Source organism: Uloborus diversus, chromosome 3 (genome assembly GCF_026930045.1).
Source record: "Uloborus diversus isolate 005 chromosome 3, Udiv.v.3.1, whole genome shotgun sequence".
Taxonomy (NCBI): Eukaryota; Metazoa; Arthropoda; class Arachnida; order Araneae; family Uloboridae; genus Uloborus; species Uloborus diversus.
The window spans coordinates 174,827,319-174,884,765 of record NC_072733.1 but is presented as its reverse complement, the minus strand read 5'-3'; the positions used below and the strand labels follow the sequence as shown (position 1 = coordinate 174,884,765).

Here is a 57,447-nt window from a genome sequence, read left to right as displayed (position 1 = left end):
TTCATTTGGAGGAGGAAGATGAAAGGTACCAAAGATAAGATTAAGTTATTTGAACTATTTTTAGAGTGAAGTTTGCATAATTTAAACGTTTGAAATATAGCAACTTTTAGAGCGCATGGCAAATTACGTGGACTTGATAGGTTTGGGCAATATGGTTTACGACTGAAGATGGGACATAATATGTCTGGGCTTGAAGTTTTGCATCACAGTTAAAGCTGCTGTTTCTTCATGCTGGGTATAAGATTTTGGTTAGGTTTATCTAAAGGCTCGTGCAGCATTACTTTATTTTCCAGGAACAAAAATTGTTGGCACTCGGATTTCTTTGAACAAATTCATTCAAAACCGGCAGTGAACAAGTTAAGCATGCGTTTCTTTAATCAAGCATTGGTTAACACAAGTTGTTTTCGTGAAGCGCCATTGTTTTTTCAATCTCTATACATAAATGGAAGTTTCATTTGTGTGGGGGTGTGTATGTTCCATATACAAATCCAGTTTTAGTCAGATTTTTGCCAAATTTTAGCGACAAGGTCCTTTGATATGCAGGAATTCCCATAGGGTAGTTTTCGTCCCACTATGGGGGGGGGGGGGTAAAATTCTCCATCGAGGGGGTTTCCTCATATCCACAGTTTTCATCCGATCTTTGCCAAATTTGGTAAATCATGCAACACCAGGTAAGGGCAACTAGTTAGGAATAAATTTCAACTCAAAAATAATGCCTAACTCCCTGATAAGTTGCACTTTGTAGAAGTCTTCATTTGCTTATCGTGTTTGCTGCCATCCCAGTCCAACCAAATTAGGTCACGACCCTAACACTAAAAAAAAAATGTGCACTCGTACCAAGCTGTTCAGTATCATGAGGAATAATGTACCAAAAAGTCCCAAGAGTTTGAGCGTCGGGTTTGGGAGTTGGGGGGGGGGGGGGGGGGGGCAAAATGCAAATTATTGCTATTTCAAATGTATCTGCAGCACTATTCCTTTTCATGAAATGGTAATTGAATAAGGTACATTTGACTAATATTGCAACTTGCAAGTAGTGATTGTTTGTGTACCGGTATTTTCAGCAGTTTTGCAATTTTGTAATACCGGCATTTGCTGACGTAAAATACTTGTATCAGCTGAAAATAATAAATCATTTCAATTAAAGAATTTTCAATATAACTAATCAAATATCTACATACTTATACATTTTAAAAAGTATATTTCTTTTACCATGGTACAGAATGAAAATCAATGTATTGATGTAAAAATTTGGCTTCAAAAGCACGAACTAATAGAATGTTATTAAACAAAAGTAGTGGAAAGATTGCAAAATGGTAGTGTCAAAACTAGATGGCGAGGCGAGTCGCATTTTCTTGTGCTCTTGTGCACCAAGTTTTTATTTTTTCCATTTCCCTGATCACTTCCCCTTGATCACACCCCTGTCGTGAGTATTTGAGTGTAACTTTGAATGCATTTGTACCATGAACAATTTATTCCAACCATCAAATGCCTAAAAACTTTTATTTCTTTTTTAATTATTTACCTCAAACTAAATTTTGACAAAACTTTTTTTTAGCTAACAAGTGGTATTTTTTGTCACCAAGAGAAAATGATATTAATATTGGAAAAGTATCGTCTCTTAGAAAAAATTACAACTAGCAATGAAGTTTTAAAATAATAATAATACAATACAAAAAAACACACCCATACAATAGAATTTATCCACAAATAATGCGCAAGAGACTGAATTATTTGAAGATGAAGGACTTCAAGACAATTAGAGGAGGAGTATCATGCATTAACAGTACTACCGACCTGTGTGAATTCATAAAAAGTATTTTAAACTGTAGGAAAGTTGAGCACTAAAATTAGTTCCAGGCTTTGAGACAATTCAAACGATGATTTATGTTTTTTACAATTATTGGTTTTTTATTAGGACATTTTTTCCTTCATTTTATAATTGTTCACAATACGTTTTCATAAATAATCCAACTTTTGACAAAATTATGAAATGTGGCAGCAAAGCAATGTGTTTTCAAGCATTTTCTGAAAAATTTCAAATACTGGTATTCGGGTATCACATTTTAAAAATACCAAATACTGGTGTTAAATTTTTGGTCCAGTATTGCAATCCCTAATTTCAAGTAATATTTTTATGCAGATCTGTCATCCCCTCCCCCCCCAATTTTGAGAAAAACATTGCACAAATGCAAAATTTTAGTTTCATTGCAGGCATTTATTGTTTTTAAAATGACATTTTTGAGTGCACTCTCATTGCCTTCCCCCCAGTAATGAAATAACAGGCCTAATCGGGTCAAAACAGAAGTTTTTGCAGTGTTTCTCTTACATTTCAATGTCTATATCTACGAAATATTACATCAAATTAAATGGAATGAAGAGAAGTTCATTAAAAACATGACCCTGATTTCGGTGTCGTGTGGTGTGACACCATTTTTGCATGAAAAGAAGTTTGAAAAGTCACCAAGGGGGGAAGGGGATTGAAAATTGGTAAAATCATTTACACTTGAAAAAATGGTTAAAAAAAAAAAGAAAACTCCAAAGGGGGGAAGGGGAGAAAAAATTAGAAAAAAAAAGTGACATTTTTGCATGAAAACAAGGTTGAAAAGTCACCAAGGGGGGGGGGGGGGGAGGGGATCCAAAATGGTGAAAAAATGGGTAAAATCATTTATACGTGAAAAAATGATGATTTTAAAAAAAAAGCAAGGGGGAAGGGGAGAAAATTAGGAAAAAAAAAGTGACATCACTTTCACATGAAAACAAAGTTGAAAAGTCACCAAGAGGGGAAGGGATCAAAAATGGTAAAAAAAAAATGGGTAAAATCATTTACACGTGAAAAAAAGGATTAAAAACTCCAAGGGGGAAAGGAGAAAAAAATTAGGAAGCTTTCCAGTAAAAAAAAAAAAAAAAAAAAAAAATCTTGTGTGATCGAAAAAAACCTATAATCATACTTTTCGTCAATTATGAGCATGCAGATGAGAAATGAAAATGATTTTTGGAGTGCCCAACTTCTGCTTAGTTTGCTTGGGCGAACTACATGTCACTGCAAAATGGATAACTTTTATACAGATCCAGGTAAGCTTTCAAATGGAATGCAATACAGGGCCTTCAGAATTTTCAACTCTAAATTATATTTTTTTAAAATCTTCAACAAATTAATACGTGTAACTGCATTGCAATCATCACATTTAATTAAAAATTGAAAAGAATGAATATAAAAAAAAGACAGTAAAAAGTATTCAATGCACACTTTAAGATTTTCATTACTTAAATGTGCGGTTGTTTTTTTTAAACAAAATAAAAACCATGTTGGAGGTAAAATAATAAATTTAATTTCATTTGAAGAAATTAAGTTAGCATTGTAATCTACATATCGCTCATTTGGAAAAAGAGTGTCACAATACAAAAAAACGATATTTTACAGGAGAAGCGTTTGAAGTTTAATTCTTCAGGCAATTTGCATTACGAAAAGTAAGTTCGCTGTGCTCCCCAGTAGTTAATATTAGAACAAATAATCTCTCATTATTTTCCAAGAAGGTAACTTCCTTTGAAGGCATTTAAGCAAAAAGAAATTAAAAATTTGGTATTGAGGCACTCTTCTTCCAAACGAGCGATATCATACAGAAAATTTTATTTCTATTGCATATTTTTTTAAAACTAGAATGAAGCATAGCCAAAAAAAAAAAAAAAAAGCCTTTCTAAATGTCTTCATCTTTATCTCTTTACATTTAGTACATTTCTTGTTGGTTTTGCTTGATTTGTGGTTTTTTCCTTAATATGCTATCTAATTTGTTTCATAGTTCCCTTTATATACACAGTAATTAAGAAAAATAAATAAAATAATCTGGCAAGTTTATGAAAATGAAAAATTTTATTTCTCTTATTGTATCTTTACAATGATGATTTCACTAATAAAAAAATTTCACTTGAAAACAAGTAGGTTGAAAAGCAATGGATAGTTTTTAAGCATATTTCCATTAAAAAAAATAATTATAAATCAGCAACAAAAAATGTTATATTTTGACATGAGTAAAATCAATCAGCATGAGTAAAATTGTATACCAATTGTTTTTGTCAAAATCTTTCTTTTGTCACTTCGACCGCTTTGCTGTTTGCGGTATCAAATATGTTCATGATTTTTTTAAGTTTTTTTTTTGGGGTAATACAGTTAAACTCGCTTATAACGAGTAAAGAAACCAAGCTATTTGCTCGTTATAACTGAGTACTCAGAAAAAAAAAATGAAGTTTGTTTAAATATCATCAAAATTCGTGTATACTTGCCGTGTGTTTTTATTTTTGAACAGTACTAAAGAAGTTGGTTACACTGAGCTTACTTATTGTATTTTCATGAGTTTTTGTTGTCAAGGAATACTCATGGGCTGAAAAAAATCTTCATTTCCACCCCTGGCTTCAAAAAAGTTGGAATTTCTTCTGCATCACAAAAGCCATTGAATATGTTGAAGATTGTTCAGCTTCAAATTCTTTACATAAATTTGTTGTTATCGTCCATGCTTTCATTATTCCTTATCATTTGCATTAGCTTGAATTTGAGATACAACACCTTGGAAGTACATCCCAGAACTGATAACATAATCGTCAACTTCTTTATAATATTCAAATGCTTCTCTACTTCACAAATTAAAAACAAGAGTTGTCATCACTTTTTCTCAGGATATTTGAGTCATCACTAACTTACAATTAAGTTTGAACTGCAAATGAAATTTTCCAAGAAAGGATAAGCTCAGCTAGAAGTCAATGGAAATTTGATGAATAATAAAAATATTACTCACTTTAAGCAGGATTAGCTCGTTAAAATCGAATTATGCTCCCATAATCTTAATATTGTACCAACCAAATCTTTATGGTTTCCTCGCTAAATAAGGGCTCAATATAAGCGAGTTCGACTGTACTACACTTTCGTGAGATTCTGCAGCGATCTTCATAAGTTATCTTTTAAGAATGCTATGATTTGACACACACTTGCAATATAATTAGCAAAATTGTTTCAAAGAAAAGAAATACAAGGTATATTAGTTTCTCAGTTAAATGAATTTCATTTTTTTTTATTTTTAGAAAACTGATTTGAATTAAAAACAAGGTCATTACTGGGTTAGCTGATGAACATATTGTGAGCAAAGCACACATGGCTTTAACTTCATTCTCTTGACTTACACACCTCTGTCCTCTCGGAGCAGTTTTCATTGAAAATTTATCAAAAAATGTGATAGTAGTGAAGTATCAAATTTAGATATCAAGTTAATGAAATGTAAAATATCAAATTATACAAATGCATGCTAAACCATGAACTATTCCTTTTAAAATAGAATTAATGCATTAGAAAATTATGAAACTAGTATTCATCTTTTCATTGCTGTCAACTGAAGCATTTGAGCGTAATATTGTGATGCTGACTGCTATAGTTAAATTTCACGTTGGTCTCAGTTCATCAATTTTTTTTCATATCTTTACAGGCATCTCCAGACATGTCTGGGAGATAGATTGAACTAATCTATTCTAGAGGAGCGGTAATGAAAAGGTTAATAGCACACTAAAAAATTAAGTAGAACTAAATGTCACAAAGTCTTGTTACAGATGAATACAAAGTTTTTATTAAAATCAAAAATTACCATTGTAATTTAAACTACAAATTTTGTTCCAATGTATACGTTGCGCCCAACCTTTTAGCACACACATGATTTGAATCATAGTGAATTTGTATTAGTGATAGATATATTTTGTCCTGTATTCAAATACTTACAACATTAAAAAAAAAAGCCTAGTTTCTAAATTGTGTGAAAGAAATATTTTATCTGATGAAGTATATAAAACATACAGAAAAGTAAATTGCAGTTTAAAATACTGTGACACATTTGACTGAGTTTTTTCAAACAGGAGGTTAACAGAATATTTATCATTTGCAAATTATGAAAGAAAAAAAAATGGTTGCATATTTTCACTCTTTACCAGATATATCCCTGGCTGTTACTGAGTGGTTGTCCTGTGATACTGAAGCCAATCAATTATATACAGATTTAAAAATCGTTTCAACAGTTCATAATAAGCCGCAAGCTGATATAGAAAAAATTGATGAGTCATAGAATGTCCTTGTAGTTTACTCAAAAGTTGCAAATCAAATAAGCTGGAAATATTTCACAGCAATATGTTGAACAGAGCAAAAATGCAACATCAACAGACATTGTTTGACATTGAACATAATATTGTTCCCTCGTCGAGAGTAACTTCAATTATCAGATAAATTTCTTTTGCCCATAATAATGACATGCAAACGTGATCCTTGAACTATTGCACTAGTTTCATCTATGTCATAGAACACTATATCTGCTGAAAAAGTATTTTTTCGTTTTAGTACATTTAAAACTTGTTGATAAGTTTTTGAAAGCCATTTCCGTTAGGATAAACTGAATTGGAATTAGTGGGGTTCTACTCTACATTTTAGCACAAAGGTAGTAATTTATTTATTGACTTCAAGTCTGTAAAACCAGGGCTGTAGAGTCGGAGTTGGACTGATTTTGGAGAAAAGGAAAACATGACGACTCCGGGTTTCTTTTTTTTCTTTAATTTTCACTGACTCTCCTTGCATTTTTAAAAAAATTGACTACCAATTAATTTGATTGCATGTATAAATACCTACTAATAAGAAAATAACTCATTGTGGCAACCAGCTGGCTTGATTGTTTATCAAACTTTCTGTAACAGCTACCTATGCCGCGCCGTCTCCTAGTTTGCTTATTTTCTAACTTTACTTAACTGATAGCAACTGTCAGCAAAGTTTCTAAATAATCACATTCAAATAAAAATAATAATGTATTTTTTACATTGATCTGTTATAAAATAGTAAAAAGAATGTATGTATCGCTTGACCAAGTGGGGAAGTTTCTCAGGGTGCTTGGTAAATTCAAGAGAGTGTTGGCACCAAAGTGCAAATCCAAAAGGTCCGATAAAATATAAATGTTTTTTTAATTCTAAAAACTTTATCTAAGACAACTTAGTTAACAGTGAAAAGTACATGATTTATTGGTTACAGCACTCAACAATTGTAGCTAATCCTAAAATCTTCATATTAAAGTTAACTCTGAAGCTGCCAATAAAAAAATTAAAAATTGAGCTAAGAAATGTAGTGTATAGTTAAAGCTATTCGTACAAAGCTGTATAACGTCGCATTTTGTGTAAAATTCGCTTCAGACGTACATGTATCCGACCTCTCTCCCCAATATAGTGCAATATTTTTGCTGAAATTTAAGATTTATTATTGAGGATTTTTTTTTTCAGAATTCAAGTATTTCAATTTTTATAAACTCTGAAATTAAGTTGATGTTTCACCCACCAGATGGGTGTCACCCAGGAGGAAGGGAGGAGGGGCACCCTCTCTCAAGAAAAGTTTTATGACTAACCAAAAAATTTTTTTTCTCGCAAAACTCTTTCTCTCACTCTTTTCTGTGCTTTAAAAAATTGAAAGCACAGGATTTTATCAGCATCTGTTTGTTAAACATTAAAGGGGAACAAATTAATGCTTTTAATTTTTTTTTAAATGGGACTTTTTAGTAATATCACTTTAGAAATGGCACCTATTGGATAATTTGATTTTAAAATTGAATTTCTAACGTTGTATGCATCTCTTGGGTTTACAATAAAATATCAAGCAAAAATTTCATAAAAATTAATTCATATTATGATTTGAAAAAATAAGTTTTAAAAAAAATTAAAAAGCTAGAGTCTGAGTCGACCATTTTCCTTCTGACTCTGCAGTCCTGTGTAAAACTGAGTATTTTCAATTTTAAATTCAGGCTACTATGTATCTTTCTAGTGTATTAAAGAATCTTAATTTCATTTTTGCATGGCACTTTTAATCATACATAATAAGAAACAGGATATGCAATTGTGCGAAATCTCAAAAATCGTGCATTCTTGACTTCATTTGAAGGGAGTCAGTCCCAATTACTTTAGACAATCAGACCCACTGTATTTGTAAACTTACATGCAATCTAAAAATAAGAATTCAGTTGCAAAAATCTGTTGCTATGATTTTCTTTTCCTTTATAAAAATATGTCATGTTAAAAACAACCTTTTATGTACAACATGTGAGCAATAAGAAGGACTTGTTAGAAAACTACTATAATTTTTTCAATCTTAACAAGTGATGCATTCTAAAAGTCATCTGATATATTTAAAAACTGATTATGACATTTAATGAATATGTTCTATTCTTCAATAGTAAATACATATGTACAAGGCGAAGCTGCTTTAAAGGAAGATGAAAAAATCTAATACTGCTAAGTAAGAAGCAGAATAAAAACTTATGTTTTCCTGAAAACCACAAAATAAATAAAATTCTGTTTTTTTTTTTTTTTTTTTTTTTTAATTTAATAAAATGGAACCTGCCTATTAAAAAAGACTAGTATTTTGAGATCATTTTCATAAGTACTATAAAAATTACCTTTTTATGTGAATGCATTACATGCCAAAATAAAATTGTAAAAGCTTCAAAATGTAACTGTTCATGATAGATGCATTGAAGTTCATACTAGCTATGTTTGCAAAAAGAAAAACGAAAATATTACATAGGTCACATCACAAATTTAAAACCATGACTGATATTTAAGTGACATAGTTAGATATGTGTTTTCAATGAAACTGCACCTCTGTACAAATGATTTCAACTGCTGGGAAATGCTCATCATAGATATATTATTATATCTTAGACTATTTAAACACTTTTTGACTTTTTCATAACTATGGCTTCAAATAGGCAAATAAATATATAAAATAGAATAAAATCAATTTGTATTAAGATTACAGTAAAGTTCTAAATACTCACTTTTAATGAAAAATCATAAAAACTTCTTTGCACTTTTTAGGAATTAGAATGGATACTGAGCCCAACCAACGCACAAATTTGTTCTTTTGAAGATTTATACTTCACTTACATTGATTCTTCATTTTATTGAGCCCTTTTTTATTCTTTCAAACATAGGATTAGTTTCAGAAGATAACTATTAGAAGTAGATAATGAAAGATAGAACTTTACAGACTATAAGAGATTTCCATTTAATCTTCAACTTACTTGGGAAAAAAAACTTAATACAATATAACTCGGGTCTTATTATCTAAAAGTAATTTGCTAGATAAATTGATTTTTAATCAATATTTACATTCATAATGATCTCTTGGAAATGGAACTTGACAAACATATTATATGGAAATCTGCTCCTAATAAATAATAAGTTTGGTTTCAATGAAACCTGTTTAGTATCTAAGTAACTATACAGAACAGATAAAGAAAATATCAATCACGGAACTTATTCTTCAAAATATACAGAGTATCGTACAAAGCTATTTTGTTTTAATAAGATAGATTATAATGGTTATTTTTGAGAATACTTCTTAAATTGAAAAAAGAATATATGTGAATTGTTAAACATTATATAAATTCCTGTTTGTGTACGTTGTTTTGATAAAGGATACTTCATACAAAGTAAACAGGATTTTTTGCAACACTGTTAAACAACATCAATTACATATTTTAACTATTGAAGAATAAGGACTAATGGTAATATGAAATAGACACATAAAACACCAAAAGCTATAATGAAAGAGAAAAACTTTGTGACACACAAAAACTACAACATAAATTACATGAATGTGTTTCAGTGTCAAAAGGAACCACATTATCAATATAAAAGTTGTAAGTTTCAGGATATAAGCAATCAGAGTACAACAATTCTTTAATTTTATTGTGAGATTTATAAAAAAAAAGAAAGAAAAGAAACATGTTTTTTTTTTTTTTTTTTTGGTCACAGCATTGTTCTTCACACTTAGCTCTTACACAAAGGAAAATGTTTAAGCTATCTTTCAGCAAGTTTCCTAAATGAAAATTAACAATGATATGAAAGTGCTTTAAAATTAAGTGCTTTTAAATTTTTTGATGTTATAGAAAGCCCTATCTAAGGATATAAAAATAAACCCACATAAAAAATGCAATACCGGATATGAAATCTAATCAGTAATTATCAAAACATATGTTTATCAAAGTGATAAAACAAATGAATAAAATATCACATGTATGCCTACTATTAAAGTAGAGGAGGGAGGGAAATGCCAATTAAATATAGAGAGAGTAAACTTCATTTCAGAGCTTGTGTGATGCATGTTCTTAATGATTCAGAAAAGACACACTAGATTGTGATTTTAAGAATAACCACTTGAACTGGAAAGATGTGTCATGCAAATCAAAATGTCACAATTTGTTCTACAAATTGATGGGCAGTTATCACAGAAATTAAACTGACATGCATGGCACATTGCTCTTTAAATTTAATGCTTATTTATCTAAAAAAAAAAAAAAAAAAACACAGAACACTTAACGCCTTACGGTGAGTTGTAGTCAACTGTTTTGGTACATACCTATGAGAATTTCCTGCCTGCACAAATGATTAATGACTGACATAGAAAAATAATGTTCACTTATAAAAAGTATATCAAAAATAGTTACAATTTCATATAAAAAGACAAATTCATAAAATTAACTTCAGTAAAAAAAAATATGTGTTGCTTCCTTTTGAAAAAACATAGAAAGTGCTTTTGGAACATCAGTGAATGCACATATTCACATAAATTTAATACTGTTTTTAAGTTTTTTAAACAAACCTTTGAAATTTAAAATTAAAATCAAGCCTCAATAGCAAAATTTAATTTGAAAATACAATTTAAAGCATACTAATGGTGGCATGTTTCAAAGCAAGGGCAAGCATTTTACCATAAAGAACACTAAGCAAAATACCAAATCCTAACAAAATACCATAATTTAATGTAATTTATGTAATCATTAACGAAACCAACAAGGAAAGGGGTGGAGGTAATACTACACAATTCAATGTAAAATAAATATTTTCATGTTTTTCCTTCTTTATGAATGGTACTTCCTGAATCTAACATAGGATTTTAAACTGGAATATAAGGGTGAAATTAGGTAACAATAAAAATAAAATATATATATGTAATTTAAAAATGGAGAGAAGACACAAAAGTTGATTGATGCAATAAACACTACAAAGTTACCGCCTTAAAAGATAAACTTTAGTTAAATCATCAACAACACATAAGGCATAAACTTACTTATGTTCATTTTAATTGTAATACAGTATACTCTCAATATCTCAAAAACCTTGATAAGATGAAAAATTATTTTCCCCCTTGATTTTGCGTATTTATCTAATGTTATTTGTTATTATTATGTCAAAGAGTTTTGAAACAAAACCTTGTTAGATCAAATAAAATTTTTCCTGAAAACTGCAGTTTATTGTCTTGAAGCAACTCGAAGAATGCTTCCAAAAATTTCTCACACCCTTCATTTCTCTCAAGGGTTAGGAATGATTCAGACAAGCTTACCTACTGTCACTTTTATTCTAGAGTCAGAAAACGTAAATCCTGAGAAGCCCAAAAAACCTACCAAAAACTTCTTGTCCTCTTCTCATGCCATTGCGTTGGAACTTTTGACTCTCTTATTTACACCTCTGTAAAAAGGGGAAATGAACGGGAAACCCTTTTAGAGACACAGGGAATGGTGCAATCCTTTGTCCAACTTCTTTTGACCTGGGGCGCTCGAAACTCCTTTGAAACTGTCCTGCAACTTGGTAATCCAAATCTCTGATAAGTTAAGTTTTGGTAAATTACTACATTTTATTACTTTATTAGATTTTTTTTAAATATTTTCTCTATTATTTTTGGCTCATTTTAAAAATTAAAATTTTTATTATTGTATTAAGACTTTTTTTTCAACTTTCATTACACGATTCCACTTATTTTTAACTATTGTGACTAATTTTTAGAATATTATTTTTTTATAATTACGACCTTGTTATCTCAAAAACTCGATAGCTCAAATTTTTTAAATGTCCCTTCAACTTCATGATATCGAGAGCATACTGTATTATTTTCCATTTTAAAGAAAGGGAAAATATTGGATATTGCCTGTACACAGTAAACAGTTAACAAAGTAAGCTGATATAAAATATACTCATATTAAGAAACCATCATTGCTATATGGACGGTTGCATAGCAATTTTGGAAGTATGATATCAAGGCTGCTTCTGCTGGTTTTACTAAATTTCACAATAAAGAGTATAGTTTCTTCACAAAACATCACAACGTGAGAAATATCTAATAATAAACTGGCATTAATATGATAAACATAGAGTTATAGGCAGATGCTTTACTTTTATGAGACAAGATCATAAGTTGCATAATCCTAAGAAGTAACAAAACCTTTGCTGAAAAGCAACCACAAGAGTAAACATTTTGAAAAAAGCAGCACTTCGGACAAAACACAATTTGGACAGCATGAATAGAACAATAATTTAAAAGAGCACTATTGAATAAAGCTCTTAAAAAAGATAAAATGTGAACATTTGGAAGTAACTAATCAGTATTGTACGGATATAAGTCAGTTTGATGAATCAAAGTGAAAAAAAAATCAAATATATCATTGCAGGATACAGTAGAACTGGATAAATCAAAAGTAAATAAGTTTATAAAACCTATAATTCAGCATCTTTCTTTTATGACATAGTAGAATTCATGACTAGGGACATAGGACTCCTCATCAAAACCAGATACTAATTTTTTAATACATTTTTCACCAATAATATTAGCTGTAATCATTATTGAATACTTTTCATTATGCCTCATTTTTTGCGGTAATTTAATTCTGAATGCTCTTATAAGGCACACAGGTACAGCTTTTTTTTTCTTTTCTCTGTTCTTTGGTTTAAAACCTCATTTTATGAGATTTAATACATTTCCAAAACTCAATAAAAAAATTTCCTGGAAAACATATCTATATTGAAAACATATTTTAGATACCATACCTCATAACATTTTTCTTTCATGAAAAAACTTGATAATAACATACAAGTATTGTATAAATAATTATTATATGTACAAGTATTATATAAAGGATTTGAGATTATCACCACTGAGCCAATTGAGCACTTATTTGTGCTAACAAAGTTTTACACAAATATATTGCAAACAGCTGCAAAATAAAAGAAGTAAATATTAGATACAGAAAACAATTAAAGAATGAAACAACACATAATTATATATTGACACATATATAATTATGTGTTGAAGTACATAAAACTAAATAACTTTTAAAATGCATACTTGTTTTAAAAATGTCTTTTTTAAACAAAATTTAAAGTATGTTTAGATTTTTAAAAAATATATGATGCATCTGTAACCATTTGCAGTCATAATCATAATATTTAATTTTAAATTTATATAATTTTTGAAATAACGCAGATTGAAAGCAGAACAAATGTTGACTAATTTGTCATAATTTATTTTCCTTGTGAATGACAACTAATGAAGCATGTATTTTATTTTAAAAAATGTACACATGTATATAAGTAACACAAATTATATTTAATACTACTATATTATTTTTTCTTATACCTTTGACTGTTTAATTACTATTTATTTATTTAGTTTATTTTTTACTCTGGATGGTCCAGGCATATCTACTGCATACTGGTATGATTTGAGACAGAACAAACATTTTGTTCAAAAAAGAAATTTTGAAAGAGAACTTGTATCATCTGAGATGCTTTTTACTATCAGTGGAAATTTTCATACAGAATCCATTACATACTTTATTGTACTGCATTAGCATAATAAGATGGTGACAAATTGGAACTTTTACCTTATTTGCAAAAATTTGGGCAGAATTGATACACTTTTCAGCCAGATAATGCTTGTTTTTATTGCAGTGGTAGCACAAAACTGGTTAGCTGGTAATCAATTTGATTTATGTGGGGGTCGGGGAATTTACTTATAAGTTGCCTAGACCTAAACCACATGAAAAATCGTAGGGTACACCTAGGTCACTAAATGTATAAATAATTTGAAGCATTCTATTATTGCTGAACTTTAGCAGGTTGTTGCTGGAGCATGGAACAATTTAAAGAAATTTAGACCTCAAAAGTCTTTTCAAAAGATTCTTTTATAGTTGTTCAGAATTGACTCTAGTACTCAGCAAGCATATGAAATGGAGTCTTCCTAATTTTTAAGAGTCTTAAGACGAAGATGTGCAACAATGTATATTCCTTCTACTATCAAATAAATTTTAAAGACAGTTATCACCGAAATATGGACTTTTAGTTAAACAGCATTTGTTTGAGTAAGTGTAAATGTTGACCCTCCACAATACATACTTTTTAAGTTGGATTGCTTTAATACTGACATTATAAGGATAAAACAATCTTCAGAAAAAGCATTTTAATATATATGAATAATATTGGGTGATTTTCTCCAAATAGGCAAAATTAATGTTCCAAGCCTGTATCTTGTTAGTTAATTGTCATTTTTAAAATGAATTTGATTGGCATGCATAATATGATGTTTAGAAGTTATTTTGATACTTTTTATAATTTAGATATTTATAAATTAATTAATACTGTAATTCAAACTAATCATTTGTCACTTCCTCATACCCTCCCCAAACATGATTTTAATTTTTAAAATTATTTTTTGCAATATTGAAGTATGAATACATTATTTATTTTTTAATAATTTGATTTCATGTTCAAATAGAAACTATAATATGCCATTATTATGATTTAGTATTAAAAATATTAACTTTAATATCATTATTGAATGTTGTCCACACCATCTTACATCATTCTCCCACTGACCTATCCAAGTTCCCCAAACTGCTACGACAGGGCACATAAAGCTTGTTGATGGAATTAGAATGTTTTGGTAGCTATCACAGAACATTGCATTAAAAAAAAGTGTTTTTAGTTCTATTGTACTCAGAAGGAACTTTTGACAGAGAGTGGACGGAAATTATTTTTGCCTCATCACTCCCTCATCAGCTCCAACTAAATACTGGTAAATTAAGAAAAACTCTTCTTGCTATTAATTTATAAGTATTTAGGTATAGTTAAGGCCCAGTAAAAAAGTAAATGGCCATTTTATTCAAACTTGTCACTCCCTCACTAGTGAGGGAGTGACAAATTTAGGTTATTATGTTATGAGATTAAAATTAAATTATTGCTGTTATAAAATGAATGCAAATCAACAGGTTTTTTTATGTTTTACAAATAAAGTAAACCATAAAATTTATTATCATCACTATATTAAGAGTTTTAACTGTATTAGTTTTTAAAAATGGTTATACTGTATGACTTCAGTAGACTACTTGTTAGTGTAGAATATTATTTACTTAATTTAGTATTTTGTCATTTTAAAAAATTGCAAGTTCATCAGGTTGTCTATTCAAGAAAGTATTTTTTTAAAACTCATTAAGGTGTTTCCAATGTGCATTCCACCAACCTTGCAGACATTATCATTCAGGTAAAGTTATGATAGGCATCACTCCCTCACTTATGTTAAAAAAAAAATGTGCAAAAAATGAAAGTAATTTATCATGGTCAATATTTTTCCTAATATAGATGAGCTTAGATTAACTCATTAAAAAATAAATCATGTGTTTTTAACTAAGTTATTTAAAACAAATTTCTTAGCTCTTATTTGGCTTATTTGGAGATGGAGAAAATCACCCTTATATCAATTTTAATAATTTTAAAATGCTGTCAATAAAATAATTGAAAGTATAATTTTAACAAAACAAAATAAAATTTTTAAAAAACGTATGGAACTTCAAAAAATTTAATTTTGAAAATCTATAAGTTTTTTTTTTTTTCAAATTAATCCCTCTTTTGAACCATTTCTACTCAAAAATACTAAAAACAAATTCTTTATTTTTAAACATTTCTATTTTTCAAAAATTAAAAATGGATAAAATAACCTATAATCTATAATGAAGTCTGAAAACTACCTGTATTAAAGAAACTCCAAGAAATATTCCTCCCACAAGATGTAAATTGCGCACAACATAATCTTGAATAGCTTCTATACAGCCACGTGAATATATAAATTCACTAGCATTTATGACTGACTACAAAGAAAACAAAAAAACTAAGATAAAGTTTGGACATGATTTTATGCATATTAACTACACAGTTAAAAAAACTTCATTTTAAAAAAGCTTTGTTCTATGAAATGTTTTAAAAATGCTTTAAGCTTGCATACAGAATTTCTTTATTTGAGCTATTTTAAAAATTACAAGCATATACCAACAGCCTGGTTATGACATTCAGGGCCTGCAGTTTCGTCTTTGTTAACTGAGCTGGAAGCAAATATCCTCTCCTTGAAGCTGAGATTACCTTTAAACTGATAGCTAAGATTGAGAACACCAGTGCGGGTCCAACAAGTAATGGCGAGGCTCAATTTTTTAATTGAAGGTAAAAGCTATAAGTAATAATAAATAAGCTATAAGTTATCACCCTTAAGCTTATTACAAAAAGCCCTCATTTTCAGAACTGAGCTCTACTGCTGCTTTTAAACTCTCGCTGGTCCTCTAAATTAATTTTAGCTACCAGTTTTAAGGTAATCTCATCTTCAATAAAGAACCAGTTATCGAGTATTCAAGACTGATGAGATCATAACAAGGACAAAACTGCAGTCATCTGGATGTCATAACAGAGCTGTCAGTATATGTTTATAGCCCTGCCTTGTCTCTTAATTAAAACTGGTAAACTAACAGCTTATAATTTTAAACGTTATTTTCTACATTTCAGTTGTAATGAGGAGAGTAGTAACAGAGAGCCGGAAGTATTTATGACATTAAGATCAAAATGGCCTAATTAAATAAGGTGGATTTTAGAGCTTGAAAATAAAGTTAAAAAATTACATTCTGCAATCAATAAAAAATACCATAAATCTATGGAGCAAGAACTTTTATACAACCAAATTGTTTGGAATTAACTTAACAAAATATGCTTTATAATATGTTTTTACTGTATCAAAACATTTTCTCTCCAAATTATTTTCAACATTAAAGGTTTTTTTCTTCTCACGAGTTGTAAACCAGTCACCAAGTTTGTATAATCAGGCAATTATTAAAAAAAGAGTTCAAAGTCTATGCAGAAGCAGATAAGTAGGCAGTTTTGTTACTTCGTCTGCACTACTGATTTTATAAATGTTTTGAATCATGGTTGATTCCAGATTCAGTTATTTCTTTACTAAATTGTCAAAAATCATCTACAAATCCGCATGCAAGTATATCCGATTGAAACATTCAATTTCCAAGGTTTAAATTTATTGAGAACTGGGAAACACAGACAATGGACAGTGTAGGTTAAGGGTTAGGTTCAAGCATTGTAGTTACAAGTGCTAGGGGTGAGACAAGAGTAACAGAAGTGACATAGGAATGGACATTGTTGTGTAGCAAGATGACCACATTCATCTGCTTTCTAGATTATTTCTTCTTGATTAGGACATACAGCTTATCTAGCATTTCACAATACAGAAAAAAATGGCTAGTCTCTAAAGGTTTAATAAATTCAACCAGCAATAGCTACTGCTAGTGGGAAGAAAAGTCAACAGAACTCATCAGGCTGAAATAATGACTTACTTTCTTTAGCAGTGGTAAATTCAAAAGTTTGCAGTAAGCTTTGCTTACCTTTTTTCCCGCTAATCATGTTTTGTCCCCGGTTACAAACATAGACAATACATTATCACGTACATTGTGATAACGGATCAGATGAGTCAATGCAGGACCAAGCATCTTGTCTTTGGGTTGTCATTCAAAATCTTGGGTATCCATTAAGCACACAACAGCCAATAACCAAAATGGTCATGAATAATGGTGTGAATCAAACTGTGACTGATTTTTATATGCTCTGCTTGTTTCTGTTTAATCAGCGCATCAACCTGAGCAACTGCATTGGGCGTGATTGGATGGTGGCTATGGCCTGACCTGTCTTTGCAGCTTTTATGCCCTTCTTTGAACTGTTTGCTTCAATGCTTTACATCCTATGAAATGTATGGTTTGTTGTACATAGTAGCCATATAACAGTTAATTTTGTACTGGAAAACATCTCCAGCTATCAAAAACCAGACTGCATCACTCTATTCATCTTTTGGAGCATCAATTATGTCACACAATCCCATTCCACCAGTGTAAGTGAGCATTAAAAAGCTATCCTCAAAACTAAGCATAACTTTCTTAAATAAGAATGTTTGTGTGCTACACATACATTGCAGATAATAGACCAAACTACTATTGGTAGGGGTGAGTTAGATCCTTTTCATTTAACTCGATCACATAAATACAAACAGAAAATTACATTTGAGAGCAGGAATTCTTAAAATATTGTTCATTTGTGAGATTGTCATTCACGCTCAAAGATTATTACATTTGGTAGCACAGTCAATGATGCCAACTGGAATCGCAGAGGTAGAAAGAATTAACTTTGAAAAGGTTTTGAGCTTCTGATACTAAGCAGCAGTCAGGGAAGAAGTAAGAGACATGAAATCAGATGCAAGTCTTCATGATTGATTTCATATCTCCTTGATTTTTAGCTGACTGCTGGAAGCTTAAAACCTTTTATGAATTGAAATAAAGTTCATCTTATCCTTCAATTATGTCACATTTTATAAAATCAGATTTTTTTTAAAATTTTTAAATTGAGAAAAGAAATATAAAGATACAAATAAAATATTACTTACTGATGCGTTTTGCATTTGATAACCACACATAACATTTATTAGTCCACTCTGTAAAGAAAAAAAAATCATTTCTTGACATGAGATAAAAACATTGCAAAAAGCAATTTTATGGATTTTTTAAACAAGTTGTTTATTTATTTATTTTACTCATGAGCATTTTGTTTAGCATATGAACACTGCACATTTTAAAACTGATTATGTTGACATTTGTCAAGTATGGCCTTAATGATTTTTTGTTCAATTCCTTCCTAAACTTCACTCTTTCTTTTTTACCCGACTGCGCGTGCACGACGCAGGAGGGTAATGTGTTTATAAGTCTATGTGTGCATGTTTGTTCCTATGTGGCGTTGCACAGGCTAAACCCCTTGGCCGATTTTGATAAACCTTACGTCAATCATTTTGTCTTGACCTTCGGAGTGTCACTAAACACATGAATGTAATCAAAATTCAGCTTATAAACAACCAGCCGCCATATTGTCAGTTAGAGATTGTTTCACTCTCTACCGTTGTGCGACAAATGCAGGTAACGTTTTTCTGCCTAAATTTTTTGTTTACTAAATCTACTATCCGATTTTCATCTCTAACAGGTTGCATTTGTTTTTGTCGTGATTCAGGGGACTGAGTTTTGCGATGTGTACTCTCTTGATGGGCTGTTTTAGTTTTGGGAGGAAGATTTGACTGAGGACTTTTTCTCGCTGTTAATATAGCTGTGGTTGACTTAAATTCGCGCATTTTTGCTAAAGGTCAATCATATGTAGCTTTAAGCCGAGTAAGATCCCTAAAGGGACTAATAACCAGTAGTTTAGACCATTGCAAGTTACTTAACAACCCTCACGATATAAACTTTCTCATTAAAATGACAAGATTACAAAATTTTCCATCTTATGATCATAAAAACTAAGTCAATAAAAATTAACCAAAAAGGGTAAAATAAAAAAAATATTATTAAATAAAAACAAAAAACCCAACTGTGTAAAAACCAAAAAAACTAAAAAGAAAAAATATAAGCCCAGTAGTTTAGAATTTTATTAAGTATTACTGAATAACTACTCCATTGAAATAGTTTTATAATCGATACATGCATAAGAGAAATCATAAATTCAAAAGCAGAATAGAAGGATCAACAGTCAGGGCCCATTCACATTTTACAGGGTTCCTTAACTAGTCAAAAAGGAATGGGCCCTGACTGTTGAACCTTCTATTCTGCTTTTGAATTTATGATTTCTCTGGGCTTATTTTTTATTCTACTGGGCTTTTTTTTTTTATTTAGTTTTTTTTTGGGGGGGGGGGTTACGCAGTCGGGTTTTTTGTTTTTATTTAATAATTATTTTTTCTATTACTTGGCATTCATTTTGCAAAGGGTTTCTGAAACTTCAAAGCAGAAAATAGCAGAATTCAACATTTTTTTTTTTTGCTTTTTCTTGCCTTTAAATGCACACTTTTGTATAATCGCTAAGCATTTGACATTACTACACCTATGGGTTGATAAAACATAGGAAATTGCCACCTTTTTGCTCTTTAGATGAAAACTTTCAGAGCTTCATATCAGGGAAGAAATCCCTACTTGTCGCTTTAATGCAACAAACACAAAATTACAAATCTTATACTGATGTTCTAAAAATTTCTACAACAAAAATATTCTGCTTTAAAGAATTTTATCTTACATTCACAAAAAACTATTTCTGGATGTCTCCAATTTGTAAGACATAACGAAATTTGAATAAAATGTCTGCAATAACCCTTGTGCAACTTCATTTGAAATACATTACAGTTCTAGAAATCACCTCAGTATTTCCACAGCGAGAAGTTGAATAATATCCATTAACTGAAATGTTATAAGTTAGAAACAGTAGCCAAAATCATCCTTCAAAACAAGCTGGGTATAATACTGACTTTTTGTGTCGGTTACAGATACACCTTGTAGTGACATAAAAAGTTAAACAAATAGAGAGTATAGAGAGATTTTTCAGATAAGCAGAATGACAATCAAACAGTTTGACTGTGCATTGCAAAAAATAACTAAATGTATTATATGTGCGAAAATTTTTGTGATGAAAAATTAATTTTGAGTAATATTATATAGTGAAATGAGAGACGTTTGTATATCAAACAGATACATAATAAAAACAAATTTTGTGAAAATAATTGTCTTCAATAAGCATACTCTAAAATACCATGAAAAATACTTAAGTGTGTCCAAATTTGTTTTGCAATGTTTACACCATTCACAAACTATTTCACATGTACCGGTAAAAATTTCTAAAGTTTCATCCAATCATAGCACAATAATTATTCAACAAGAAAAAAAAGTTAAAAACACTACCTCTATATTATGTGGGTTTCTGCAGCATGAAAATGGAACAGCACATCTTTCTGGACTTTTATTTTGGATACTACAGTTAAAATAGATATTTTTAGACCAATCTTTATATCCTTCATCTGATATGCCACAACACTGAAACTAAAATTAAAACATTAGTGCTTATTAGGCATTTTTCAAACAATTTAAATCAACAGAGTTAAATATAATCACATCAATTAAAACTATTATGCTGTATCTTATATGAGGAGGGAGAAATCTATGTTCATTTGCTCACAGCTAGCTCTACTATGAATAAAACTATAAACCAGTCAGTGGTGTGTCCAATATGTTTTTACCATCAAAGTGATGACATTGCATATACACTTCTCACTCATTAAAACGTCCATGCTTTGAGATAGGCTGTGCTAAATATTCTTTCCTCTAAATGGAAAATTTAACATCAAAAACAAAAAAGAGGCCAGTTTTTCTTTGGAAAAAAGTTAATGAACATAATAAGAATCATTTAGCTACTACTTTAGCTAAAAGTTGGAATGAAATAGCATAAATACAGGCTTACCAAGTAAGCAATCTGTATAATGCTACAGGATCTCATAAATCGTAGAGCCACAAAGTGTTACTATATACATATATACAGTTCACTCTCTATATCTTGAAGTACGAGGAACCAAGAAAAATATTCGACATACCGCCGAAGTTTGAGACACCGAAAAATTAACTTTTACTTCCCTTTTGAAACAATTTTAACAGTAATTAAATAAAAACACACGTAAATATTCAGATAGGAGAGAAAACTTGCATTATCTTCCCCTCAAAAAATACAAAAGTGATATCAATTGTAAAACTTGAAGTAAATAAGCAAAGATAATATTATTTTAAAAAAAAATATTTCTTACTTCACATTTACTAAATATTGCTCTATACTTGCTTGTTTATTTATTTATTTATTTTTTGAGCAATCACGATTGCTTATTGTTCTCACTTGACTGTTTTTGATGTCCTATCATTTTATTTTCCCACCGCCACCCTCCGCACCATCACCGACTCCTCACGATACTGCTCCTACAGCGAAAGCTGTCTCCAGGTTGCATCCATGTCCTACACACACGCCCATACATACACAACTACACACACACATACACACACATATACATACGTATACATACAGACACCTACACATACACACAACTACCCACACATTCATGCCTGCACACAGACACATATGCCTAGACACACATACACATACCCCCCTACACAGAAACACACATATTCCCACACACAAACACACACACCTACATACACACACTCGTGATTGCGAAAAACATAATTTGAATTCAAGATGACAAAATTCAAATTAATTTTTTTTTTCGAATTAATATTTTTCTTATGTATGAAATCATTAATTTTAGACATGGCATTGGATATATCCTTTGGAGTATTTTTCCGACTTTCAATGCAATGATGAATAATTGATAGTATGTATTACTAGGATCTGCATTTGTTGGCAAATTATTGTGACCTGTCAGTTAAGCTCTAGTCTTTAAAGCCCTAGCAAAAAGGGCAGGTGGTAAAAATAGCAGCTAGAATTTCTCAGTCATTTTAAGGCAAAGTTGGTTTCGCTACTGGAAATCAGGACAATAATTATTAATAGATGGCTGTCTGAAACTTTGAGATAAGTAGAGTGAACTTAGAGTTAACGAAAAAAATCTATTATAGAACATTTTTACAAATTTGAGACTATCCAAAAACTTCGACATAAGTGGAAATTTGAGTTAAGCGAAGTCGAGATATCGAGAGTCGACTGTTCATACATATATACCGGGTGTTCCGTTTTAACATGCAAGACCTTTATTTTCGCAATCCTTAGTCCTAGATATATGTACTTCCAACTGCAAAAATGTTCAAAATCAGATGAAGAGTTAAGATATTGAAAGTTTGAAGTAAAAATTAAAATGAGTCAAAAAATATGAAATTTTGACTTTTTATGCAGGCTTCAGGACCCCTAACTTATACTTAGGGAAATAATCTCCATTGAAAAAATATTCCAACACAAAATGTTTGAAATTAGTATGACCAATATTCACTGCGATATGAAATACGGCGTTTTGTGACTTAAACCACTTTTCACTCGCCGTCAATAACACCTTTTGGTGGAAAATATAGTGGTTAACAAGTGTTTAAAATTACATGTATGCATAGAGTGATTCTTCAAATTATCCGAGGTTTTGTAGTGTGTTTTTGCGTATTACGGTGTAACATTTGCATTCATTTTTGAATAGCAATGAAAAATATAAATGCCTTATTTTTTTTACTTTGACGACCTGTCATTCTTCTGGAAGAGCGATAAGTTCCAATCTCATCTTCTGTATGGTCCCTTAAAACTTTAAACTGGAATATCTCCTTGAGTTTTGGTCGCACAAATGTCAAGTTTTTTGTGTTAGTAATAATTTTCAATGGAGATTATTTCTCTAATCATTAGTTAGGGGACTTAGGGCTCGTATAAAAAGTTAAATTTCATATTTTTTGACTCATTTTTATTTTTGCTTCAAACCTTCAATATCTTAACTCTGCTTCTAATTTTGAACATTTTTGCAACTGGAAGTATACATCTAGGACTACCAGTTGCGAAAATAAAGGTCTTGCAGGTTAAAATGGAACACCTTGTGTATATATAAAGAGAGAGAAAACTCTCAATTATCCGTGGGCAGCTTATCTGTGAGGCGGATTATCCACAGCCATTCACATTTTCAAAAAAAAAAAAAAAAACGACAATGATTAGTTGAATGCAAATAAATGCATACATTTCAACTTAACAAGTACAAAATCTTTATTTAGACATTTCTATTTCATTCTTCCCCCTCCCTTCCAATGAAATCAAACCTTCTAAGATCATCGAAATTTGACTAGTTGAAACTTAATTTTTAGATCTACCCCACTTACTGAATTATTCATTTACACTACTTATGTTCCGAAACAAGTGACTGAACCAGTCTTGAAAAAATTCTCTACCTACCCTCTGTATGTTTTGGAAGCAACCTAGTTACATTTGTTTCAGGTAATCTGGATGCACAATTTGCTCGTGTAGGTGTGTAATCTGTTTTCAATAATGAGCAATCCTTTTAAAACTTTTACATGCATTTTTTATCTACACTGTTATTTTTAGCTATGGTTTAAATGTATGCGAGTGTAATGGATATTTTTAAGCTATTACATACACTGGCATATTCAGTTACCGTGCATCCCTATTCCGCAGATAATTGGGAGTGTTCTGTATATATTGGTGGACAAAAAACCTGCAATACCTCCAAAAATTCACATTAAAAAGAATTGACTAGGACTTTCTTTTGGCCTGGCTTTAGATTTTTTATTGATGGCTATGATTTCTTTTTCAACCAGAATGAAATAATTTTATGTGGGATAAGGATCTGGCTTGTCTACTCGGAATTTAAGGTAAGATTTTACATTTATTTTGCAAGTGCTGGATTGGTCCAGTAGAGTGTTATTATTGATAACCTCTTGGCTTCAAATAACAGAGGCAAAACCCCAGCTTTATTTTTAGGTATAAGCTTCCATTTATTCGTTTGCATTGCAGCAGTTGGTGCATTTGCCAAATTATTCTGTACTCAAATTCTCGGGACTTATACATTCTTCTTTAGTCTAGTTTTAAAATGTTTTTTGGTTTTCAAACTATAATATAGAGCTAATGCATACTGGCTCCATCACTTTAACTTAGTTTTCTATTTTACTGTATTTTGTTATCCTATTTCTGGTTCAAACTAAAATTGCTTATTTCCTTAAAATACTATATATATAATATTCTGGATATCACCATCGTATTTCTTATGGGAGTTTTCAAATGAGAGATATGCTTCTGAGTTTGTGGAGCATTACAGCATGCTTGATGAATGAAATGAAATTTATTCAGTCAAAAAATAAAAATTTGGAAATTATTTTGAACTGCTGAACAAGAAAAATCTGGAATTCATAATATATGCTTGTTTGTTGCAAAATATTAGCTGAAGAAATGATTTTAAGCAGCTACCCATTTTATTGCAGAAGAATTGATAATCTGCTCTTAAAAAATGTAAAAAGATATGAAATAATTAGTTATGATGTTTATAAGTGTGTAATAAGCAAGTTTCTTGGACATTGGTGGCACTGTTTTTCAGAGGATGTATTTGTCCTTTATGTTTTTTGACAATATATCTCTAGAAACGAATGGGAAAATAGTGGACACTTATAGAAGGATATAATAAACCCTTTCATCTCGCTCTTGGTGGACTACTGTATTTGGGAGAGATAGAGCTCTCGCTCTTGGTAGGATGAGCATTCCTGAATTTCAGTTATAAGTAATACAGCAAAGCATGGATTCCAAGTGACAGCAGTGTACAATAAACTCATCTAAAAAAAATATTTGTTACTGAAAATGAAGCAACTTAGAAGAAAAATCCATACTAGCTGGGGCATGCACAGGGGAGGGGAGGAGAAGGGACGCCTATGGGCCGGGTCCCAAGCCTGAAGGGGAGCACAAGATTTTTGAAAAGAGGGGGTAAATCTACAGGGCCAATCCAGGATTTTTTTCTTGCTACCTATTTTTGTGAAAATATTGCATCATTCTATTTTTGCGAAAGTTTTTTTTTTTTATCAGCATTGTTTTTGGGAATTTTTAGAGGCATCTTAAGTTTTGTAAAAAAGAAGTAGAATAAGTGAAATTTTAGTTCCAAAAATGTAAATGTCATTTAGTATTATTTTTAACAGGTTTCGTTTTTGGGGAGGGGGGGGGGGTGCTAAAAACCGTCGCAATTCCAGCTTAATGGGCTATGTACTGTACAATAGAGGAAATAATTATGAGAAAAACAGTTCCCCAAAACAGATGTTAAAGGATTGCGATAATATTGCATAAATACACTTTGGCGAGAAACAGCTAAAAATTAGTTAAAATACTACAAAAAGGTTGCTATTTAAGCGATTGTTCATATAAACCTGCTTAGAATTTTATTTTATGAGTAAATTTTGTTTTAAATAGAGAAACAAATTTTATATTTTAAAATGTGAATTTTCGTGAAATTTTCAATGTTTTTGTGAAGTTACTGATTTTATTACTTGATTTTTGTGAAAGTACCGATTTCAAAACAAGATTTTTGTGAAGGTACCGAAAAACGGTAGCAAAATCAGCCTATATTGGGTCCTGATCTAAGTAGGATGTAAGAGTTAATAATATAGAGGGGGAAATTTCTGTGTACAGATGAATATCAGGAAAACTGCTAATTTAAGTCCCAGATGAATTTCTCAAGCACTTCCAATTAAAAACCAAAATGAAAATTTTTATCATATAGTAAACTTCATCGCACATGCAATCCATAGCAAAATTTTGAGGTTTTACTTTAATATATGACACAGAAACTCTTTTAGTTGCTCCAAAATCATATCTGTAACTGTCCCACATTCGAATCCCAAGTTTCAAAAAAATCCTGTGCATTATAGAACATTGCAGCAGAAACAAATACAAAATGAAGAAGTTTTATGTTTGTCTATGAGAATTGACTCATGTTTTAAAAAAATGAATTTACATCGATAAAAGGAGCAATTTATGCTTGTCCCAAGTTTTCACACTATGTCTGGAGTGCAAACTTTCAGGATTGTTATTTCTAGTAAAAAACATTTATTTGGCTCATATGGATTGCGCTAAATGAAGTTTTTTTTATGTGATGTATAGGTTCCAATCGAAAGTTTTCACTTCAGTTGAATAGAATTTCAGGTAGAATTTTCCAATCTTTACTTTTCTGTTTCTATCAAATGAAGCGTCATGTGGTAGCGCAAATTATAACAGAAAATAAATAAATTTCTCAAACTATTTTTCCATAATTGAAATGTTTTTCTTTGATGAAAATAATAATGCTTTTTAATTTTTTATCTTTAATTGGCGATGTTCAACGATCAAAATTTGGCAAATTCGTCATGTCAGTAACACATAAGAAGAAACCATTTGTTTTTGAACTGATGCGTGTGCTACAAATGTTTTTCACAATTTTTTCTTCGTGTAATAAGTTTGTTGACTATCTCATGATTGAAAAATTGTTTAATTTCTTAAAATATGCTTTTGAAACATTATTTTCTCCCAATAATTTGAGTTCTCTAACAAAATTTTATCTTCGTCTCTTCACCCTCTTTTCTTTTACATAAATATTCAGACCTTTGTTCGTAACTACTACCCCAAAAGCTATAATTTTGTTTTAAAAAAGTAACTCTATTAACTTGTGCAAATCTACTAACAGGTAGAATTTTCCAATCTTTACTTTTCTGTTTCTACCAAATGAAGTGCCATGTCGGTAGCACAAATTAAAACAGAAAATAAATTAATATCTCAAACTATTTTTGCATAATTGAAAATAGTTTTTCTTGGATAAAAATAATAATGCTTTTTAACTTTGTAATCTTTAATTAGCAATGTTCCTCGATCAAAATTTGGCAAATTCGTCAAGTCAGTAATGATCATGTCGGTAGCATATAAGTAGAAAACCATTTGTTTCTAATCTGATATGTGTGTTACAGATGTTTTTCACAATTCTTTCTTTGTGTAATGAGTTTGTTGACTATCTCATGATTGAAAAGTAGTTTAGTTTCTTAAAATATGCTTTTGAAACATTATTTTCTTCCAATAATTTGAGTTCTCTAACAAAATTGTATCTTTGTCTCTTCACCCACTTTTCTTTTACATAAATATTCAGACCTTCATTCATAACTACTGCCCCAAAAGCTATAATTTTGTTTTTAAAAAGTAAATCTGATAACTTGCGCAAATCTATCCCCCCCCCCCCTCCAACCTATGACTGTCTTGATTTAGTTTTATTTTTTAAGCTTGTTCTAATATTTTTTTAAATTGTTATTTTTAAACTAAAAACTTATGTGTTATTTTTTCCTTAATCTATTTATTAATGATTTCAGTTTCTAAAAATATTTTAAATTGAAATTTTTAATGTGAGATGTTATGATAGTATAATTCAATTAATCGCTATCAATATAAATTAAAATTTCTGTTAGTATATCATACATATTTATACTATACTACTCATATAAATTATACAGGTGATGTATCATGCCCATTAAGCATAAAAATTTGCAATATTTTTCAGATCTGTAACAGTCAAATACACCCCCCCCCCCTAAAATGGGGTTGAATGTTTTCTTTGCCTTTGCCCCTAAATTAAAAAAAAAAAAATCTGTTACAGATTTGTAGTTTAACTACTCTATTAACTTTAATTTCTGAGTATCTTTAAAAATTGAAAATTTCCATGATCAAATAGGCACTTTTCCTAGTATTCACCCATACGCCTCTTATACTTGCATTCTACTGTCTTAAAAGCTCCTTATTCCTTCTAATTTCCTTTTTCAATTGGGTTGATTTGATGCATTTTCAGGCTTCATAGATTTGACTAAATTAAAATTGTATGAAATGCTTAATAAATAGAGTTTGAAATAAAATTAGATAAATTCTAATTTTTTCCAGAAATTCAAAAGTTTCCAGCAGTGATAGCAACCTTTAAAATTTGTCTTAAAAATCTTTAAAAAATTACAGTAATTCTAAAACAGACTAGATTAAAATCATAGAGTATCCCATTAAATATTCATATTTTTTTAAAGCCTCATATAAGGACTACCCTAAAAAATCAGTCTTGAAATGTGAAACCTTGGTTTACATCTAGTAGTTTACAGTGACTCCTTTAAGATATAACCTGAGTTTCAGTTAGAGACTTAAAGAAAAATTTCCATGCAAGGATCATTTCTATTATATTAACCCATTCTTTGCCCCGGCCGATACAGGATCGGCTGCGCAGTTTGTGTTAATACTGCCCCCGCCAATTCAGGCTCGTCTCAAGAAAATGGCTCCTAACTGCCTTCGACGAACCTGTGACTCGTCACGGCGTTTCTAGCAGTTTTTGCTTCGGCCGAACATGTGTCGGCGGTCCTTCCAGGGGCAGAACCCTGTTATTGCGCTTCTCTGTTGGGTTCTGGTGCTTTTAGGGGAGCAGTAATCAAGCTCTTTTCCTTAGACAAAAGGGATGTAACTTATAGTATTTCATGAAACTTGTTGTAATTTATTTTATTTTACTAAGATATTAACCTTTCAAGTACTCTTGGATGAGACACGTATAATGCTTTAAATAATCAGGCATTATATCTTTATCTTTTCGTGGAAGCTTTGTTTCTCAGCATTCTGGCATTTGAACTCCTGATGAACAAGTCTGAAAATATTTCCTTACACAATTAACAATATTTCTACGCCTGAATAAAGCAAATAAACAGAAATATTTTTTTTTTTTTTTGTTATCAAAAATCCACCTTCTTACACAAGCATCCTTCACTAAATTGTTCATAATCCTCAAATTTTATAATTTATTTTACACAATATTTTTTTTAATTATCTTACACATCTTAATTTTGTACGAGTATGTTTTTTTTAAATTATAATGTGTTTACTACGCTTTTTTTTTGTTTGTATACTATTATTATTTTTATTATTTATTTATTTTTAAATCGTGATATTTTCAAACTTAAATTTCAACTTTATATATTCGCGGCATCCTTTGACGGATTTTTAGTGATACAGTTTTGAATATTTTTAATTTCACAAACAAAAATTATGACGACCACATTGATTATACGTAATATTTGACCATGCAAAACATAAAATATATACTATGGTACAAATGAAATGATAATATCTTGAGCTTTACTCATACGAAACGAAACATTCCTTTCTTCTGTTTCAGATTTTATTTATTGTTTTAAAATAGCTCCAATGTTTTAATTGCACCTTCTTTTATGAGATTTTAAAAATAGAAATAAAATATTTGGTTTCTTTTCAATAATCAAGTTGTCTAAATTAGTAAATAATCCTATGAAACTAACTAAAATTTATCCAAATATGTTTTAAAAAAAGAAAAACAATCCGACTCGGTTTCAAGCAAGATTTTCTTTTCTTCTGAAGACGTGTACTCAAATACAAGCAGTAAAGCTTGCTTTGAAATTCCTTTCTGATTCAAACTGTTTTGTTGTAAGAAAATAATGTGGAAGGGTTGACCACAAGACACCAAGGGGGACACTTCCTTAGGGAATCCGCCAAGGCAGTCTCTGTTACTCCTCTCTCAGCAGGGGGCTTTTAGTTGCATGCACAAAAGTATCCTTTAGGGAAATAGGGGATTAGCCGCAAGTTTTGATCTTTTGTAATCATTTATCTTTAAAATACTTCCCACGCTTGAGCAACTGATAGCTGGACACTCAGAAGGGATTTAAAAGTCATCGCAATTATGATAAAAGAACCGAAAAGCAAAGAGATGTCTCTGTGTTTATTGGTCATTTTGAAGGGTCACAATGTATCAAAAGGCACCGAAGAATACTTTTTATCCTCTTAGAAAATCATTCCCACAGTTAAAGCGTTTTTGTCTATTCAATTCCCTTGCTCACAGGTTGGATTGATCAGTCAATTGTTTGAAGAATGTTTTGTTGAGCCCTTTTGAAAGGTAGATCATCTTACATTTAACAGTTTTGATTTCTTAAGTGTATAAAAAGAAAAAAAATGATATACTGAGATAAAAGCAAAAAGAAAAATAAATCAATAAAATAATTAGTGTTGTAAAAATTATTGCTTTTCGTTCTATCCTCTATTGTTTATTTTCCCGTTATGTAATGTGCAAATTCAATGAATATTTCAGCACATATTAGCAACCTTGTATTTTATTGCACTATTTAATTCAGTGCCAAAAAGCTAATAAAGCGAAGCGATTTTCGAATGCAAGCTGAACAGCAAAAACAACATTAAAATCCCGAGAGCAAAATGGGGAGAAAAGCGCTATTACAACGTAGCAAAAAGCAACTCCGTTCGTTATCTGCGGCATGCGCGTTAAGGGGTTTCGGGCTGATCATGGAATGGGTTAAGGCAGTACAACTTGTATTACAGCTACTGATAAATTTCAAACAACAATTAAACTACAGGATACTTAAGTTTAATTAAATTGAAATAACTCTTAATAAATCTTACCTCGGTTTGAAAAGCATCAATAACATTTTGTAAATTAGCATCATCTCTATATTTGGCAATAGGCTCTTTAGACAAGCCTTCTTTCAAAGCATCAATAAACTGATTTGGAAAAACAAAAGCAAGAACAGTTGCTGCCATTTCTCCAATAAATAATAGTACCAGAGTAAATGAGTACTGAAAAATATGAAAACATTTCATCATGGTTAAGACTCAGATACACACTTGTAATGCAATAAGTCAAAAAGTAAAAACAAGCTACTTATACTATTTTAACAGGGTTGGTTCTTTTGCCAGGCCAGCAGAAAAAAAAAACATGGCAAAAATGGAAAAAAACCAGAAAAATTGAAAGAATGGTAAAAATGTAACTGCAAATAAACAATTGCATTGATTTTTGTTAATTAATGAATAGCAATGATATAAATAAGATACTAAATAAATATTTTAGTTATCAATTTTATTATTAATTATATCAATTTATAAGTTCTAAAAAAATGTATGTTGTTGCTGCCTTGTAAAAAATGAGTTGAACCAACACTACCATAAAACCATTTCAGCAAGCAATTTTACCTTGTCATTCAAGTGCATATTTGCTACCTCCCAGTTTCAATGGAAAACATTATGTTTTAATCGAAAATAATGCAAAAAAATTAATTATATTATAAATTATGTCAATAATAAGAAAAAATATTATTAACTATTATATCTAATATAAATTCAATTTTGAACTAAAGAACAATCCAAAGATTTCTGTACATTTGTTGCAAACATTCAAACATGTCCTGCAAGCTGTGCCGCAATAAAGAGATAATAACTTTCCCTTCTTATAATTCAAAATCAGGAATTGTTTTTCTATAACTATCCTAACAAAACTAGTTTATTTTTATGCAATGCTAAAACAGCAGAAAAGAGGTTTTTATGAAGATTCTATAGCGTGCTATCGTATTTAAGTGTTAAAGATTAAGGAGATTTGTTGTATCTTGATTTATCTCACTTAATAGCGTAGTATTGTTTAAACTGGTACAATTTTTAAAAATATGGAGCTGACTGTAAAACCTTTTGTAATAAACTAGAAAATCATCTCAACATCATTATTTAACAATTATTTTTCTGCCTTAACTTTAAATATGCATTGTAAATTTTGACTTTATGTTTGAAAAAATTAAAAACAAATTTTTGAAACATTTAACTGATACATATTACACTTATTTTAAACTAGAAAACAAAGAAACCAATATTAAAGTTTTATCAAACATTTTTTATGTTCTTTCATTAACTTATTGAAGAAAAAAAAAGTAAAAATTTGTAAGTTGAAACAAAATGATAAGTTGTAAGAGCAAATTGTATTTTTCCCACTTCTGCAAAGCCTGGAAAAAAATTATTTTTGTCAGATGGAAAAACACCCATGGTTTTTCCCATGGTAAAACTTGACAATCCTGCAATTTAAGTCACTAAAAATTTATGAAAACATTTCTACTCTAAACACTTTTACTTGTAGGAGCCTTTTTAGACTCTCATTTCTCCCTTTCTGTGAATTTTGAATCTGTTTTGTAATAATCAAATAGTTTTAAAATAGTTTAAAAAAAAAAAATTCCTGTGAAGAAAGTAATATGAAAAACAGTGGCCACTTGCCACGTGGCAGTCTAATTAGAAAAAGTGGCAACCCAAAAAAAAGACCTCAGTCACCATTTTTTCTCTTTTAATTTCTATGAAAAAAATTCTTGGGGCGCAGGGTGGAAGACAATCGCTTCAGATGAATGAGCCAGAGGATAAACAATGGGGGGGGGGGAGTCGATCAGAGAAGATCATTTTTTGACCGGAAAGGCGATACGTGTGAAACATAGTTACTTTATTTGGTCATTCACACGATGGAAGTAGACATTTCATATCACACTCCAAGGCCCTCTGTACCTTTCACTATTTATGGTTTAACTGGTTGGATGGGGCCCTGAAGATAGCTCTGTTTTTTTATACAAACCAAAAGCTGAGCAATCCCTGGTCCAGCACCCCCAGAGGTATAGATTTACTTGGAGGACTTTATAACCATGAGATATTTAATGTGCTCCAGTCACCATTAACGAACATGAGGGACCTCTTTGACCGGCTGGCATCAAAACCCAGGAGCCTCTGTAACTAGCCTGATGCCGTACCAATCAAGCCACCAAGGTCGCTGATGATAGTAGACAAGATGCTTTAGTACTTAAGGTTCCAAAAACTAAGCACATTTGCATTTTTCTTTAAATGCAAACTAATGAAAATGATGCAAAATGTGCTATAAATGTTTTTTTAAATTGTTATTTTAAATAGTTTTCTTGAGAAATGAAAGACTTTAAATTTAAAAATTTCATCTTATACTCATTGTTTGGACGCTAAAGTGATAGAAACTAATATTTCAACTAAATTGTGGTTTTATGCTACAAGTCCACAAACCTAATTCTTAATTTTTGGCATAGCCGCCACATTTGGCAATTTCCAAAATGGAAGTAGACAAGACTCTTTAAGTGCCAAAGTTTCCAAAAACCAAATTGGATGTTTATTGCAACAGTATGCAAACTATTGAAAATAATGCAAAATATGCCGTAATTTTTTCCCCCGGATAGTTCTTCATTATTTTCTTGAAAAAGGCAACATTTTATACTTAAAATTTTATCATCAGGGTATTATTTTATCCTCACTGCTGCAGATGCTAATGTACTAAAAACTGAAAATTTCATCCAAATTGTAATGTTTCTAAGAATTTTTAATTATTTATAACTACCTGACCCGCATAAAGCATTTGTGCATGGTAGTAATATGATAACCAACTCATTAAAACAGGGAAAAGTAGAATAGCTTATTCTCGGGGGGGGGGGGCTAATCTTTTCTAATATGTGTTTAATACAATGCACTGGAGGTTTGGCTAAGTGTTATTTATGATAAAATTAAGTTGACACGTACACTTCATAAAAACAAGTCAATAATTTATTAACTATTAAAAACTTAAAAGAACATGAGCATAATATAACTGAAGGAAAAATCCCAACCATAAGTAGAGGCAGTGGTCAGATATTCTGCAATTCTTATTCGGCCTAACACCCAACAGGCATACAAGGAGAGAGAGAGAAAGTGATGGAAAATTGCTCACTATTTATACTGCCAGTTTCATTTGCATTTAGCTTCTACCGATTGGGCACTTACTGGTGTCAACCAATAAATGCATAGCTTTTAGTTACCAAAAGGAGTTGGGAGCTCTACCGAATTTAAATATTCACAACTTCATTAAATTACATTATGGTTTAGATCTTGATTGAATCTCGTTTTACAATATCACGTAACATAAAAATCTAATTTTTTTAACACCAATGTATTGAAAAACACCCATAATGTGAATTGTTTGCTCACTTTTTGAAGATGAAAAATAAAATAAAATTCCTTACATTTTCAGCTTTAAGATTTATAAATTATTTTTAAATAAAAAAAGAACTGACTTTAAAAAACAAAGAGGAACTAAAAAGTAAAAAATAATTGGTCATACTTACATATAATTTAGTACTTAAACCTATAAATTAAATTTATTTTACAATTCCAGTACAAAAATCAACTAAACTAAGCACACAATTATAAAATAAACACTGATTTTAATTACTATGGGATGAATTATTTTAATACCCAACTAATTATATACAATCTCTTTATTTTTAATAACCGGGGCCTCCTATAAACTACCACCTAACGTAAATGAGTAGGTTTAGTTTTAAAAACTTTTGCATTTAGTTAAATTAGTGTTCAACTCAGGTTGTGAGTTACGTTAGGTCATCATCTAATGATAATGATCTTGATATCATCTAATGATTAATACAGGGGTGATATTTAAATATCACCCCTGCCCCCAAAGACCCTCGAAAACTCCCCCAAAGCAAGAGCCCCTAAAAAAGGAAAATACCCCTCAACCCCCTCCCCCCCCACGAGCTAGGTGGGAACCCCTGATTACTATTAATGTGTCATGATACTTTCTTTAACACTGAGTGAAGAAAGTACCTTTGTTTTGCGGCACTTTCTTTAACAATGGGTTTCATATTTTATCGTTTGATAAGGAATAAAATGAAGTTTATTGTTTTTTGTACATAACTTTTTTCTAAAGAACAAAAATAGTGAAGCACAGGTTTGAGTCCTAAGTTAGACCACCCCTATCCATTAAACAAAAATACCATAAAAATTGTTTCACTAAGTGAGGTGCTATGCATTTACAAACAACAAAGTGCGAGTATGAAATTTGAAGAGGTCCCTCAATTTCTCCAGACTCCCTCATACCGGATTAGATGACCATTAGACAACTGGGAGAAGTATACCGTTTCAAACAGAAAAAGAATTGTCCTAATCAGTCCAGGCATCTGCTAGTAATCGGGGATTATAGTACATTAAAAATTTCCGACAAAAGTCTGTTAATTAGTATTGCCATAACTGTAAATTAAACTGACAACGTCATGAAATATTAATCTTAAATTAAAACTATCAAACTTCCGAAATCGGACATCAGTTACGATATATTTATTAAGGAATATAAATTTAATCATTGGAGGAGGGGGAGGGATTTGTCTTCAATTATACTTGAATTGAACAATTATTTTATTAATTAATTTATTTAAAAAACTGAAATATTAAAAAAAATGAAAAACTTTAATGACTAAGTAAAGATATTTATTAGCAAAAGAAAAATATTAAATTAACTCAACTATTTTCGTAGCAAAACACATTTAATTTACTGATTTACTACATGAGTAATAGATACATTAGTAAGAGTATAATTAAAATTTACAGGCCGCGCCATGAAAATCAAACATCCCGATGATGTGAGAATTAAATATTGTTCAAGACAAGACCCCTCCATCGAGAAAATGCACTGTTCATGGCAAAACCATGTGACCTGTGATGGAGAGCTTGGCTGACGCAAGTTGGATTATGTAGCCACAACATATGAAATGTAAAATTTCTTACATTTTTCCAGGGCCCATCATCAGATACAGACAAAATTACCATCGGACTATCTGGAAAGTATACCCTTTCAAATAAAAAAAAATCAAATCAAGTCCATGCATCTTGTGTTGGCAAAAGCCATTATTTTAGTTCTTGGAGAGATTCGTAAAAAGCTTGAGTGGTATTTTAAATTGTTTAAAACTTACTTCTTCATTCAAACTATCCTAGAAATATATTCCTGTTTTAAAAATCTTTGAAATCCGGCGTGCGTAAACCCCGAGCGTATAGAAATCCCCAAGTGACTAGACACCCAACAAGTCAATCACGTATTTCGCAAATCGGCGGACGTGATGTCAGGCCTCAAGAGTTGAGGATCTTTCTGCTGAAAGCAGTGAAGAAGATAATTTAAAATAGCAACAGTTAAAATATTAACTGTGTTTTGAGTTGCTGTGAGATGCAAAAGATGTAAATTTTGATGACGTCACGTCATTGCTTAGGGGTAACAGAGATGGTTTAAATAGAAAGTCAATCAATCAATTGATCTGTTATGATTTGCTTCCGTTCTGCAGATGGTTTGTTTTGATGTGAGCATGTGAGTTCTGGTTGATTTGTCCACGCAGGGGCGTGGAAGTTTATTAAAGAAATGTAAAATTAAAATTCTTTTTGCTTGCTAGAAGTGCGGGAAGAGTTCTAAAACAGTACCCTATGTTTGGAAGGCGGTTTTATAAAATTAAAATTTAGAAAGAAAGAGTTGAAGTATTGAGAATTAGGCTTGAAAGGACCCGAGGGTCCGAAGCTGCTCATCCTAGGTTCCGAGCTGGTCGGACCGTACGGGTTCAGTGTAGGGTGAGGCATCTCTTCGAATGCGTGTCCCCTATTAGGGTGAGGTGACCTCTAATAGACTGTGTGTCCTCTACCACTGAATGTTCTCCTGTTTTGCATGGAAACCAGGTAAATAATTTCCTGTGCTGCATATGGTGAGGAGTCCTCTACTGTGGCAGGGGTGTGCCTGGAATGCAGTGACCATTGACAGAGGATGGTCTGTCGTCCACGAGTGGACGTGTTTTTTTCAACTCAACAGTTCATCCTATTGGTGGATGTGGCCTTCATGTTTTGTGTGCAAAGTGCTTGTTTGTGGACTCCCAGGGGTATGAACTTTTTCCATTAGTTTTTTTCCTGGACAGTACCAACAATGTGGCATTGTGTTTAGGGTTGTTTATTGAGGATGTTTTAGAACTGAAATTTAGAGAAAACGAATAATGTGATATTTCTTGTTGATGTATGTTGAGGGGAAATATTTAATTTGTTTATGGGGATTTGATTTTATAAATGTTGAATGTTTGTTTTTCCTATTTACACTTATACATATTATAAATAAAATGTTATTTAAATTGAAATTCAGTTTCCATTGCTTCATTTCTGCCGAACTTACCATTCCACATCCGTTGGTCCTTTTCCTGAGGGCCAACATCTTGGAGAAATGAGAGAACACATATAAAAAGCCCCAGATGAATACATAACCTCCTTTGAAGTTGGTTAAAAAAGAATCCCCCTGGTGATGCCGATGGGTAAACATGCACCAGCAGGGCGAACGCGATTCGTATAGTGGAACGTTGGAAAATCTCCTGGTTGCAGGAGTTTAGAGTATGAGCTAGGCTGCATCAATAAAAATATATATATAGTTGAAGCAAAGGATATTTCATTTATTTTAAAACCTTAAATTATATATTAAAAGGGGTGCTCCTCCGAGGACATATAAAAACATTTCACGAGCTCATGGTGAACTCAGACTTATTATTATCTCATCTTGACTAAAATAAATAGGTGATTAAGAAGCATTAACAATTAAAATGATCCCCCCAAATAAAATCCCCTGGAGCGTGGATCGTCCAGAATCACAAGAAAGTTATGATGGGCGCAGAAGGAACACTATTTGACACAGATGCGGGGCCACGGAATCAACGTCCGTCTAGCCACCTTTTTTTCTTACTTTTATATTTATTTTTCTGCCTGACAAGGCCACAAGCACTATTTCTGTAGGTGGAACTCTTCGCGAGCAGGCATGATGGTGGAGCGAGAGTCTCTCGTTCAGTCAACAGGGAGCAGAACAAAATGGCCGCCGGGACGCCGCGCCATTTCACCACATGGCTGGGGCTGTAGAATTCAGATTCATGCCGGGGCGTAGACGTTGTCAACGAGGCACTGCAGTTGTAGAAATTATTTCATCGTTGTTCCCAGGGTGGCAGGAAAACCGAGAGGTGTCTCGATCAGCTATTTCCGGCAAGGAAAAGGTAACAGGTTGGGCTTGCTTCTCGGGGGCATCTCACTAGGTCAAATTTTGTCAATCTTGTTCAATCCTCTTTCAATTCTAAAAGGAGTAGGTCACATTCTGCTTTCTGGCGATTCCGCGGCTTTGGCTTCAGGAGGCTTTACATATTTTAAAATGGGCGACGATATATTCTATGAAGAATTCATCGCTTTCTCCTCCTCTTCCAGGCGTGGTGTCCAAGCTCTTCTCTCACGAGCAACATCTTTCACTCGACAAAAATGGCAGAAAATGAATTCTCGCGCTCTTGTTCTTCCAATGAGCGACCGGTTTCTCGGTGTGCTGTTGATTGGTGCTGCCACCTACGTTGCGCGCAAGACACTAAATTGTTTTTTGCCGTTGCATTTCTTTTCATCGCTCAATTGTGACAAGCCTTGCTGTCACACCCCCCCCCCCCCCTCCCGAAAAATCACCCTAAAGAAATATTGTTCATGACTGTATGAGACTGTAATTTACCACTCTAAAACAAACGGTTTTCCTCTGGTTTTAATGCAACAGTAAAACAGTGGCCCAAAATTTAGCAATAACTTAAGATTATATATTTTTGAAAATTTGGATCAAAATAAGTCCGAGGAAAAAAGTCATTCAAAAATTGCAAAACCCGTGGTGGGATCAAACCCTTGATTGATCTCCTTGTTTTTAACACAACACTCTAATCAACTGAGCTATGAGGCCTTTCTCATGGGGCGATATATAACAAAGCAATGCATGTTCAAAAACAGAATAAACCGATTTTTTTTCTTTTAAACTGCCAAAATGTGAGTTTTTTTTTTTTTCTTTTTGCTAAAAGCGGTGGAAAAAAATCTTTTAAATAATGCCTTACTTACGAAATTTGATGAATTATTCATGAAGTTATGGGTTAAAATATTTTTAAAAAGTTAAACTGTTCTTTACTGCGTTAAAATTAATGTTTTGTTTCCCGATTTTAAAAACAAGTGTTGCTTAAACTCCTGCAATGAGTTTACAGCAACCTATCACTACACCGTGCCTTGTTATATTGAGCATTGGGATATGTCACACTTTTCCTTTGTCTGCAGACAAATTAAAAGGAAAAAAATGCTGCTTTAAATTCGGATACACTGATGGAAAAGTGTGTCTCACTAAAAATATGTCTTTTTAATGAGCTAAACAAAACAAGTTTTGTTTTTACATTCATCAGAACTTATTGCTGATTGTGGTGCATTTTTTAATTCTGATTTTACCAGAAAACAATAACTGAAATAATATATAAGACAACAATGCAACAAATTGAAAAATCTATCATCTTATTTTTTTGCGTAGTCGCCATGTTTGGTCCTTTGCAAGATGGAAGAAGACGAGACTAAATTGTCCAAGTTTCTTAAAACAGAATTGGATGCTTGAAAATAGCATAAAATGTACCATCAATATGTTTTTTTTCCCTTGTTTAATAATTTTCTTGAAAAGTGGATTTTATCTGCAGAATTGTATTCCTTCCTCATTGCTTCGGAGGCTTTGCGAAAAACAAAAGATTTTTCATCTAAAAAAAAAGCAGTTTACTGCCAACGTCTCCTTAATTTACAGGGTGGCGACAAGAACTGTGAAAAAAAGTTCCCTGACTTTTCCCTGATTTCCCTGATTAAGTTCACCAAATTTCCAAGATTTACGTTACCAATGATAATGTTTTTCTTTCTTTGCTCTACTTGAAATCCATTGTATGTTTGTATAAAATGCAGTATTTTAAACGTTTTAAGTTGTGTAAAGTTGTTGAACTAAAGATATTTTTTTAAAAGATGCTACTTTTTTAATAAAATGGTTAAAAAAAAGCGTATCAAGTCAATTTTTTATTGGGGAAAAAACTTACAAAAGAGTATATTATTTTTTTCTACAATGGAAAGATTATAGAAAATTAAAAAAAAAAAAAAAAAACTTTACTTCCAGAAACACCACTTAGCATAAGAATTTTAAGAAATTATTAAAATTACTCTTAAAAACATATGTGTATTTATGATAGAATTAAAAAGTAATAGAAATTATTTTGCTAAGTTTTCAAACAGTATAATAATTGTTGCAAGAATAACAAGTAATAGTGAAAGAAGAGAAGCAATGTAGTTATTCTTATATAACTAACTTTGCATAAATATTGACATATTTATGCAAAACAGATGAAACCATTTGACATCCATTCATGGGGAGCTTTTCTCTAATCAAGAACATAGAGTTTAATGAATGAACACAGCATTTTAACAATGAAAAAATAAAGATATTTGCTTAAGTACACAAGTTAACTCTATTTCAAATGATTTCAGTATGTAACGAAAAAAAATCTTAGATGGCTTTTGTAACAAACAACTTTGAAATGCAAGGAAAAGAAAAAAAGCAATTAGTTAATTTCAAAATATATAAAAGAAGAATACAACTTGGTTATAAAATTAAAGAATCAATTATGTCTGAAGAAAAGAAAACTTTTATAATCTGCGGTGACAACAAATAGTATAATGGCAACAAAGGTTTTTTTTATTGAAAGTTAAATTTTAGCAATTTAATTAAAAACGCGAAGAAGTAATAACTTTTAAGCTTTTATAGTATTAATTCAAAAACCAAAGATTTCTTCTTGAAATCGTGATTAGAGTACGCTAATTACTTCGAGACAATGGAATAAAGGCAAAGGAGCTAAGGCATTAATGAAGGCTTCCTCTTTGCCTGTATGGTTGTTTATTTTACTTAGCACTGAAAGCATAGAAAAAAAATTTCAAGCTAGGTAAAATAAACAACCTAACAGACACAGAAGCAATCTTAGGAAGTTCATCCTGTGGTTAATAAGTAAGATTCAATACTTTGACGTTGAGGAAAAAAGATGCACAAATATGCGGCAGTGTATAATCGCACCTCATTAATTTTACTTTTTTTTTTGAACAGATAGTTGGCGGAAAATGCATAGGGAATTAAGGTACTTAATTTTGTAAAGCAAAAAAAAATTTTTTTTCTTCATAAAATCAATTTTCCCTGATTTTTTGTTATTTTTTCAAAATTCCCTGATATTTCCCTGACTTTTCCCTGATTAATAAAGTTCCCTGACTTTTCCCTGACCTCCCTGATTTCCCTGATCTGTCGCCACCCTGATTTATTTATTTGTTCTGAAAAAAAATTCAAAGCTCTATTTTAATTTAATTTTCCAAAATTTTAGTTTGGATAAATAAATAGGCATTAAATGATTCTCTTTTAGAATGTACACAGCAAAGTTAAACTTATTTATTTTTTCATGAAAGTAGTAAAAACTACCCATCCCCCCCCCCTTCCATTCGGTACTTCAAAACTCGAGGACAGTGGTGGGCACTAAATTTTTTTTGGTCCGGTGACAGGTCACTTAGAAACTTTCTGAGTCTTGACTTTTAATGAGTCATTGACTATCGTACTAACAATCTTTTCTAATTTATAGATCAAGATGAGACTGTGACATTTGGTCTCGCTTCCCTAATTAGAGCATGTGAAACTGAAAAAATAAAATTCCCAAGAATTGCAAGGGTATTTTTTATGTTAATGATGACAAAAAGTTTTCTGGGGAATACTTTTTGAAAAATGCTTTTGAGCATTCCCTCCAAACAAAACTTTTGATTAAATAAAAAAAAATACTCAAAAATACTTACAAACTTCAGAAGACACGGATTTTCTCGAAGAGCTCCAACACAGCCAGCAAAACTAATGATGAAAACAATTCCTCCTAATACCATAACAACAACAGAGATATGAACAAATAGCTCAAAGGCATTATTTACTTCTGGAAGACCTTTGTAGTTGTACTCTTCTAAGAATGACCAGCCACCAATTCCAACCATTGCTCCTCCAACAAACTGAAAAATAGATATTTAATTAAACATAAATTTAAATAAATGTTAGGGCATTTCAAATACATTAAAAATATAAGTGACCAGTAAAAATTAGCAAGATTTTACTACATTTTGGGAGCAAATATTATTATTGTTAATGAAATTACAGACATAAAAATTCAAATATTTAGTTTGCTGCCCATGGCCATTAGACATTTTTAATTTACTAGCAAGCATGAAAGTGTCACTTCAAAAAAAAAAAAAAAACTGAACTCCACATCGATTGCAATAAGAACAAGCAGAGGAAGAATTAGATAAGATGATATTATTAAATACATTAAAAATACTTTTACAGGCAAATAATAAATAATAAAATTGTGACAAATTAAAAACCACCAATGATTTAATCACAAGAAAAATAAAGGAAAAATAAATAAATTCTTGAAATAAAACATGAAATGAGCAGATTAAAGGTTGCAAAGACTAAAATACTTTTTAACTTTCAGAAGAATAGATACTTTACAGCTTCAAAAGGATTGGAATCTCAAAGTCAGCATGCCATTTTCGGCCATGCACGTGTTTGATGTTGGTGTGTTTCCCAAATAAATTTATTTTTCACTTATATGAGTTTAAAATAATAAACTTTTCTTTTAAACAACAAGAAATCTGTTTAACCCTTTCCGGCGCGGTGGTCACAAAAAGGGACACCAATTTTAAAAATTTCTTTTAAAAAAAGTTTTTTCTTTAAAACTCCAAAAATCGCTGCATTTGTTGCTTTTATTTCTCTTTATCGCACACAGATGGCAGCACTATTAAATATGACTCTTTTTGTTGGCTTAATTTCTTGTTTAAAATACCTCAATTTTCAAGCTCAAATACAATATTTTTTTCAAGATTTTAAAATTTACACCATAAACTAAATTAGTCAACCATTTTCCCTCAGGAATCCTGAGCTAATCAATCATAATTTTGCAAAAGATTCGAGTTCATTTTTGAATGCATAAACAAAGCTTCTTTCCAGGTGTCCCCAAATGTGGACACCGCCCGTCTAGAGCATTGATCTCACTGTTGTGGGTGAAAGATGCAATTTGATACATTTCAGAAAAGGGGGACCAAAAGAATAGTTTACAATGGGCTTTTGTTTATTTATTTTGGGTTCTTGACCCAGAACAGGTGAAGTTGAAGGTCCATGACTGCACACATTTGAGATCTGCTTTTCCTACCAGACAGTTGTATATTTTTTTTATTATCAGCTTTGACATTATTTTTTCTGTAAATGGTATTATACAGTCGTATTTTTTCATTTAATATTTTATAGCACAAAGGGAATGCACATAAAGCAAGAACAATGTGCCAAAAATATTTTTAACATTTTAAATTGCTTATTTAGATAATTTTATATAATCTATATGAACTTTCTTGAATTTTACTTCATCTTTATCTTGGAATTTTTACAGTAAAAATATTGAATTTTGTGTTCTAAATATTCTTAATGGCATAAATTATTGAAATAATTAGTAAAAATGCTTAAGAGCTTAAAATATTCGAAATTACTCCAACTGTCATACGAGGTAAGCATAACCACTTCAGAAAACAATTTCTGCTCTAGGAGGGCGGTGGTCACAAATGGGGACACCACCCCCCAGCTGGAGGGGGTGAATTTAAAAAAATTTTGACTCTAAAATCTATGTCCAGATAACCAATTTATCCCATCCATTGTGTTTTTTTATTATATTTCTAAAATTTTAATGACCCGCGCCTGTAAGGGTTAAAAGTTGTTCCCGATCCTGCTACATTATCTGTCGCGATTTCTCAACAGATTGAGATCAATCTAAAAAACAATCAGAAAGCTTTTATAAACGAATTTTAGCAAAAAGCGCGGAAAACTTTCATGGCTGTAGTAGTGACTCTTGTATTATTATTAGTCAAATGGCTACTTATAGTAAAACATTTCATTACAGTGTTATATTCTTCATAAAAAGTTGTTTCAGTTGTATTTCAGAAACTAGAAACTAATACAAATGAGATGATCAGCAACAGGTTCTGGTCCTAGCTAGGCTGGTCCTAATCAGTTTATTAGTCTCCAATGAAGATCAATCCATTACAGCCTTTTCTGGTTAGCTGTTCCAAGTGCTCACAACCCTACTAAAGTAATAATTTTTCCTCATTTTCAGATTAACCCGAGACTTAAGTAACTTAAAACAATGACCCCTTGTGCTGCTTTCCCTGCAAAAATCTAACCCATTAACATATTTCATTGTGATAAATTTAAACGACAGAACCATCTTAATCTAAATCAGAAAGTCCCCTCACTAGCCTAGTAGCCCTTAATTGAACCCTTTCTAATCAAGAAATATCTTTCTTGAGATAAGGAGACCAAAACTGAACAGCATACTCAAATAAGGTCTTACCAAACTTCTAAATGCATGCGGAAGAACCTTATTGCATTTGTTTGAAATAGATTGATTGATAAACCCAAGTATTCTGTTGGCTTTGTAACTTGCAATGTTGCACTGTTGACTAAATTTGAAGTCCTTATTTATTAAGAAACCCAGAACAATAACATTTTCTGCCTGACTAATGACTGAAACCTGTAAATAATAACTTTAATGCCTATTTCCACGACCTAAATGTAGCACTTGGCATATTCCAAATTTAACTACCATACCCTACTTATTTGCACACTTAGTAATATGATCTAAATCATCTTGATGTCCCTGCCCCTGCATGCAACTTTCGGCAAAGCACATGCTTAATGTCAGCAGGTTTTTAAAAATCTACTTTTAACTATATGAACTATTTGTTGTTAAACCTCAGTTAAGGGAAAGTCTTAAAGAGGTCAAGTTCTGTAATCCGCTAAATTTCACGCCAATTTTCCCAATAAAAAAAAATGTTCTGAAAACAACCAGATTTTCAGAGCACACACAAAAAAAAAAAAAAAAAAAAAAAATTGTAGAAACTCCAGTGAAAACTTAGAACTTGGCAGCTATGGCTATTAAGCAAACTAAAAAATAAAAGGAGAGTATATGTTACTTCATCATTTAAGCTACTCCCTAACTGCTGTTTAAAAAGCAATGGAGTAGATCCAGGCACCACCATTTTAGAGTACCCAAACTAAGGTAAATAGATTTCAAAAACTACAACACTTTGTGTTTTCTATTTCCATATCTCAGACCTGGGTTGTCAGATAAAAAGTATTGAAAACAACCAAAACACTTCTTAAAATTAGCCAAAAAAAGTCGAAATGTGTGAAACCTGCACCACCCCTCGACAGTTTTAAAAGCTTCAATCGTACTACAACCACACCTGAATATTTATAACACATTCCCCATACTTTTAAAGAAAAAATTCTTCTTTAGATAAACAAGAGAAAAAAATGTATGAAAATAAAAAGTTCAAATTTAATATTTAACTGATGTTTATTTTAAGAGTGTGGCGCTACTTTTTGTCCAACTGTGATGAGATGGGGGAGGTTTTTAAATGCCTTTACCTGTTCAGGATCAGCAGAAAGAGAAAGAAGCCTGTGTATAACGATACTGTCTATTACGACAACCTGTCTATAACAATTTTTTTTTTTTGGCCCCAGCAAAATGCAAGCATGAATAACCAAACTGTCTATAATAATTTTTTCTTTTTTTTTTGGTCCCAGCAAAATGTCAGCATGAATAATCAAACTGTCTATAATAATTTTTTTTTTTTTTTTTTGGCCCCAGCAAAATGTCAGCATGAATAATCAAACTGTCTATAATGATAACCTGTCTATTACGACATTTGTTTCAGGTCCCAACAGTATCGCTGTAGACAGGTTTTACTGTGTATATATATATATATATATATATATATATATATATATATAGCCTAATTATATTTAAAAATTCATATAAAACCATTACCACAGTTGAATGCGCTGAAACTTTGGATTCACTTCATTAATATTCTCTGAATACATTTCAGCAAAATTTTCATCACATTAAAAAACAATAACTACGAATTTTGAGGAAAAATGTTTTTTTTTTCAGTAAAACAAAAGCCTGTCTATGTACGTGGGTTGCCTACAAGCATTCACAATACAGGCAAACCATTAGAAAATCAAAACAAAAAAAAATTTCAGACAAAAGTGGAACAGTATATCAAACTAATTATTGCTCAAATACCTCTGAAGCTTTGATGTCCGCTTGCCATTAACTTGCGCTAAAAAATCTACACTGAAACCCGCATCCTCAGTATCACTGTCTCCAACATTCAAAATGAATGCCTTTCTTTTCATATATGATTTGTTCATTAGTTTTTACATCTGACCCTCCATTAAATATTTCATTCATTTATCCACCGTGATTGAAATAAAACTGATCCTAACATACCGAATACGATTCAGCGAACTCAAAACTGAAATTTTTACTCCCACCCCTAATACAAATAAATATTCATCCTTTCCATTCCACTAAAATACAAAACACAAGGAGCAAAAGTCATAAATCTAAGTTCTGACTAATCCAGCTTCAGAGGCTGTAACACGTGCAGTTGTTTTTCTTATCCAAGTCCACGGATTTAAAAAAAAAGAATATAACCGAAATCACATATTGAAGGTCAACCTTCTGTAGATCGCGCATTGGAAAAAGTAACAGATTTCAACCGCCATCTAGTGTCATTTAAAAATTCAAATATATCGTTCCAAACTGAGATCACAAAGACGTGCTCACGGGCCGCCTGGCATAGAAAGTATAATCACGCCCGCGATAACGCGGCCGCTGGAGGGAGAAACGGGTGATCACGTATACGTGATCATGGTCACGAAAGGGTTAAAGCTATTTTTTTTTGCTAAAAGCTTCAGAAGTTAGCAAAATATATTTCCAAAAACTGTTACCTAACGAAGTGTCATAATGCTGTGATTGATATCTGCGTAGCCTTCACATTGATGCCATAACTACACATAATGAGGCCTAAGACAAATTTTTAATGATTACATTATCCAACACCTTAAATGCATCTGGCTGAAAAAGCTATTTGGGAAGTATTTTGCCTCACTAAACACCAAAATCACCAGAAAGAAGTTGAGATTAGCTCTAGTTTTAAAAACACAGAGCCAACTGGAGCAGTGAAATCCCACTAATGGTCTTTTTTTTTCCTAGCAGATAGAAGCAACCCCCATGGAACTGACTGTCTTCTAAATATGAACCCCTATTTGGGATAGAAAATTTCACTACACAAAATTCAAATGGACTTCAAGAAATTTAAATTCTGGGTAGAGAACTGTCCAAAATGAACCTTTAGTAGATTCACCTACTTCGTTTCTACCCATGCTCATTCTGCTGGGAATAATGACGAACTTCGTGAAAACTGTGAACAAAGATGGTTTACCAATACCTTAGGGGGAAATTTCCAAGATATATTGAAGGTAAAGTTAAGGAGAGAATCTTTAACAGCCCTTCAAATTGGTTCAATTATGAAGATCACTGCTTTTGATAAAAGTTTTGAAGGGGAGGAAAAAAACACATAAGAAGCCCTTAAGGGTGTATTACAAGTATTTCTACGTAGCAGAGAAGAAAGATCTAAAACAGGTTCTGTGACCATTATAATGAAATATGTGTCTTTGGAACTCTATTTCGTAGACTGTGGAGCTATGAGCAGTGAGCATGGGGAAAGGTACCACCAAGATATCTTTGCATTAGAATGCATATATCAGGGTCATTGAGCTAAGTTGATGCTTGTCAAATATTGCTGAAATGTTATAAGAGATGATCCTTCTTCGATACACAAGAAGCAATAGAAAATGAAATGTTTACTGCAATAGGCCAAAAACAACCTTAGCAGTCAGAAAAATAAACACTGCTTAATGAAACAGGACATATTTAATATCATTTACAGCACAAGCTTTTTTTTTTCTTTTCTTTTTAACTTAACCTTCAAATCAACGTCTGATTGTTGTGCATCGTTCCCCAGTGCACTTTTGTGTATCTTGAAAACATGAGCTAATAAAAAAATCCATTTGAAATCCAGTAATATATATTCATTTTTCTCGACCCAAAACAAAAGGGATTTGACTATTTAAAACCAGGATGCAGATAAAAAGTTCTTTCTCGTTGTGTAACGTTATCGACGATTTGTACAGTGAGTATTAATGTAAGGGCCCCATCTCGGGACCTTACAATTGCATGGTTAAAACAGGAATTGATCCAAGGCACCCAAATTTTAGGGGCCCTTATTGTAATCTATTTCACGTCAAGGGAGGGGCAATAGGGGCAATCGCCCCTCCCTTGAGGTACCCTACAGAGACAATTTTTCTGAATCGAGGTCTTAAAACAAAAGTCATGGCCATTTTTGATTTAACGTTTTGGAAAGGAATTGGGTTTGAATCTCCCTCCCGAAAACTTTTTGGAATTGAAGCTTCAAACAGGAATTTTAGACGGTTTTTGGTGATTTTAGGAGAACTTCCTCCCGAAACTTTTCAAAATTTTAGTGTCAAAGAAGTGATTATAGACATCTCAGTAAGTGTTAGGGAAAGGAATGGGTTCAGCGACTTTCCTCCGGTAATTTTTCAATACTGCAGATCCAAAAAGAAACGACTTTTGATGACAACAAGGGTACTAAATTTCAGAACATTCCTCTGGAATTATTACAAAGTTGGAATTCTAAAACGTTATTTTAGAATAGCTCTATCGATGGAAAAGGAAAGGAATAGGTTGGGGGATCGCCTTGGCTAAATCTCTATATTTTATTTCTTGTAACCAAAAAGGATGTGGTAGCCAAACCGAGCAGATTGCAGGGGTTTGGCCAGAGGAAATTTGGGTCCGTTAACGGACCCTTCACAAAAATACGATCACTCAAAACAGACCCTTCACAAAATTCCGATCAACCATAACGGACCCTTCACAAAATTCTAATCAACAAAAACGGATCTTTCACAAATAATGTATTGTAAAAGCGAATCTAAAATCGTAATAATGGCTAATTTTTCAAAAGAAATGTCTGCATATTTCTGTGATTCTTACTGTTTTTGTTATCACAGCAGAATCAAAATAGCCAGCAACGATGTTGTTGGTATAGATTTTTCTGAAAATGGTATTTGACCCGCAGCTTGATATTGCTGCCTCAGCACCTTTCTCCCCCTGCTCTCAATCTAAACAATAATAACATATATCAACGAATTGAACTTGGTACTGCTAACGAATAGAATAGCTATAGGTTGGGGAAGAAATACACAAGTGATCACTTCAGATACGGTTATCAACTATAAAATTAACATTAACGCTAAATAAATTAACATTTAGTAAACCTTTCACAGGGACTTGGAAAATATTCCTAACATTTTACCAGCTTGGCAATTTTTGTGCCTTTATAGTAAGATGTTTTAATGTTATCAATGAGCCTCCCCCCTCTCCCAATGCATTTATTAATGTTTATAAATTTAAAATTTTCATTTTTACAAAATAATTTTGTTTTACAAAAAAAAAAGAAAGAAAAAAAACGACCTTTCCCAAAAAATTTTTGATTTTTCACAAAAACTTTTCGTTTTTCAGAAAATTATTCTGTTCTCACAAAAATATTTGATTTTTCACAAAAAACGGACCCTGTGAAAAACCCTGGACAGACCCCTGAGATGTATATCAGATACATAGTTTAAGAGGTAAAAAAATCGCCCCTCCTTGAAAATTTTTTGAATCTGTCTTTGGTTAATTTATTTATTTGTTTCATTTCATTTCATTTATTTAACTATTTTTGTTAGAAAGAATGCTAAAATTGAACAAGGATGAAGTTCTGTGCACTATACAATTTACAACAAGGTACATTAATCTTATAGTAAGCAACTGAATAAGAATGACCCAAAGTTTCTTTCGCTTTGGGACTCCATATCGTTATAATAGGAACTTACTCCATTCCCTTCCTTGCAGTGAAGGGAGCTGGTAGATCTTAATATAGGGCTGATCTACGTCGATGCGGGGCACTTTGTGGCTCTAATACCAACTCCAAAACGATCCTTTAATGAAAAGCCAGAGAACGCCAGAGGCAATGACTTCGGTCAATTTCTGATAACTTATTCACTGTTCCACATGTTTTTGTTCTATAAGTGTAACCTGCCTTGCCATTAGAAATAAAAATTTGAAAAAATATATTATTTTAGTTTGCAAAGGATGAGTTAGAAAAAAAGCCTAATTGTCTAATATTTCCCAAACATGGCAACAATTTTCTACGCACAGATTTACTAATTGCATGGTTATGTTTAGTTATTTTTTCATCAAAATGACTAACTTGATCTCTGCTCTATATTATGTCATCTGTGTGTGTGTGTGCTCAAGTTTCTTACTTTTCTTTTTATTTTTCCAAATAGCATGAGTAGGTTGCTAATGGACACAATGCACGGGGACAACGAGACAGGCTGTCTGAAAACGGAGCGGGTTCAAAACGGGACATATGGTCACCTTAGTCGTGACCCCCCCCCCCCCCTTTCCCTCTTCAAGTGACCTAATATAGCCTCCTAAATCTGCGTTTTTGGGACCTATTTTTACAAAAAATACACCAAATATCCCCTATTTCTGCCAGAAAATTGCAGACACGTGATTCGCCCTTGGCTGCAATTGGTGATGCAAAATTATACAGGGTGGAGAGGAAAAGCTAACACAACTTTCGGCCATCGATTTACATATTTTCAAACTTAAAAATACGTTATAAAGTGATTTTTCATTCCAAAATCGGAAATTCATCAACTCAGAAATTATTTAAATTAGCGTATGAAAACACTACATTAAAATTATTACACAACTTATGAACACAGAAAAGAATTCCGAAAGATCTCACCCAAAAAAGTAAGTTGAAAAAGAACAAAGAATATTTCGTGCATGGACTTATGAAATCTTCTGGTAATCTGTTTCGTCTACGAGCCATAATGGAGAATCGAAGAAACAATGAATCATCAAATCAAAACTTTGAAGTATAACAACCCCAAACTTCGTCTTCATAAACAACGAAAACAGAAGAACCGGATTTCCGGAGAACAGATCAAAGTAGTATTGCCACTAATAATTTTTAAATATACATAACTTTATTACATTACGTTCTACTTGAACGTTAACAGTGAAAAATGAATCTTCGTTTCCTCCTTTTCTAAAGTCTGTTCCCTATACTTTCTTTTCATTGGATATTTAAAAGGCTAATAAAACAGTTTTCCTCCCACGCATACTTTTATTCTCACTAATGTGATAGTTGTGGTTCAACTGCTAAAGCAATGAAGACCCCCCACCCCCTCAAAATGAAAAGATTCGAAACAAACTTGAATGGATACTCTTTGGCTACATTCGGAAACAGGCACCGGTCACACCAGGCCACCGCAAGCGGTCGAAACGGTTGAGTCAACTCGATCGTTTCCTAACGCTTGCGGTGGTACCGGTGCGACAGGTGTCTGTTTCTGAATGTAGCCTTAGGTGCATTCGGAAGCAAGGATCGGTCGGCGCAGTACCACCGGTCACGTCACCTAACAGGGCCATTTGTCAACTGCGTTCGGATATGCTGCGGTCGCTTTCTGGCGGTCGACTCGGTAGCAACCTGTCGCAGCGCCGTCCCCGTTTGGACGCGGTTGGTGAGATCACAAAGGTTGCGTTCGACGAGCACGACCGGTAGCGCCCGGTTAGTTAATCACGTGACAGCTAATGATCACGTGCTCCAATCAACAGCTTAGATTGGTAACCGATGCGGTAACCGGTTAATCACAGAACGCTGCGGTTAGTTACTGGTTACTCAACGGTTAACCGGTAAAGTTTGTCGAACGCAACCAAAGTGTATCGTTGCTGAATTCGGTCGTGTTTCATGTTTTGATCGCAACGCACTTGACTTTCCCATCACGAAAATTACGCTTTGATGCGGGGGTCGTTTGTTGCTATAGAACTACCGCGCTATCATCACGAGCGTTCGGAAACACAGCTGTTCCACCAGGCTCTCCAAAGAAATTCCAGAAACGTCTTAACCAAACCAGCCTAACCAAAGAGTTCTTTATTAGGAAACTCTTTATTATAGAACTCTTTGAGCCTAACCACGCGGTGTGTAACCGGTGGATTGTTTCCGAACGCAGCCTTTCGGTTCTCCCGGTGATTAACCAGAAGCATTTAAGGTTGCGTTCGACTAGCTCGACCGAGAACGACCGGTTAGTTAATCAGGTGACAGCTAATGACCACATGCTCCAATCAACCAATCAACTGCTTAGAATGGTAACCGCCGTGTTAATCGGTTGATCATAGAACGATTCGGTTAGTAACCAGTTACTTACCGGTCGACCGGTGAGTTTCGTCGAACGCAACCCGTACCGCAAGCCCGATAATGTATTTGTTGAATGATCGGCTACAAACTATAACCTTTGGAAATAATGTTCAAAAAAGAAAAAAATATCACGACGAATCCACAGAAATAATTTTTTAACACTAAAAACTCGCTGGAAATTCACCAAATATCCTAAATAAACAAACAAACCACTGACGTAGACCGGAAGTAGCGAGTCTTATTTCCGGTTAAGCGCCAATCTCCATTGCTAGAGATAGGTGTTCATAGCGAAAGCGATTTTGTTGTGCTTCTTTAAAAAGCAGAATAATGTCTTCTGCGTATTTCAATGCATTAAATAAGAAAGACAAACTTAGTTATTGTTAAAAATTATCTTTCAATGGCTGTGACCTTACCGATCCTTTAGTAGATGGATGGCGAATCTATTGCTAACGATTGATGTTTACAGTGTTCAGGCAATTTTGTTTTCTTTCAGTTCTATGTAGAATCATGTCTTTTGCGTGTTTTAATGCATGAAATGAGTATAATAGGCTTTGCTATTCTCAAAAATTGTCGATCAACGGATCTTATTTTCCTGATCCTTTAAATACAGAAATAAGAAAAAAAAAAAAAAAAAAAAACGAGTCTTCGTTTGTCGATCATTACCGCGATTTCAATGATAAGCATTTATGAATACCTCCTAAACAGAAATAAAGTTAATACAAAGTCTGCTTTCAAGAATCACAAATCTACTGGATTGCAAGTACGTTGTGAATTGTAATTCCTATTCTTAAGTTGAAGCTATTTTTTCAAAGATGGAAGCTTTTCTGCACTGTGTCACACAGAATGGCTATGACAGGGAGTTTTGGTGTCATATTCAATCAATTCTCCTGTTGTAGCTTTTCGGTTCACACACACTTATTACAGTTGCTACCTAATTTTCAGGTTTGATATTTAATATATTTTATTACATATTTGTTCATCACTTTTTTTTTTTGTTTAATCAACTTGCTTCTGTAGCAAGATTGATAGGCATAAAAAAAATTGAAAGATAACAAAATTTAAATTTAATCACCGAGTGCTTTCTCCTGCGTTAAAATTGCTTTGAATGTAATACCAATAGCTGTACTATGATACTATACTATAACTTTAATTAATGTGTTTGTTTACCGATTGTCGAATATCTAAATTTGTTTACAATTAGAGCGCCTAATATTAAAGTACCGTCAATAACTCGAAGTCCCAAGAGACGGGCTAAATGGTTCGAGTTATTGACAGTTCGAGCTATGGGAAGTTTTTTTCTCATGAGGTAATGAATAGTGGTTCTTTATTTTAATCACACAAATCAAACTGTTTGAAACCTGTCAAAACACTGGAAACTTTCAGCTTTGCAGGAAGCAAATAAAAAATTGTTCAGGTTGAGTTTTTCTAATAATCAATTTAATATAGATCAATATAGATCTTCACACATTACAGTAAAAACACAAAGCTGATGAAATTAAGGTGAATGTTTCCAGCTCGTAAATACCTCGCACAAAGTGTGTTTACTTCATAATATTCATTAAGATTCAATCCTTTCGCTTTAAAGCAATTGGTTTTGATTCGACGATCAGGACCTTTAGAAATTTGAACATCTTTCTTTCTGACATCTTGGCTGCGTTCGGAAACGATAAACCGGTTACACCGCGTGGTTAGTCCGGTGTGGTTATGACGTATTTGGAATTTCTCTAGGAATTCCGGTAGAACAGCAGTGTTTCCGAACGCTCGTGGTTAAACCGCGGTAGTTCTAGCTCAGCAGCAAACGACACTCCAATCAACGCGTAACTTTCATAATAGGCAAGTCACGTGCGTTACGATCAAAACATGAAACACGACCGGATTGGCCAACACAGACTTTGTGACGTTTGTGATCTCGCTAACCGCTTCCAGACAGCGGTGCCACAGGTTGCTACCAAGTCGACCGCCAGAAAACAACCGCAGTGTTTCCGAACGCGGTTAAGTGACGTCACCGGTTCCACCGCAAGCGTTTCCGAACGCTTGCGATTGCACCGAGGCGACCGATCCGCGTTTCCGAATGCACCCCTTATTTGCTCCTGTCCTCATGCTGTATCCGAAAGCAGAACAACATCACCTCTTTTTACGAAAATTTTGCGCCTTTGAAATTCATGATTGATTTAAAAAATTCAATCAAATTACAGATACGTAAACAGAGCAATGGGATACTTTCACGTGACGTCACAGCAGGTTTGTTTTGCATAAGACACGTGACTTTAGCATAGGACACGTGATCTATGCAGCTTTTGCTGCTTTGTTTTGGAAGCCATTGCTGACCACCCAACTTCAGCTACTTGTCATCACCAGTGAAAAATTGGGTAAAACTAGCATTTTATTAGTCTCGCCGTAATATTTGAAAGATTTTAGAACAATAGAAATACATGATCATTCTGAAAACTTCAGCAAAATTTTTCGATGCATACGAAATGAATATGATTTGCAAAACCAATGAAAGGCTTGGAAGTTTGTAAAGAAAAGTTTGTTTTGAACCAGCATGTAAGTGAACTACGAACGGAAATAATGAAAAGTTATTTTTCCTGAGATTTTGCACCGTATTTTATTTATTTTTTAATACATTACAGAAGAATCATGAAATGATATTAAGTGTTTAACTAAGCAAACATCCTTATAAAATAAAAAAGAACTGCAGGTGATCAAAAATAAATAGTTGATTTTTTGTTCCTAACCAATACAATGTTTTTTTTTAGAGTTCTAGATCGATATATAGAAGTAAATAGTGCATGAGGTTTCTTATTTACTCTATGTACAGTGTCTTTTTTATTGACGATATTCTAAGCATTAAAGAGTCAGAATTTTGATTTTATGATGAAATGGACAACTAATAAACAAGTTGTCTATTTTTCTCTGCTGGTTTTGTCTTTCAAAGTCAACCAATTTTTCTGTTCTGTAACTGGAGTGTAATGAATGACATTAGGCAGTCACATTACAGTGACATTTGGTGATTATCCATCCCTCGGAAAAGCAGAAATGTTTCTTTTATGACCATACAAAACAACTGAAACAAACTTCACCCTTTCCCCTCTGAAATGCAGCGACATCCCTTTCAATTTTTTTCTGGCTGCGCCAATGTTACAAGGATTTTATTTCTTGACAGTCGAAAAATTCAAACTGCAGTGAATAATGATAGCAGAACATTATCATTATTCCGCAGACTGTTTTTTGCTAAGCAATTTTCAATCTGTTGCGAGAACCCTCAGTTTTCTTGAATTTAATGTGGCTTATGTTTAGGCGAGCCAGATTTTTGTACTGTTCAAACGGAACATCGAAAAACTCCCCCCACCCTTCAGCGTAGCAAGTATTCAAAAGGGTAGGGATTTGTCATTTATGAACAATCGAGTCAAAAAGAACGAATCTTTAAAATGAAAGATCCGTTCGTTAACTAAAAAATGAACAACCATTCCTTTGAACGGTGAGCATTCGGAAAATTTTATTGCTGCACTTGTGATAAAATCGCATTTTTAAAAAAATACTTTCATCTTCAATTTTTTAATGGGCAATCAATTTCAAATTTCCTTTTTCTCAATGCAGTACAATATCTTCTTTTCGAACCTTTTTACTTTCTGCGTTATTCATCATTTTTCTTTAACCATTGCAGTTAATTTTCTATTTTCCAATGTAGTTAAATTTACATTAAGCAATGTTTTGTGTAACTGGTTTGGGCTACTAGCAAAATGTTTGGACATTCCACTTCTTGTCCCAAGCACCTGCTAAAATCCTTCTCACGCTTTCTGTCACCAAAGTTATTTCTAAAAGTAATTTTTATCAATTTTCTGGTGATCATTTTATCTTCTATAACATTCCTATCAGCTACATTCTATATTGATTTTAATTTATTTTTAACTTGCTTGGCGATTTTGAAGTCGCTTATTTTACATTCAATATCCAGGGATTTTTAATAAAGATTGTCTAATTAGTCCCCCATTTAAAAAAGTGTTGTCTTTTTTTCTTCTGTTCTCATCGGTACTGTGGAATAATTTTGAAATTCTCTAATATTTAGGTGAGTACCTTTTTTTAAAATTAAGTTCTTCGGTACTCCGGCTGAGCTACCAATACATTTGTTGTTACTTTTTCGTTTCGGCAACTGAGAAATGACTTACAAAAAAAAAAAAAAAAACTATAATTGCTTTATACATCTAAACCTGAATAAAAATTTTTGATCAATTTTTCATAGGCATTTTTTATTACTTTAAAATAATTTTAGTTATTTTTTCTTTAAGAATATTACTGATCTAATGAAACCTTTCGTGTCTAAGTGAGTATGTTGTGCACAGATCATCTGCAATTTTTTCAAATGTACGAAGTAGTTCAAATGAACGAGTTGAATGAACAATCCTCTGATGTGTGTGTGTGTGAACAGAAATTAAATAGAATGACATTGCCCACCCCTGTTTTTTTTTAGAGTTTTAAAGGGTGATTCATTCTCAATGCCAGGCGTGCCCATTCCCATCAAATTCAATGGCGCAAATCCCCCCCCCCCCCCCAATGTGACCAGACGTCCTGCTTTTTGTCTTAGCGGGAATGTCCCGCCAAAGTGTCTCGCTTTGTCGAAAAAGTCCTGCTTTTTTTGTTTAAATTCTGTCACACAAGAAATATAACATACTATCTAGATTTTTTAAACGCTTTTTCGATATTTTGCTGTCAGTAAACGTAAGAACGCCATGTAAAATGTTATTCTTTAATGTTTAATACGCTGCAAGTACAAATGAAAATAATAATTTTGATTAATAAATTTGTTGTGTGATGCAATATTCTTTACATCAATACTAGTAAATTATTTTCAACTTGAGTTCTTTATTGGTACATTTGAGTTATTTCTTGGCATTTTTCTGTTACGTAAAATATTGAGCCTGTGGGAAAAAAAAGCTACTCAACCCCCCCCCCGGTCATGTGTCCTGATATTTAACTTGAAAAATCTGGTCACATTACCCCCCCCCCCCCCCCCCAAATTTTCTCAACCCTCTTTCCCCCCTTTTTTTATTTTCTAACTCTCTTTTTTATGTTTTATTTTTTAAAAATATATTAATTTATTTTTTTAACATTTTTATTTATTTATTTGTTTATTTATTTTTAATCATTATTATCATCATTATTTTATTAGAAAAGTTCTGTGATATGCCA

At 32.2% G+C, this 57,447-nt stretch overlaps 1 protein-coding gene across 1 annotated transcript; it reads right to left on the bottom strand.

Moving 5' to 3' along the window:
• Positions 1-9,769: 9,769 nt before the first annotated feature.
• On the bottom strand, positions 9,770-50,892 carry LOC129219300 (tetraspanin-5-like). The gene is made up of 7 exons (XM_054853643.1): positions 50,806-50,892; positions 41,833-42,036; positions 30,952-31,125; positions 20,916-21,053; positions 18,593-18,640; positions 15,858-15,977; positions 9,770-13,049 (listed from the first exon to the last, which is right to left on the bottom strand). The coding sequence occupies exons 1-7, from the start codon at positions 50,890-50,892 to the stop codon at positions 12,984-12,986; spliced, it is 837 nt and encodes a 278-aa protein (XP_054709618.1). The 3' UTR covers positions 9,770-12,983.
• Positions 50,893-57,447: the final 6,555 nt, after the last annotated feature.

What these genes read in the sequence shown, in the direction of transcription:
- LOC129219300 (XM_054853643.1), bottom strand. Translation starts at nt 50,892, where the DNA reads ATGGCTCGTAGACGAAACAGATTACCAGAAGATTTCATAAGTCCATGC. An exon ending in ATCCGTGTCTTCTGAAGTTT is followed by an intron (nt 31,126 to 41,832) that starts GTAAGTATTTTT and finishes CATATTTTTCAG; the next exon opens with TACTCATTTACTCTGGTACT. An exon ending in GAAACCCACATAATATAGAG is followed by an intron (nt 18,641 to 20,915) that starts GTAGTGTTTTTA and finishes TTTTCTTTACAG; the next exon opens with AGTGGACTAATAAATGTTAT.